Source organism: Ipomoea nil, unplaced genomic scaffold (genome assembly GCF_001879475.1).
Source record: "Ipomoea nil cultivar Tokyo-kokei standard unplaced genomic scaffold, Asagao_1.1 scaffold2791, whole genome shotgun sequence".
Classification (NCBI taxonomy): domain Eukaryota; kingdom Viridiplantae; phylum Streptophyta; class Magnoliopsida; order Solanales; family Convolvulaceae; genus Ipomoea; species Ipomoea nil.
Window position 1 is genome coordinate 1,511,352 of NW_017619219.1, and position 72,089 is coordinate 1,583,440.

Consider the following 72,089-nt stretch of genomic DNA (forward strand, 5'->3'; position numbering starts at 1 on the left):
CAACCATAAGCCCCCACCACCTCCATCAAACACGAACTCGGAAGTCGCCCGAAAGTTTCAAATCATCGACATCCCACGTTCTCAAGAGAAGAAGATCCCGTAATCCTCGAAGAATGGATCTGGACCTTGGACAAGATTCTAGGGTTGGTAGAATGCCCAGAGGAACGTCGTGTAGAGATAGCCTCATTCTATTTCGGACACGAGGCGGACCTTTGGTGGATCCACGAAGGGCCCACTTACAGACACGAACCAGGATTCGACTGGGAAAACCTCAAAACACGACTACGAGGACGATTCTATCCGACACACGTCAAGGCATCCATGCACGAAGAGTTCCTCCACTTGAAACAAGGAACGACTACCGTTATGGAATACCATAAACGGTTCCTCGAGCTAGCACGCTTCGCACCGGAACTAGTCCCCACGGAGGCAACCAAAATAGAAAGATTTGTAGCGGGTCTCAACTTCGAAGCCCGAAAAGCACTAATAGTAAGCAGACCCCGGACCTTCAACGAGGCTTACTCCAGTGCCGCAAATCTCTATCGGATCCAATTGCTGCAACGTGGGGTTCAGGAACAGGTTCGAAAAAGGAACACAGGAGGTGGAGCACCACCGATGAAAAGAACGAGGAAAGACGCCAACACAAGATCAAGCAATCCAGTCGGCCAGAGGCCACCCCTAGGAAACAACGAAACTAACACAAGGAGCTTCCCTTGCCCAAAATGCAACAGAAGCCATAGGGGCAGAGATTGCATGGGCAACCCCTGGCGATGCTTCAACTGCGGGGAAGAAGGGCACAAGGCCTTTCAATGCACTCAACCCCAGAAATCACGCCTCACCACCACGAGCCAACACGGGGGCACGAATCATCAAGGAAACTACGGTGCCCCCGGAAAGGTGTTCGTCATAAGCCGCACCTAGGCCGAACTCGAGAATGAAATCAACCACGAGGAAGGAAACGTGGCCCCAGGAGACGAGGGCCACGCAAACCCACCAGAAGAAAACGAAGAAGATGAATTCTGTTTAGGATGACTGGCAAATCTATTGTAACCACCCTCGTAGCAAATTACTTACTTAGATTAGCTACTTCGGAATTATTATAAATAAAGAGCTAAATCGAAATTAATTTTAGCGTAAGGTAAAAAGACTAGCTTATGCACATCAAACAACAAAAAGGGGACCAAACAAAAAAAAAAAAAAAAAAAAAAAAAAAAAAAAAAAAAAAGGGTGGTGGGGGGGGGGGGGGGGGGGCTTCTACCACTAGAGGACAGAAGAAGAAGAAGACAAGGATCACACAATGAAGAAGACTAGTGTTACCAATGGGAATTAAACCCTTGACCTTCCACTTATAAGACCAAGACCTTGACCACTAAGCTATGAGTGTTTCTTAAAACCTCAAGGGAACACTCCCTTTCTTAAACCCCTACAAATCCCTAAACCCCACAAAAAAATCCCCAAATCAAAAACCCTTCTTCTTCTTCCAGATTCTCTCACCCTCTCTCTCTCCCTTCCTCTCGCTCTCACCTCCCCGCCAACCCAACGCCACCCCAGAAACCACCACTGCCCGTCGCCGTCACCAGCCGAGTTGCCGCCGGCCACCCGGGCGACGCACCACCGCACGCCACCATCGCCACCCGGAAGCAACCCGCGACGCCACCACTGTCCGTCACCCACCCGGACATACCCCGCTGCCACACGCCTCACCACTGCCGGTTCCGCCCAAGGCCACCGCCACCACGCCGATCCATCGTCAGGACCAGGCCGCGCAGCCGCCCACTCGCCGTCGAGAAAGCCACGCCACCGGGAGCTCGCCGGAACCCTCGCCGGAAGTTCATCGGAAAACACTACCCACCCAAAAATGCCGAAAAAGCCCCTCGGAACCCGCACCCCGGAATGGAGCAGCGCCGACTACACCGTGATTGGAGGTAAAGCTCTCGAACCCGACCAATTCTCTTCGAAATTAGTCGACATGCTTAACTTCCAAGGGCTCTTGGATACGTATCTCACCATAAAAGGGGATACATACCCCGAATTGGTGAAAGAGTTCTATCGTCACTTGGTGGCCGTCAAGCGAGGTGATAAATTTGAAATCACCGCCAAGGTCCGAGGCAAGGAAATCATACTTTCCGAAGGCCGCTTGGCCAAGCTCTTAAGACTGACCACCACGGGTGTGTCAGACTACGACCGAAAAGGGTGGATCGGCACCCAAAACCTGGGGTACAAGGACTACCTCGGATACCTACTTGGAGAGGAAGAAGGTTTCACCTCGGCCATTCGGCCAAACAGGAAATGGCTAACCGCAGAGCAAAAGATACTAGTCATGATTGTAACTGATAGCCTGTTGCCCACAAATAACAAGAGCAAAGATGTGTGAAGTTTGGAGTGTACTTTTGCTTACCTTCTAAAACACAAAATCAAGTTCAACCTACCGGCCCTCATGTTAAAACACATGGAGTTTTGCAAGACTAGTAACCGGCTTAGTCTACCTTACGGAATGATCCTGAGTTGGATCATGGAGAAGAAGGGAGTGGACCTAAGCCACACGGAAGTCAAGCCCGCAAGCGGCATGGTTTTCAATGCCCAGAACCTCCGTCGCAATGATATCTACTACACCGAAGGAGGACAGTATATCACCCTCGAGGAGATTTGCCTTAAACCCGAGGAGAAGCGAAGAGAGTTGGTTGACCGATTGGACATCTCCAACAAAAAGCTTAAACGGGCAATGCAAGATTGTGGAGGACTAGAGGGAAACGAGGAACAAGAAGAGGATGACGAGCCTAATCCACTGGCACCCGCACGAACGGGAGGAAACACAAGGGGACAAAACGAAGATTCTGTCAACGAGCGCATCCTCGCACAGCTCACCCGGCAAAACCAAATCATGGACGAAGGGTTTTCGTCCCTAATCCACGCGACAAGCGCTTTAAATCAGAGGGTGGCAGCAATCGAGACCATCCTGGGCACACGCGGGGCATCCAGTTCGGGAGCAGGAAACCAAGGTAGACCCGAACTTCCCAATCACCACATCACTTGAAATCCAGTCTACCCCAACAAGGACAACACGTGGGGCCACGTTCCTAACCAGGAGGCCAAAATACGGAATATCCAGGGGCGAAAGAATGGGTTAACGCATCGGCTTCGGGGACGAAGCCTCTTGTAAGGGGGGGAGAGTGTAACACCCCGTGTTACGGCCCTTAAAACCAATATAATCATTTAATCATTTACCCAAAAGAAAGGACTAAATTCCAATAATTAATTAGGAAAAGGCCCACCATACCATGGGCCCTTCTCCCTAAACCCAATCCCCTAGTCCTAGAAGGAATAGAACTAACCCTAATTAGGGACTCTTAGGTATATAAATAGGGGGCATAGAAGGCACCTAGAACCCACACCACAATAATCTCTCACCACATAAGAAGTTCCAAGAATCCCCCTAGGAGAAACCAAGAAAGAAGGAATCTGAAAGAAAGACCCTTCATAGCCAAGGAAATTAATTAAGGCTAAGAGGTAACCCATGTCTCAACAAAACCTATTTTCCTTGCTATAATTATCTTCTTTGGCCTCCTCTCTATACTTGTGTCTTGATGAATCATTTATGATATTGATGATATGTTCTTGATGATTGTGAGATGATTTTATGTGTGATCTTGATGATCTTGATGATGATAAGAGGTTCTTGATGATTATGTGATGTTCTTGATGAATCTTGATGTTTTGATGATTAAAAGAAGAACTATGATTTTATTGATTTGAATATGATTAGAGCCCTAGGTTAAAATTGGGAATTTCGTATTGTGTTATTCTTGATATAATTGGGTGGGATTTCGCATGTTCGGGTGTTGATTATGTTTAGAAGTCATGATAGGATATGTGCTATATGATTCTTGCTTTTGATCCGTTAATTGTCTACGTGGTGTCATCAATTGCGTTTAAAAATGTCTAAGCATGGTTTCGGATTCCACAACGGATCCCGGGACGTTTATTTTTGATAAAGAGTCAGTGGGGGGTAGGGGGACCCGCCACCTACCTGCTGCCCGAGAAGGGCGTCGCTGGCAGCTGGCAGCGGGCAGCCGGCGGGTAGGCGACTGCCCGCCGAGCACCCGCTGCCCGGAGACTCGTCACCGGCGGGTAGCCGGTGGGTGGTCCGCCACCCACCTGCTACCCGCTGGAATGTGTCCTACTCGGGATTCCGGCTTCCCCGTTTGATGTTTCCCCGACCCTCGTGGTGTCCCAACGGACTCCGTTTATCGTGCCTAAGTCTAGTTTGATGTTTCGGGTACCGTTCGTATGATAAATGTGTCTTATATATATCGCATGCTAGTTGAATTGGTACCCCGTTGGCGTAGGTGAAAGATGTATGAACCCCTTAGGATTATTCCTAGTATGTGGATGACCACGCATAGGTTTCGTTATGCGTTTTCTCCCCTTTTTCCCAATGTGTTAATGTGGGTTGCATGTGCTTACTATGTGTTATGTGTGCATGATACCCCAATTTGGTTGCGATCAAATTGGTTATTCCTGAGCTGCGGTTCAGAAGCTGGCTGCGGTCAGGATTACACTCTCGGGCTGCGGTCCACCGTTTGGTTGCGATCAAACGTATTACATGAGCTGCGGTTCATATTCCTGGCTGCGGTCAGATGATCACTTTTGGGCTGCGGTCCACCGTTTGGTTGCGATCAAACGTTTTACACGAGCTGCGGTTCATATTCCTGGCTGCGGTCAGACGATTACTCTTGGGCTTCGGTCCACTGTTTGGTTGCGATCAAACATTATGATGAGCTGCGGTTCATCGGTCGGTTGCGATCGACCCCTTCGTATTGCGATATGAGGCAGGGTGCTGCGTGGCCGTGTCAGAGCTATATGCGCTGACCCTCATGTATGGGCATGCGATTGGTCCTGTGGCGCCACCAAAGTGTGCTTGTGTGTGATGAGATACGAATTGGGATGATGATATGAATGAGATGAAGTGAATCTGTGACCATAGGATATATGCTAGTATCTTTATGTGCTTGATTATAACTGTTGAATGTGCTTATCCCTATCTGTCGAGTCTATTCTTGGTTTTAAAACTAGTGTCTCTTAAGTATATATCTTCCTGCTTCAAAATGGTTTTTATATATCTATATATATATATATATCTATCTATAATGTATTTCAACGCATTGGAGTGGGTTACCAGCATCTCTCGCTGAACAGATATATTTGACTTTCAGGCACAGAGAAGTAGACACTGGAGCGCGCTAGAGGTTTGGAGCGTAGAGTAGATAGTTTCCCTTTCGGCCTGCGTGCCATGCTTATGTATTTATATTATCGAGGATATTAGTTGGTTAGCCTGTGCACCTGGGTTCTCTAGCCCAGGTGTGGCATAGAACCCCGTACTCTACTATATTATGTTTTGGGATTTAATGAGAATTTACCTTTATTATATAAGTTTCAAAAGTTTTAAAATTTCGGGGTGTTACAGAGGTGGTAGAGGGGGAGCTAACAGTAGTGACTCCCGTCCTCAGAACAAGCAAGCTCAAAGAAATAGACCAAGCAAGTCACAACAGAACTCCGGTCAGCCGCAGCCATGTTATAAATGTGGTTGCAAAGGACATTGGTCTATGACATGCAGGACTCCTAAGCATCTGGTTAGGACAAAGGAAGAAAGTTTATGGGCAATCATCTTTGCCTGAAGCAAATGCCTTCATCTTAGGGAATGATGACCTGCTAGGCGATGAACTAGCTGATTATGGAGATCAGGAGTGATACTCCTATTCTTTTCTCTCTTTCCCTTATGGACATCCTTTTTACTTCATGCATGCGTGCATGTTTATATTTGAACTCTTTTGTCCTATATGAATAATGGATCCTTTTTTTTTTTTTTGAACACTTTTGTTCTATTTGAATAAATTCAATGGATCCTTCTTACACATTATCTTGATACCCATTCTTCTCCTTTAGAGATATGGGAGACGAATCAACCCTGTGAATGGTTGATTGTGCGACTACGCACACTATTCTGAAAGACCGAAGATTTTTCCAAAAGTTCAAAGAACACAAAGGCAACCTTTCAACCATAGTGAATGATGACATTCCTATTGTAGGCTCCGGCAGAACATCACTTATTCTTCCTAACGGAACAAAGTCTATAATTGATTCAACCCTCCTATATCCTCAATCAAAAAGAACTTTGCTCAGCTTCAAGGATATTCAGTCCAACGGTTTCCACATAGAAACTAAAACTAAAAACAATACCGAATTCCTTGTTTTGACCAAAACGGTCAATAACCAGAAAAAGGAAATTGAAGAACTTCCTTCCTTTTCTTCAAGCCTGTATTATTCCTATATCAGGCCCCAGCACTCCTGCATTGCACTCGCAGTGAAATTTAAAGATACACATTCTTTCAGTCTATGGCATGACCACTTAGGTCACCTGGGCAAACTATGATAGGTTGGATTCTTTCAAATTCAACTGGACATAACCTTCTTAGGACAAACATTCTTTCTACAAAAGATTACACATGTGTTCCAGGTGCACAGGGAAAACTTGTTGTTCGTCCCTCGCGTCCTAAGATTGATTTTGAGTCACCTGTCTTCCTGCAGAGGCTACAAGGTGATATTTGTGGACCAATTTATCCTTCCTCCGGATCATTTAGGTATTTCATGGTCCTTATTGATGCTTCCACCCGATGGACACATGTGTGCCTATTGTCCACTCGATATATGACATTCGCAAAATTCATGAGCCAAATCATTAGGTTGAATGCCCAATTTCCCAATTATCCTATTAAGAACATAAGAATGGATAATTCTGGTGAATTCACTTTGTCAGCTTTTGACTATTATTGTATGGCCATGGAATTAAGGTGGAACATCCTGTACCATACGTCCACACCCAGAATGGTTTAGCTGAATCTCTTATCAAAAGAATTAAACTAATAGCTAGACCATTACTGCAACGGTCCAGTCAACTAGTAAATTGTTGGGGACATGCAGTGTTGCATGCTACAAATCTAATTCAACTCTGGCCAACTACATATCACGATTATTCCCCTCTACAACTTGTACGTGGTAATGAGCCAGACATTTCTCATTTGCGTGTCTTTGGCTGTGCGGTTTACGTACCTATACCACCTTCGCATCGTTCTTCTATGGGCCCGCAGCGTCGGTTAGGTATTTATGTTGGGTATGAATCCCCTTCTATCATTAAATACCTCGAGCCTATGACAGCAGATCAGTTTACTGCCCGGTTTGCTGACTGCGTTTTTTTTTAAGATCATTTCCCGGCATTAGGGGGAGAGAAAAACCCATCTTTGAAAAAATGCCACAAAATTTCATGGGATGAAAAAGATCTTCAGTATCTTGACCCACGTACTAATCAAACTGAACTTGAAATTCAGAAAATAATAAATTTGCAAAAACTAGCAAATAATCTGCCAGATGTGTTTACAGATTATAAAAGAGTAACTAGGTCCTATATTCCTGAAGAAAATGCTACATCAAGAATAATTGTCCCCAAAGGAACAAATACTAACACCGACACTACCCAACGCCAGAAGCGTGGAAGACCAGTTGGTGCAAAAGATTTAAATCCGCGGAAAACTAAAAACAGTAAACAACCACAGTTACTCCAAAATTGTCCTGAAGACGAAAAACCCAGTGTAAATGCACGTGCTACAAATAAATCTAACACTAAGAAAACGGAACAACTTCACCAAGATATAATAGCAAATGAGAAAGACTTGGTTGAAGTAAATATAGAATCTGCAATAAACTTTCTCGAAACAGGATAAAATTTTAGTAGAAATGAAACAGTCGTCGACGACCAATTCGCTTCTACAATTACTCTTCACATTTCTTTCAATAATCTGGATCCAGAACCAAAAACTATAATGGAGTGCCGGAAGCGCTCCGATTGGTTGAAATGGAAAGAAGCAATTGAGGCTGAGCTCAACTCGCTAAATAAAAGAAAGTTGTTTAGCCCTCCTGTACTTACCCCTAAAGGTGTGATCCCAATAGGATCCAAATGGGTATTTGTATGAAAGAGGAATGAACAAAATGAGGTGCTCAGATACAAAGCAAGACTGGTAGCTCAAGGGTTCTCACAGAGACCCGGAATAGATTTTGAACAAACTTACTCTCCTGTCTTAGATGGCATATCGTTCCGTTATCTAATATCGCTAGCAGTAAAAATGAATTTAGAAATGCAGTTAATGGATGTTGTGACCGCATATTTATATGGTTCACTAGACGCTGACATATATATGAAAGTACCTGAGGGCATCCAAAATCCTTTATGTAAAGGAAATACAAATAAAAATATGTACAGCGTAAAACTACAAAAGTCATTGTATGGCTTAAAACAATCAGGAAGAATGTGGTATTCTCGATTGAGTGAATTCCTCTTAAAACAATGATATGAAAATAAAGATATTAGTCCTTGCATCTTTTACAAAGAAATCAACTGATGGTTTCTGTATTATATCCATCTATGTAGATGATATAAACATCATAGGGATAAGCAAGGATGTCAAGAGGGCATGCTTGTGCTTAAAGGAGGAATTCGAAATGAAAAACTTAGGAAAAATCAAGTTCTGTCTTGGCCTGGAGATCGAGCACCTCCCTGAAGGGATATTCATACACCTATCCAAATACACAGACAAGTTATTGGAGAAATTCTACATGGATAAGTCACATCCACTTAGTACTCTAATGGTAGTCCGATCACTTGAAGTTGATAAGGACCCGTATAAACCTAAAGAAGATAATGAGGATATTCTGGGACCAGAAGTTCCTTACTTAAGTGCCATTGGAGCACTTCTGGAGCACTTCTATATCTTGCCAACTGCACTAGACCTGATATTGCATTTTCAATAAACATGCTAGCTCATTTAGTGCTGCTCCAACCAGAAGGCATTGGAATGGCATAAAACACATCCTCAGATATTTACAAGGTACAAAGGATCTTGGGCTTCTATTTAAAAGAAACCAAGACACCACATTAGTGGGATATGCGGATGCTGCTTTTATGTCTGATCCGCGTAATGCTAGATCTCAGACTGGATATGTGTTTCGTTCAGGAGGTACTGCTATCTCATGGAAATCAGTTAAACAAACATTAGTAGCTACCTCGTCAAAACACTCTGAGATTATTGCTTTATACGAGACCTTCAAAGAATGTGTATGGTTGAGGTCATTAATACACAATATTCTAGACTCGTGTGGAATAATGAATAATGGAAAGATCCCCACTGTCCTGTATGAGGACAATGCAACATGTGTTGCACAAATGAGTAATGGATATGTTAAAGGTAATCTCACCAAACATATTGCACCAAAATTCTTTTATCCACATGAACTCCAGAAGAGTGGTGAAATACGAGTCCAAAAGATCCAATCAAGTGAAAATCTGGCAGATTTATTCACTAAGTCCTTATCTACATCTACTTTTGAAAAGTATGTATATAAAATTGGTATGCAAAGATTAGGAAGGCTGTTGTCTTTAGGGGGGGCAACAACACATTAAATATAATGAAATTTTTAGTCCAGAAGATTAATTCATTCACTTTGATCCAGAAGATCAAGATATATTATTATGATTTACACCTAAACCCAGAAGGTTTACAGTTGTACTCTTTTTTCCTTACCGAGTTTTTTTCCCACAGGGTTTTCTCAGTGTAAGGTTTTTAATGAGGCAACCGAAGCAACATATGCAATACCTATATGTCGTGTACTCTTTTCTCACTTAAGTTTTTCCCATGAATATGGTTAAATAATGTCCAAGGGGGAGTGTTACAAAATATTAGAATAATGGACATTATTGCTCTTTAATACCATTGATTAGCCATTAGTGTATTGCTTTGTAACAACTATTCCCTTGTATTATATAAAGTTGATTCTCAATGATAAGATGGCTAATTCTTGGAGTCTTTATCTTCTCTCTACTTTTATATCTCTGCACTCTCTATTTTATATTATATTGTTCCTGCAAATCCACCGGCTAGGAGCTAACGGGCCAACGGGCATCAACATTTTAACAAGTTTTCCATAATTCATTGGCTCAATTTTGACCATTTAGAAGTCCATGACTAATATTGAGTTTATACTTTCCAAAAGGTTGAACTCCAACCCTAAGGGCTCCCCACACCCTGGTCTGACAGAGCATCTGGAAGGATGTAAATCATGGTAATTCAACTGAACATGAACCACAGAGACTAGACCTTTGTTTACTGCGCACAAGAAGCTCCCTCACTTTGAGAGTTTATTTTTTATGCAATTTATGTATGAGATATGTGAATATGTTGCATGAGTAAAATGAAACACTAATTAAATTTTAAAATCTTCCCTGAATTAAAATATTAAGTTGTAAACGGTTAGGTCTCAAGATCGAGTTGAGACTACCTAATCGTGGCTCTCCACCATCATAACAAATCTAGTATCTAGCATGGTGCCGCCTATGCCAAATAGAGCTAACGTGTCAGTCTAAAATATTTTGATTTTTTTTATTTTTATTTTGCACATGATATGGTAACACTTAAAAAGTTTACTTTTGAAGATATCTTTTATACGGTGTTTGGTTGGATGTAATTGAAATTCCTTTCCTACTTTATTCCATGGCAAAGCAAATTACAGTGTTTGGTTGGAGGGAATTGCAATTCCACGGAGTTGTAATTCCCTCCTTTTGCTGAATTGTAATTCATGGGCACCCACCCCCCCCCCCCCCCTATGAATTGCAATTCGGTGGTTGTGGGAAAAGGAAAAAGGGAGAAAATGACAAAAGCACCTTTGGTTATTATTACTATTATTATTACACAATGACATTTTAGTCTTTATATTACTCATTTTCTTCCCATTTCTTATAATTCTATTCATCCCTACCAAACAATGTAATTTGAATTCAAACTTTATTTCCACCTTATTCTTTTCCCACCGAATTACAATTCCTTTCCACCCTAATTCCTTCCTTCCAACCAAACGCCCTGTTAATGTCAGAAAAGTTAAAGTTCAACTATATGTGTTACTAGGATGATGAGTTTGACTTAACTAAGTCAAGTGGGCCAAGATGTTCCTTAAGGTAAGGTTCAATGAGCTAGTCATGGAGCCCAATTTTAAATAAAATCAAATCATACATGAGAATATGAGATGTATTGGCAAGCAATTTGTATCATGGACGACCAGGGTCCATATAGCATTATAGACTCTGAATTGAAATGACGAGGTACATAATTCATATTAGAAGGTACACTATTTCATAACATAAGACACAAAAAATCACAACACATTACACATGCACATGTTATTATATATTTACTTATTTTTCAAATCTGATTTAGGTACATAATTTGTGATCATATGTGCAGAATTTCACAACACAAAACACAGTTACTAATTTGTTTCAGGTACAGAATTTATATTCTTAAAGTACAAAATTTCATAACACGAAACACAAAATTAAAACGTACAACATATAACACATACACATGCACCAGGGTCCACATTGCACTGTGAACCATGGTCCATGGTATAAGGATTGGTATTTGCAAGAGTTGGCCACTTTTTCAAATTCAAAGATACCCCTTAGGGGGCTATTGGTTCACGGGATCTTAGATTACCCTAGGTAAGAGGATTACCTGTAGGAAGGTAATGTGGATATTGGGTACGTAAGATTAGCTTATGTGTTTAGTTTGGACTGTGGAATATAAATTGTCTTTTTTGGTTAAGGGTTATATTTTAAGTTATATGGATCAATTTACAATAATATCCTCAATATATATATATATATATATATATATATATATATATATATATATATATATATATATATTTATCAAATGCAAGAAGCTTAAGTTACTGAGAGAAAACCAAGTATCAGCGGGAACGCAAGCATACAGCATAGCGCAGCTCATAAGCTCTACTGACAATCCTTGCTCCATTGTAATTACTGCCATTATATTTCTGCACCAAAAACCGTGGTTAAATACAGCCCAAATCTACTTACAACAAAGTAAAGCAATAAAGTAGCATGAGTGCATTATTCTGTACAGTCCTCAATATACCCTTTCCTATCCTCGAATTAGTTTTCCCCTACAGAAAAAGATATTTTCACTCCTTACACTTGCCTATGAAGTTACTTTGTGCCATACACTGATATTCTGTCAAGATATTTCCAATAGCTTTGCAACAGTTGACCGAGGAAGATTATCAATCATCCTTATTTTGACATTTTGCTTTCATCAGTAATATGAAAGAAAAAAAACATAAATCTATCTTCATCTGATGGTTTATCTACACACAAGCTGCGAAAAGAAAACATAGTTTGATCCATTGAAGCAATAAATTATAAAGTCTAACATGTTGAACAAAAGAGATTGTAGTTGGACACGAGTTATCAACACCCAAAATACAAAAGGAATGAAAGCTAAGGTCCACTAAAAAAGCTTCACATATACTCCATGGGCACTCCTAAAACGATAATTTTCAAGTCTAAAGCATCTAGAAGATAGTTGGTCCACAGATAGAATGTGTAGACAAAAAATATTTTCAGAAATGACTAAAGCAAGAGATGATATATAAAATCTCCTAGTCAAAGTACTACAGATTACAATAAATCAAGAGAAAATAAGTTATTATGGTTATGAGATAAAGCAGAACAATGTTAAGTTAACAAAATTTCAGTCAACAAGGCATAACATATGCACACACCTAATTCACCCACCGCACAACACACCAATGCGCCAAAGGCCGACCATCGCCGGCGCCAGAGGCCGACAATTGCCGGACTCAATAAAGCACTGGTGAGTGCCGACAACTGCCGGCGCCACAACCCAAAAACGACTAACATACACACATCCCGTGCCGTCCAGAAACCAACCCTACCCGCCACCAAACCCACCGTTCGGCCATGGAGAAACCCCAAAGACGAACATCAATAAACCAAGAAAGTAAGAAGAAAAAACAAATGAGTAGGAAAATACCTTGAACAACACTGGTAGAAGTACTTATTCGACGCTTAGACCGCCTGATGGAGGAACCAGCCATGGAGATTCGAGTACTACGGCTACCGGCTGGAAGAATTTCACGATGCTGGGCGACGACTGTTATTCTGCGATTTCACCGAGAATAATGGCGTAGCTGCGACTTTTGAATCCAAAATAACACATAACGCATAATAAGGAAATAAAAATCCTAACTGATTTTGACACGAAAATTCAATAAATGCACCTATAAAATTACATCAATACCCCTTAGGTATATTCCATACGCCATTTACAAATAAAACAAACTATAAATCTAGATCGTTAAAATATAGAAATAGATGCTTAGGATCGAATCTCACGATCTCACTTAATTTGGGTGGTCTCACTAGATCCAAAATTCATATATATATATATATATATATATATATATATATATATATATATATATATATATGTGTGTGTGTGTGTGTGTGTGTGTGTGTGTGTGTGTGTGTGTGTGTGTGTGTGTGTGTGTGTGTGTGTGTGTGTGTGTGTGTGTGTGTGTGTGTGTTCAGGTTCAGGTGCATTTAAGTGTTTTCCGTGCGTTTGTGCGGGTGATTAATGTGCGCGATGATAGGGATATACGCCCGGGTCCCGAATGTCCCACGAGCGGGTAACCGCCCGACCCTCGCAGCAAGGCCGTATGGCCTGCCCCGACCGACCACGACCGGGAAGTTCGGGAGTGCTACGGGCGACGGCGTCCCTCCGGGACTCCGCCGGTAGGCGGTCGGACCCGCCGGAGGATGCCAGTCGGGGTCCAGTGAGTAAGACGCAGCCGAAGGGGAAAGAAGTCAGATCTTAGGCGCCGCGTGGCAGACGGCCACGCGACCCCGGACAACACCCGGTGCATGCTCGCCACGTGTCCGACATGCCGGAGGCCCGGCGCCACCCACTTTTATACCCTATAAATAGCGCATTAAATGCATTGTGAAAGGGACTTTTGGCACGAGACAAGATCAGAGCTTCCCGACCAGACACTGGGGACCCGGGCCTTGTCCACGCCTGTATAAATACACCATCCTGTATTATCGATATCATTTTGGCTCCGTCTGTGGGGATCGAACTGAAAGTCGCCCGGCAAAAGCGAAACCGATCCCTAAAAATGTTCCCTTTCATGGACTTCAACAACGACGCGGAAGCCGAAGAGAGCTCATCGGTTCTCCGCTCACAGATGAATCCACGAGTGGACCTCAATACACCGCCGGGAAGAGGGCTAACCCCAGACCCGGTTAATTTCATCTAACCCGGACTAGCATTCCCAGGCGTGCCGGGACAAATGCCATTCCAGTACCCGATATATCCTGCCGGAATGCTCTATCCCGCTTACCCGTATTGGCAGAGCCCACAGCGATTCTTCAGAACCCAGTATCAGTACCCCCCGGCCCCGGGCGTCTATCAGCCGTACATGCCGATGCCAGTACCAAACATGCCGAACGTGCCCGAACTGGGCCAATCAGTAGCGTCGGCACCGGCGGCGGCACCCGAGCTCCGACGAGCCCAATCCGAGTGACGACCCGCCCGATCAAGACTGGGACCGGGAGGAGCACAAGAGCGGGGGGCTGAAGAAGCCCCTGCGAGAACGAGTGCTTTCGTACGCCTCCAGGCGTTCTTGCATCAGCGGGTCGGAGCCCGACAAGAGGTGGAGGAATCCGTAAACGCCCCAATATCCGGCCATAAGGAGGCATCCGGAGAAGCCAGTAGTTGTCGGTCCAAGAGGCTGGCTCGACGAGCTGCCGACTGAGAGGACCCGCAAAACGAGGCCAAAGGACTGTTGCAACAAGTCCGAGAAGAGTTCAGCAAGTGGAAGCGAGAGCACGGCCACCTATCATCCGAACCTGAAGCGCCCCTATTGCGCAACCCGTTCACGGCTGATATCATGAGCATGCCGTACCCCCATGACTTGCGCATACCGGGAAATAAAGGTTAGGATGGGAAAACCGACCCTGAGGCCCACATCAACTCCTACTACGGAAACATGCTGATGATGGGAGTGACCGACGCTGTGATGTGTCGGGCCTTCTATTCCACCTTGTCAGGAAGGGCGGCCGATTGGTTCAAGACACTAGAACCCGGCTCAATCGCATGTTTCGCAGAGTTAGCGAAGAAATTTGTGCACAAGTTCGCCACATCCAAAGAAGTGCGAAAACACTTCACGTACCTTGAGAAAGCCAAGCAGCTGGAGGGCAAATCTCTGACCGACTTCCTGGTCAAATGGAAAGCCGTGATCGGCGAAGTCGAACCTCTTGACGATCGGACAGCGATCAACGTGCTTCACTCCAATTTGCGAGCAGGGGCCCTATATCAAGAGTTCATTCTGCATCCCCCGACCACCTATGATGAAGCAATCTGACGAATGACCGACTACACCAATGCGGGCGAAGCAAACTTCGCAAAGAGACAACAGGAAGCCGGGGGCAGCCGGAAACCACCGGGCTGGCAGGACGGTGGACGGTCGAACGATAGACCCGGTAGAAGCCGGGGAAGGCTGCCCGACTTCACACCCTTAAACAGGCCGGCAGTCGACGTCCTCCGCTTCGCACAATCTTGCAACATGATCCAGCTTCCGGAACCTCAGTGCGAGGGCCGCGACAAGACGAAGTACTGCGCATACCATCGCAGCAAAGGACACGAGATGGAGGATTGCACCACTCTGAGGCAGGTGATAGAAGAGCTGCTGTGATCGGGCAAGCTCACCGAGTTCACCACCAAAAAAAGAGGAGAAAAAGTCAACCTGGAAGAACCCATTCAAGAAGTCGAACAAGAACAAAAAGGATAAGGACCATGACCGGGATCCCGATTCTCAACAATCGACTGGAAAGCAAGTTATCCATGTCATATTCGGTGGTCCAGAGGAAAACCCTGGCCCCCAGGAAAGATTTCCGATCGGGCTGATAGGGTCAGAGCCTAGTGATAAAAGGCAAAAGTTGGAACCAATCACGTTTACCCCGAGCGACATGCCCGAGTGGGAGGACTGCAAAACGGAAGCGTTGGTCGTCACAATCGATATCATGGGGACTGACGTCCAACGCGTCATGGTGGATACGGGCAGCAGTGTGAACGTCTTGTACATAGACGTCTTCCAGAAATTAAAGCTAGATCCAAGCGAGCTAACTCCGATCGGGACCCCTTTATCCAGATTCACTGGTGATACCATCCATCCGGAGGGAAAGATAACGTTGCCGGTGGAAATTGGCAACCGACCCCGAACGGTCAAAACCTTGATGGAATTCATTGTCGTCAACCTTCGATGCGTCCACAACGCCATCTTGGGAAGACCGGCGATTGTGTCGATCGGAGGAATCATCTCCATGCCCCACTTGTGTATGAAATTTCCGACCCCCGATAGAGTCGGGGTCGTCCGAGGAGACATCTGATCAGCAAGGAAGTGCTATCAAAAGGCGGTAGACCGAAAAGAAGCCTGGAACTTTCAAGTAAACTCAATCTCCAAAAAGGCAGAGGCCGAAAGGAAAGAACAACCGAAACCGTCGGATGAGGTCGAAGAGATCCCCCTAGAGCCCGGCCGGCCAGACAGGACGATCCGGATTAGTCGAAAGCTCTCCCCAACGATCAAGGAAGCCATCTTGACGATACTACGGTAATTCTCAGATATCTTCGCGTGGGGACCGGAGGACATGCCAGGAATAGACCGAGTAGTGATATGTCACCGGCTGGCTGTCAGCCCGGCAGCACGACCGGTGAAACAGAAGACAAGACACCTTTCTAACGACCATCGGGAATTCGTCAGGAGCGAAGTCAAGACCCTTGCCGAGATCGGACATCTCCGACCGGTCGTCTACCCCGATTGGGTTGCTAACGTTGTCTTAGTGCCCAAACCACCGACGTGGCGAATGTGCATCGAATACACGGACCTGAACAAGGCTTGTCCACTGGACCGGTACCCTCTCCCGAGTATACACCAGATGGTCGATGACACGGCAGGCGCGAACTTCATGAGTTTCATGGACGCATTTAGAGGTTACCATCAAATCTTGATGGCCGAAGAAGACGAAGCTAAGACGTCCTTCGTAACTCCGGTCGGACTCTTCTGTTATCGAGTCATGCCATTCGGACTCCGAAATGCCGGGGCTACGTACCAGAGGATGATCAATGCCTTATTCGAAGGACAGCTCGGGCGAACGATGGAGGCGTATGTGGACGACATGCTCGTGAAAAGTAAAGACCGGACGGATCACGCCCAGGATCTCCGAGCGTGTTTCGAGGTGATGCGCACATACCGGCTGCGATTAAACCCAGCAAAATGCACGTTCGCAGTACAGACCGGGAAGTTCCTGGGATTCATGATGACAAAGAAGGGAATTGAGCCCAACTCAGCTAAAGTGAAGGCTATCTTGGATATGCAACCGCCCACCACCGTCCGAGAAGTTCAACAGCTAACCGGGAGACTGGCTGCCCTCAGCCGATTCTTGTCTAAGCTAGCGGAAAAGGCGTTGCCTTTCTTTAAGACGCTAAAAAAGATCAATGGGTTTACTTGGGACGAGGAATGCCAAGCGGCGTTCAAGGAGTTGAAGGAGTACCTGATGTCCCCGATCGTCCTCTCTAAGCCGGAGCCTGGCAAAGACCTGGACATCTATCTTGCTGCCTCCGACCGAGCCGTAAGTGCCACACTATGCCGCACAGATCCCGACGGCGTACAACGACCGGTCTATTATGTCAGCCACGCTCTCCAAGGCCCGGAACTCAGATACTCCCGTTTAGAAAAGATAGTCCTCGCCCTCTACGCAGCTGTGAAGAAACTCACCCCTTACTTCCAAGGGCGAGTCATCCGTGTGCTAACCGACCAACCAATTGGAGCCGTCCTCCGCACGGCTTCCTCCTCCGGACGCCTTTTCAAATGGGCGATGATGTTAACACAGTTCGTGATTGAATACAGGACCCGCCCGGCCATTAAAGGACAGGCATTGGCGGATTTTGTCGTAGAATGTACTGCTCGTGAGGCCCCGACCGCGGACCAGCCGGCCCAAAACGCCTCATGGTGGGAAGTCGCCACCGATGGATCAAGTGTCGGAAAGGCTCGGGTGGAGGAGTTGTCATCACAAGCCCCGAAGGATTTAAGGTGTATTACGCCCTGATCTACCAGTTTTCTCCCACGAACAACGAGGCGGAGTATGAAGCCTTCGTCGCAGGACTACAATCGCAAGGGATCTCGGAGCAGACTGCGTACGGGCCCAGACGAACTCGTCCCTGGTGGTAGGACAGGTCTTGGGAGACTTCGAAGTCAATGGTGAACGTCTAGGGCGCTACCGAGACTTGGCGATCGAATGACTGACCGCTTTCAGAGCATACGCAGTACAACATGTTCCCCGGCTGGACAACGGCCGACGCGGACATCCTCTCAAAATTGAGTGTAGAAGCACCAGAACACATCTCCCGAGTGGCTCGGGTCCTCGTCATACCATACCCCTCCATCGACCACCAACATGTTATGCCCATCCAACCGGCCGAGGAGAATTGGATAACCGACATAATGGGATACCTAGAGGACGGCCAGCTTCCGGTTGATGAAGCAAGAGCCCGAAAGGCAAAGCTCCGAGCACCGAGGTTCTAGATAAAAGAAGGCCGCCTGTACAGACAGTCATATGGGGGTCCCCTCATGAGATGCTTATCCGATTTTGAGGCAAAACTAGTCATGGACGAGCTACACTCGGGAATATGCTCGTCGCACCAGGGCGGGCGGTTGCTTGCTCGACGAATAATGCTGATTGGATATTACTGGCCATCGATACAGCTCAACTGTGAAAAACTCACCAAGGAATGCAAGACCTGCCAAATATTTGCAAGGATGCCCTGACGACCGGCCACCTTCTATCAACCGGTCAGCACAGCCATCCCCTTCGCACGGTGGGGAGTAGACATCATAGGACCGTTTCCCCCGCTGTCGGGCCGACGGAAGTTTATCATAATCACCATAGACTACTTCTCTAAATGGGTGGAAGCGGAGCCCCTCGCAACGATCACATCACAACAATGTGCCCGGTTCATCTGGCGGAACGTGGTATCGAGGTTCGGAGTACCAGTGCAGATCGTAACGGACAACGGGAGGCAGTTTGAAGGACAACACTTCCAAAACTTCTTGGCGACGATCGGAACCAAGTCTATCCGCTCATCGGTCCCTTACCCCTAAGGGAACGGCTAGGTCGAAAATGCCAACCGAACCATCTTGGAGGGCCTGAAGAAAAAGCTCCACTCAACTGGCCGGTCGTGGGCGGATGAGCTCCCGTTAATCTTGTGGACATACCGCACCACGCCCAGAGAAGCGACTGGCGAAACGCCCTTTGCTTTGGTTTATGGAGCCGAAGCCCACCTGCCGGTCGAAGCTTGGATAGCAACTCCGAGAGAGTGTGAGTATGAAGAAGAAGAAAATGATGCGGCCCGGACCTTAGATCTGGACTGTATTGAAGAAAGAAGGGAGTTGGCGGCCCGGAGAGTCGCCGACTACCAGAAAAGGATCAAAGCAACCCGCGACGTCCGAGTCCGGTCGCGTTACTTTCAAGTCGGCGACTATGTGCTAAGAAGACGCGAAGCTAGCCAACCTCAAGAAGGAGGAAAATTAGCGCAGAACTGGGAAGGCCCGTACGTGGTGTCAGCAGTGGTACGCCCGGGCACCTACAAGCTGGAAACGACCACTGGCCGCTCGATCGACCAGACCTGGAACTCGGAGAATTTAGTGATGTTTCGACAGTAGAATGTAGTAGACAATGTTGTAATTTCCCGTTTTTCTTTTCTCCCCGTCCGTCCCTGTTGTATTTTTATTTTATCTTCGAGACCATCTGAGCTGGCTCGAATGCTTGTAAGGTTGCTACCTGGATGCCCGCAATGAGAATTACTCTTTCGCTAAAGACAACACGTTGTGACCGGAACCGGCTTATGGCCTTCATTGCTCGAACGACCATAATGTCGCTTAAACTTATGGCCTTCGTTGCCCGAACGACCACAATGTCGCTTAAACTTATGGCCTTCGTTGCCCGAACGACCACAATGTCGCTTAAACTTATGGCCTTCGTTGCCCGAACGACCACAATGTCGCTTAAACTTATTGCCTTTTGTTGGCGAGTCCGACTGGCAATTGACCGACCGTCATAGCCGCTCGGACTCGGGGGGCTATACACGCGTTTTTTCGCATTTGCCTCCCTTCCTTTAGTAGTCCGATCGGCAATTGACCGACCGTCACAGCCGCTCGGACTCGGGGGGCTATACACACGTTTTTTCGCGTTTGCCTCCTTTCCTTAGTAGTCCGACCGGCAATCGACCAACCGTCATAGCCGCTCGGACTCGGGGGGCTATACACGCATTTTTCGCGTTTGTCTCCTTTCCTTAGTAGTCCAACCGGCAATTGACCGACCGTCATAGCCGCTCGGACTCGGGGGGCTATACACGCGCTTTTTTCGCATTTGTCTCCCTTCCTTAGTAGTCCGACCAGCAATTGACCGACCGTCATAGCCGCTCGGACTCGGGGGGCTATACACGCGTTTTTTCGCGTTTGCCTCCTTTCCTTAGTAGTCCGACCGGCAATCGACCGACCGTCATAGCCGCTCAGACTCGGGGGGCTATACACGTGTTTTTCGCGTTTACCTCCTTTCCTTAGTAGTCCGACCAGCAATTGACCGACCGTCATAGCCGCTCGGACTCGGGGAGCTATACACCCGTTTTTTCGCGTTTGCCTCCTTTCCTTAGTAGTCCGACCGGCAATTGACCGACCGTCGTGGCCGCTCGGACTCGGGGGGCTATACACGCGTTTTTTCGCGTCTGCCTCCTTTCCTTAGTAGTCCGACCGGCAATTGACCGACCGTCATAGCCGCTCGGACTCGGGGGGCTATACACGTGTTTTTCGCGTTTGCCTCCTTTCCTTGGTAGTCCGACCGGCAATTAACCGACCGTCATAGCCGCTCGGACTCGGGGGGCTACCATAAGGGATCGAAGCATGCAACGTAAAATCATAGGCTTGGAAAGCAAATGAAAATAAAAAACCCGAATGACAACACTTGAATTGAAATGGAGTTGTTAAAAATGGACAAATAAAACGCCCGGCACAACGGGGACTGGGCTCCCGAACAAAGTTTACAACCAAAACATCCCAAACGCCAACTAACGGCGGCCTAATTCGCGGGGTCTTTTCCGGCAGCAGCGGAGGGCTCGCCCGCATCCGTCTCGGTATAAGGCATCGGACCGGGATCAGCGACGCTTTCCGGCAGGTTGGCTAGGATCGTGTCGAGGTCGTCTGGTGAGCTGTCGTAGGCTCCCAAATTAAAACCTTACAAACATAGTGTAACACCCCCTGTTACGACCCCTAAAACCAATTAATCATTTAACCAATTATCCAAAGAAAGAATTAAATTACAATAATTAAATTGGAAAATGCCCACCATAGTCCGTGGGTCCTCTTCTCTAAACCCAACCCCTAGTCCTAAAAGGAATAGAGCTAGCAAGCCTATAGTAATTGGGCCCTAATTAGGACTCTTAGATATATAAATAGGGGACATAAGAGGCACCTAGAACCCCCACCACAATAATCTCTCACCACACAAGAAGTTCCAAGAATTCCCTTAGGAGAAATCAAGAAAGAAGAAAGCTTAAAGAAAGACCCTTCATAGCCAAGGAATTAATTAAGGCTAAGAGGTAACCCATGTCTCAACAAAACCTACTTTCATAGCTATAATTCCCCTCTTAGAATTTCCCCCATATTCTTGTGTGTTGATGATTCGTTATAATGATCTTGATAATTGGTGTTATGATGCCATGGGTGATCTTGATGATAAGAGGTTCTTGATGATTATATGGTGTTCTTGATGTTCTTGATGATTATATGGTGTTCTTAATGTTCTTGATGATTATATGATGTTCTTGATGTTTATATGATATTCCTACCGAATCTTGATATTAGAAGATGAATTGTGTTCTTGTTGATTTAAAAATAATTAGAACCCTAGGTTGTATCGTGGAATTCGTATGGTATTATTCTTGGTATATTGGGTGGGAATTCGTATGTTTGGGTGTTGATTATGTTTAGAAAAGCATGATAGGTTATGTGTCGTATGTTCTTGCTTTTTAATCCGTTAACTGTCTACGTGTTGTTGTCAATTGCGTTTGAAAGTGTCTAAGCATGGTCTCGGGTTCCACAATGGTTCCTGGGGCGTTTTTCTGTGATAAAAGAGTCAGTGGGGGGTAGGTGGGGGTAGGGGACCCGCCACCTACCCGCGGCCAATGTTGGTAACGCCGGCAGTGGGCAGCTGCCCGCCGGGCACCCGCTGCCCGAAAAGCTGCCGCCGGCGGGTGACCCCTCACCCACTGGCTACCCGCTGGATGTTACCCTACCTTGGGATTTTGGCTTCCCCGTTTGATGTTCCCCCGATTCTCGTGGTGTCCCAACGGACTCCGTCTATCGCGCCTGTGTCTAGTTTAATATTTCGGGTACCGTTCGTAGGTTGTATAAGTCTTATATATTGCATGCTAGTTGAATTGGTATCCCGTTGGCCTAGGTGTAAGAAGTATGAACCCCTTAGGATCACTCTTAGTATGTGGATGATCACGCATAGGTTTCGTTATACGATTTCTCCCCCCTCCCAATGTGCTAATGTGGGCTGCATGTGCTTGCTATGTGTTATGTGTGCATGATACCCCAATTCGGTTGCGATCGAATTGGTTACTCCTGAACTGCGGTTCAGAAGCTGGCTGCGGTCAGATTTACACTCTTGGGCTGCGGTCCACCGTTTGGTTGCGATCAAACGTTTCTACATGAGCTGCGGTTCATATTTCCTGGCTGCGGTTAGATGACATACTCTTGGGCTGCGATCCACTGTTTGGTTGCGATCAAACTATGATGAGCTGCGGTTCATCGGTCGGTTGCGATCGACCTCTCCGTGTTGCGATACGGGGCAGGGTGCTGCGGGGCCGTGTCAGAGCTATATGCGCTGACCTTCATGTATGGGCATGCGATTGGTCCTGTGGCGCCAACAAAGAGTGCTATGTGACGAGATATGGATGATTGGATTGTTATGAAAGCGTGACCATAGGATACATACTAGTAACTGTATATGCTTGATTATGACTATTGGCTGTGCCTATCTCTATCTGTCGTGTCTGTTCCCTACACCTGTGAATTGTGCATGCTTGGTTATGACTGTTGGTTGTGATTATCCTTATCTGTCGAGTCTATTCCCTGTTTTGAAAGCTAGAGTCTCTTAGGATATATCTTCATGCTTCGAAATGGTTTTCGTATATCTATGTATATATCTATATGTATTGTATTTCAACGCGTTGGAGTGGGTTACCAGCATCTCTCGCTGAACAGATATATTTGGCTTTCAGGCACAGAAGAGTAAACACTGGAGCGCGCTAGAATCGTGGAACGTAGAAGTAGACAGTCTTCCCTTTCGGCCTGCGTGCCATGCTTATGCTTTTACTTTGTTGAGGATATTAGTTAGTTAGCATGTGCACCTAAGTTCTCTAACTCAGGTGTGGCATAGCACCCTGTACTATTTATATTATGTTTTGGGATTTAATGAGAACTTACCTTTATCATATAAGTTTCAAAAGTTTAAAAATTTCGGGTGTTACAGTTGGTATCAGAGCCTAGGATAAGACTTTTAAGACTAAACTTTAAGACATTAGGCTTGAACTCTAGGTACTTAGGAAGCTTAGGACGCGCGGTGAGATTGTGAAACCTACACATAACCCTCCCCCACTTACTTAAAGAAACCACCCCCCCCCCCCTCCGCTTATCGCATCAAGGTAAAAATGCAAAATAACATCGACCTATGAACACCAGGATGACACCGAAAAGGAGACAAACAGGAACACCGAAACTCCCCACTCGGGAATTCTTGACTCAGAATCTACAACGCCTGGCCCAAATTGTTCAGGCACTGAGTACTGCCATTCCCCAACCTTTACCAACAAACGAGAACTTGGAAATCCACCACCAAGTCTCGGCGCATCAACCACCCACCTTCTCAGGGAACGAAGACCCCACGATCCTCGAGGAGTGGATCGGAACTTTTGACAAGATATTCAGGGCAACCGAATGCCCAGAAAACCACCAAGTCAGAATTGCCTCCTTCTACCTCAGACACGAGGCCGACACCTGGTGGGCTCACGAGAAACCCACATACGAACAAAGCCCCGAATTCAACTGGGAAACCCTAAAAACACGACTGCGAGAACAATTCTATCCCGACCATCTAAAAGCCACCATATACGAAGAGTTCCTCCACCTAAAACAAGGGGCAGCCCCGATCACGGAATACTACCAGCAATTCCGCAGACTGGCTCGCCTCACCCCCGAGCTAGTACCCACCGAGATGATCAAGGTCAAGAAGTTCATAACAGGCCTTGATCCCGAACACCAGAAAGCCCTGGCCACACAAGAACCAAGGACCCTCGGGGAAGCCTATGCCAAGGCATTCCAACTACAACAAGTAACAAACCAACCCCGGGAGACACACCTGGGGTACAAAAGGAAACCTGAGGGGAATCACACAAATCCCACCCGAGGGCCTAAAAACTCCAGGACCGTCTCACCCCCCAAGGTCACAACACCGACTACTCAAGGAAGAATCCTTACCCTAAGCAAAGCCAGGATCGGAGACAGCAACATAGTCTCCGGAACCTTCCCAGTACACGCCACCCCCACCACTATACTATTTGATTCAGGGGCTACCAACTCATTTATAGCAACTGAGTTCGCCACTCAACTCAGCCTTAGCGCCAGCACCAAGGTCCGACTCCAGGTCAAGGTGGCCTCTGGCGAAATCATAAAATGCGACCGCATGTACGAGAACGTAATGATCACCATCCAGGGAGTGGAATTTCCCAGCAACTTAATACAGTTCGGACTGGATGGGGTACAAGTGATCTTAGGCATGGACTGGCTAGGGAAATTCCAAGCACAAATCCTGTGCGGAGAACAAAAAGTGGTCCTGCGGGGACCGAACGGTAAAAGGGTGTCATACTGCGGGACCCGCCAGGATCCGGGGATCAAACTTGTGAACATGATGAAAATGAAGAAGTACCTAAACCAAGGAAGCGAGGACTTCCTATGCTCGGTCGAGAACCTCAACACCAAACCACCCGAACCACAAACCATTCCAGTGGTAAACGAATTCACCGACGTCTTTCCAGTCGAAATCCCCGGGGCACCCCCAGCCAGGGAAGTCGAGTTCACCATAGACCTCGTACCTGGCGCTGCCCCGATCTCTAAACCACCCTACAGGCTAGCACCAAAAGAAATGAAGGAACTGAAAACACAACTCCAGGAATTGCTAGATAAAGGTTACATCCGCCCCAGCACCTCCCCATGGGGAGCACCGGTACTATTCGTTAAAAAGAAATATGGGAGCATGCGTTTATGCATCGACTATAGGGAACTTAACCAAGTCACAATAAAGAACAGGTACCCCCTTCCCCGGATAGATGACTTGTTCGACCAACTTAAGGGGGCAGGGGTGTTCTCGAAAATTGACCTAAGATCCGGATATCACCAAATACATGTGGCCAAATCAGACATTCAGAAAACGGCCTTCCGGACACGTTACGGCCACTATGAATTTACAGTAATGCCCTTCGGACTCACCAATGCACCCGCCATATTAATGGACCGCATGAACCGGGTATTCCGACCCCACCTGGATGACTTCGTCATTGTATTCATTGACGACATCCTAGTCTACTCCCGAAACAAGGAAGAACACGAAAGGCACCTCCTCATAACCTTGCAAACTCTAAGAGAACACCAACTATACGCTAAGTTCTCCAAATGCGAATTCTGGAAAGACAGCGTGGCCTTCCTAGGCCACGTGATAACCAAAGAAGGAATTAAGGTAGACCCCGCCAAGGTCCATGCCGTTAAGGAATGGACCACACCAAGTTCGCTGTCAGAGGTCCGCAGCTTCCTAGGCTTGGCTGGTTACTACAGGAGGTTTGTACCCGACTTTACTAAGATAGCTCAACCTCTCATCAAACTCATGAAAAAGGAGACCCCCTTCCGATGGGAAGACAACTGCATCATGGCCTTTCAGGAATTGAAAGATAAACTAACCACGGCACCCGTACTAGTCATCCCCTCTAGGGTGGAAGGATTTGAGGTCTTCAGTGACGCATCCAAAAAGGGGTTGGGGTGCGTGCTAATGCAAAAAGGCAAAGTAATAGCATACGCATCCAGGCAACTCAAAACCCACAAAGAAAATTACCCCACCCATGACCTCGAGCTAGCCGCTATCGTATTCGCACTGAAAATTTGGAGGCACTACCTATACGGAGTGCAATGCAAGATCTACACAGACCATAAAAAGCCTAAAGTACATCTTCACCCAGAAAGACCTAAACATGAGACAACGAAGGTGGCTAGAACTCATAAAAGACTATGACCTAGACATTCATTACCACGAGGGAAAAGCTAACATTGTGGCAGACGCCTTAAGCAGGAAGGCTAACCACTCCCTCAACGCCACCTGGGTCTTACCCGACCAGCTGTACAAAGACTTCTAGAAGCTGAACTTGGAAATAATAGAGCAAAATTAAACCCACCCCGAGATCCACCTATTCAACACACAAATCATACCCACACTCTTCGGAGAAATCAAAATAGGACAGCAGCAGGATCCGGAACTAGGTAAAATACGCCTCGACCTAACCCAAGGGAAAGAAGGACCCTTCAAAATACACGAAGATGGCAGTCTCCGCTACCAACTTAAAACAACAAATCTTGGAGGAAGGACAAAACGCCCCATACTCGGTGCACCCCGGGGGTGACAAACTTTACCAAGAGGTGAAGAGGTCATTTTGGTGGCCCAACATGAAAAAGGAAGTCGCAGATTTCGTGGCCAAATGCCTGAACTGCCAAAGGGTGAAGGCCGAACGATGCAAACCCAAGGGACTCGTGCAACCCCTTGAGATACCACAAGGAATGTGGGATTCCATATCCATGGACTTCGTCGGAGGATTACCCCCAACAAAAACCGGCAAGGATAAAATTTGGGTCATAGTGGACCGACTAACCAAAACGGCGCGATTCATTGCCATGAAGGAGACATGGACGATGACACAACTAGCCGAAGCCTACCTAGCCCGAGTGGTGTAATACCACGGAATTCCCCGAAACATTGTGTCCGATAGAGACTCCAGGTTCCTCTCACAATTCTGGAAGTCACTGCAATCGGCCTTGGGGACACAACTAAAACTAAGTACGGCATTCCACCCCACCACTGACGGCCAAACCGAGAGAACCATTCAGACTCTCGAAGACATGCTGAGGGCCTGTGTGTTAGACTTCCAAGGGACATGGGAAGAACACCTAGACCTCATTGAATTCTCGTACAACAACAGCTACCACGCAAGCATCCGTATGGCACCCTACGAAGCCCTATACGGACAAAAATGTAGAACTCCCTAATGTTGGGAGGACATGGTCGACCCGGTGACACTAGGGCCCCAATACCTACAAGACACCATAACCAAGGTCAAACACATCCAAGAAAGGATGAAGGCTGCTCAGGACCACAAGAAATCGTACGCTGACCTAAAGAGAAAACAAGCCGAATTCAACCCCGGGGACAAGGTTTGGTTGAGAATCTCACCCACACGAGGGGTAATGAGATTCGGAAGAAAAGGAAAACTCAGCCCCCGATTTATCGGCCCTTATGAAATCATAGAAAGGGTCGGGAATCTAGCCTACCGCCCTCGCTCTACCCATCGAACTAGAAAGAGTACACAACGTATTCCACATATCCCAGCTAAAGAAATATGTGCATGACCCAAGCCACGTGCTACAACCCGAGGTCGTGGACCTCGACGAGTCTCTAGCATACGAAGAAAGACCCGTAAGAATCCTGGACACCAAGACAAGAACCACCCGTCGTCGGGCCATAGAAATGGTAAAAGTCCTCTGGACCAACCATGGGACCGAAGAAGCAACATGGGAACTCAGGGACACGATGAAGGAACGCTACCCCGAACTCTTCACACCAGGTAACCAAGAGGGAGTCGCCCGACAAGAACCAAGCTTCGGGGACGAAGCTTCCTGTTAAGGGGGGGAGAGTGTAACACCCCGTGTTACGACCCCTAAAACCAATTAATCATTTAACCAATTATCCAAAGAAAGAATTAAATTACAATAATTAAATTGGAAAAGGCCCACCATAGTCCGTGGGTCCTCTTCTCTAAACCCAACCCCTAGTCCTAAAAGGAATAGAGCTAGCAAGCCTATAGTAATTGGGCCCTAATTAGGACTCTTAGATATATAAATAGGGGACATAAGAGGCACCTAGAACCCCCACCACAATAATCTCTCACCACACAAGAAGTTCCAAGAATTCCCTTAGGAGAAATCAAGAAAGAAGAAAGCTTAAAGAAAGACCCTTCATAGCCAAGGAATTAATTAAGGCTAAGAGGTAACCCATGTCTTAACAAAACCTATTTTCATAGCTATGATTCCCCTCTTAGGATTTCCCCCATATTCTTGTGTGTTGATGATTTGTTATAATGATCTTGATAATTGGTGTTATGATGTCATGGGTGATCTTGATGATAAGAGGTTCTTGATGATTATATGGTGTTCTTGATGTTCTTGATGATTATATGGTGTTCTTGATGTTCTTGATGATTATATGGTGTTCTTGATGTTCTTGATTATTATATGATGTTCTTGATGTTTATATGATATTCCTACCGAATCTTGATATTAGAAGATGAATTGTGTTCTTGTTGATTTAAAAATAATTAGAACCCTAGGTTGTATCGTGGAATTCGTATGGTATTATTCTTGGTATATTGGGTGGGAATTCGTATGGTTGGGTGTTGATTATGTTTAGAAAAGCATGATAGGTTATGTGCCGTATGTTCTTGCTTTTGAATCCGTTAACTGTCTACGTGTTGTTGTCAATTGCGTTTGAAAGTGTCTAAGCATGGTCTCGGGTTCCACAATGGTTCCCGGGGCGTTTTTCTGTGATGAAAGAGTCAGTGGGGGTAGGTGTGGGTACGGGACCCGCCACCTACCAACGGCCAATGTTGGTAACGCCGGCAACGGGCAGCCGGCGGGCGGGCAGCTGCCCGCCGGGCACCCGCTGCCCGGAAAGCTACCGCCGGCGGGCAGCCGGCGGGTGACCCCTCACCCACCGGCTACCCGCTGGATGTTACCCTACCTTGGGATTTTGGCTTCCCCGTTTGATGTTCCCCCGATCCTCGTGGTGTCCCAACGGACTCCGTCTATCGTGCCTGTGTCTAGTTTGATATTTCGGGTACTGTTCGTAGGTTGTATAAGTCTTATATATTGCATGCTAGTTGAATTGGTATCCCGTTGGCCTAGGTGTAAGAAGTATGAACCCCTTAGGATCACTCTTAGTATGTGGATGATCACGCATAGGTTTCGTTATACGATTTCTCCCCCCTCCCAATTAGGGATGGCAATGGGTCGGGTGTGGGTCGGGGAGGGCTACATCCATCACCCGACCCACCTTATATTTTCTCCACCCACCCCCACCTCCAACCCGCATCGGGTGGACTTTTTCATAACCCACCCCACTCCCACCGGGTGCGGGTACCCACTACGGGTACCCACCACTTATCATCTTATTATGTTTTTCAAAAAATAATATTTAAATTATTTACACATAATAAAAAAATAAAATCCATTAGTGATACTAAAACATAAATAATGGAAATATTTAAATATAATAACTAAATTGTTAATTTTTAAAAATAAATTTAGTAGTTTTGATATAAAAAATAATAAAAAGATACACGAAGTTATATAAACTATTATAAATAACTACATATTAGTACTTATTTTACTATTATATATATATACACACACACATGGTGGGTCGGGTGGGGTTCTAGGCGGGTCTTGTACATAGAACCCGAATCCAACCCGACCCACCGCGGGTTTTCTTTTTTAAGACCCACCCCCGACCCACCACCCACCATCACACAAAAAAACCCGATCCATGCGGGTTGGATTCGAGTGGATATCCACGGGTCGGATTGAAATTGCCATCCCTACTCCCAATGTGCTAATGTGGGCTGCATGTGCTTGATATGTGTTATGTATGCATGATACCCCAATTCGGTTGCAATCGAATTGGTTACTCCTGAGCTGCGGTTCAGAAGCTGGCTGCGGTCAGATTTACACTCTTGGGCTGCGGTCCACCGTTTGGTTGCGATCAAACGTTTCTACATGAGCTGCAGTTCATATTTCCTGGCTGCGGTCAGATGACATACTCTTGGGCTGCGGTCCACTGTTTGGTTGCGATCAAACTATGATGAGCTGCGGTTCATCGGTCGGTTGCGATCCACCCCTCCGTGTTGCGATACGGGGCAGGGTGCTACGGGGCCGTGTCAGAGCTATATGCGCTGACCCTCATGTATGGGCATGCGATTGGTCATGTGGCGCCAACAAAGTGTTCTATGTGACGAGATATGGATGATTGGATTGTTATGAAAGTGTGACCATAGGATACATGCTAGTAACTGTATATGCTTGATTATGACTATTAGCTGTGCCTATCTCTATCTGTCGTGTCTGTTCCCTACACCTGTGAATTGTGCATGCTTGATTATGACTGTTGGTTGTGCTTATCCCTATCTGTCGAGTCTATTCCCTGTTTTGAAAGCTAGAGTCTCTTAGGATATATCTTCATGCTTCAAAATGGTTTTCGTATATCTATGTATATATCTATATGTATTGTATTTCAACGCGTTGAAGTGGGTTACCAGCATCTCTCGCTGAACAGATATATTTGGCTTTCAGACACAGAAGAGTAGACACTAGAGCGCGCTAGAATCGTGGAACGTAGAAGTAGACAGTCTTCCCTTTCGGCCTGCGTGCCATACTTATTCTTTTACTTTGTTGAGGATATTAGTTAGTTAGCCTGTGCACCTGAGTTCTCTAACTCAGGTGTGGCATAGCACCATGTACTATTTATATTATGTTTTGGGATTTAATGAGAACTTACCTTTATCATATAAGTTTCAAAAGTTTAAAAATTTCGGGGTGTTACACGTAGTAGCGGGAGTAAGGATCGATCCCACGAGGAGTAACTAGTTTAAAATATGTGCTCAAATTAAAGGAAGGGGGGGTTTGGTATGAAGGTGATAATCAAAGAAAATAAACGAATAAAGCAATGAAAACAATATATTGAAAACACTCAGAATAGAAAACCTTGGTTAGCAAAGATCCACCACCGGAATTTAACACTGATCATTGACTCAAAAAGGTAATTGATATGCAATTGAATATTTGTCGTGAAATTATTTCATTTCTGTTTTCCCTTAGTTGTAGGTAACTAAAGCAGACGCGGTTTAATTACCTCTAACTACTAAATAACCTAAGACAAGCGCTATAGATTTAATTTAATAGCAGCAATAGGAACTAGGAAAACCGACAAACTAAATAACACAAGCACAAGCGGTTGCATTTAATTTAGGAAAATATTCTACCCGAGTCCAATTATCACTAAGCCGTCAATAATTAACCCAGTTGCTACTGAATATTAGGATAATTTGTAGCACAACATTATCTAATATAGCAAATAATTATATCAAGTAAATAACTAGTAGGCCTCCCTAGCAATTAAATGATACAACTATTCAAATAACTTAGAAGAATATTTAATACCTAAATGCATAAAAATTATATAATAAAAATAAATAAATAATCTTACAGCATAATCAATTCCGGGGCTTCAATTCACTAAACCAAGCTAAAGAAATTAGCAATGAATGGACATTGATAACAGCTTTACAGAATAATCGAGAGGGGAAGAATGAACGTGAAAATGTGTGTCTTTACAAAGAACAATGCTAAGCTTATTTATACTCAAAATTGAGAGATTCATGCGGCATGTAGGAGGTGAATGTGTCTTCGTACACATGATGCGGCGACTTTGACAAATTCCTCTTCTCATGTTGCCCTCTTTTCACGTTGTTGTGCCTTAACAAACTAAAAAAACAATGTTAATTATTTGAATTAAGGGGTGGGCCAAACACAAGCATACTTAAGCATTAAAATTAAATTAAAGAGCTTACTAATATCACATTGGTTCAAAACATATTATTAACTAAATATTAATAGAAAATACTTATTTAACTAATTAATTATTAAACACTAAAATGAAATAATTATAAATAACTAATGCAAAATTATTATAAAGATGTACCTAAAATATGAGTGTAAAATATGCCTATCATCGTCCCCCTCGAACACCTCGGACAGAACAGACCTCACCTCCCGATGGGTGTCTCGCTGGCCGGACGCGTAAGCCCAGTTGCCGAAGACCCACATCATGTCCTCGGCCACCTTATGCTTGATAAACGCCTTAAAAAACTCCTCGGCAACCGCCGAGTCTTGACAGAGGGTGGCGACCAGGCCGACCGGATCCTGCAGTCGTGAGCGGAGGTCCTCGACTTCCTTCCGGACCTCAGCAGTCTCCCCGATTGTCTTCTTGGCGATGGCTTCGGTGATATCTTTGTCGTCTTCAGCCGCCTTCAGCTTCTTCCGCAGCTCCCTCACCTCCTTCTTGAGGGCGTCGCTCTCTGTCCCGTTCTTCGATCGGTTGTAGAGCGACGTGAGCACCCGGGTAAGCTGAAATTAAGTTTGTTAGCCGGAGGAGCGGTCGTAAAGAGAGCTAGATCCGGAAAATCATACCTGCACTAAGTTCTGAGCCCCGCGCTCGGAGACTTGTTCCGGGGTCCACCCGGCCATATCGTCCTCAGCCGGGAAGATGGCGCTCATCTTCGCCAACGGATTGCCCGGCAAATCCCCGCCCGTCAAGGAGTTCATAAGAGGGGTCAGCTCGGGGGGACTTTGCCGACGCGCCCGCTTGATAGCGCATTCGGATTCCCCCACCTTCTCCTTGCCACGCTTGCCCGTGGCCTTGATAATCTGCAAGTCCGACCTAGTGCTCAAAGTCGGACCCGTCTCCTCGACCCGAGTGGTCGTATCAAGAGGAAGGGCGGTCGGGACGGACGACACGGGAACCGCCGCCATAGGTGCGTCAGAGGTGGCCACCTTCTTCCCACCAAGGGCCGCCTTAGGCCGGCGGACCTTGACGCCCGAGGGAGCCGTTTGGAAGGTACGTCCGGGCTTCATACCTGCGAAGAAATAGCAACTGGTTAATTCCTATAAAAGAAAAGAAAAATGAGGAAGAAGTCCCGTCGCCCGGAGAGATACCACGCGAACAGACCTTCCCGATCGGGACCTGATGCTGCCGGCCGCACAGCCACGGTCACCTCGAGGCGTTGAGGAACGTACTTCTCCGGTAAGTCATATTAGGGCGGCTCAAGGTGGGCCTCCTCGTATTCGGCAGCCAATCGGAAAATCAAGAACTCGTAAAATTCGGAGGAGATCTTGGCCGCCGCAGTCTTCAGGGCCCGCGTAGGCTCGGGACGCTTGCATGCGGTAAAGTGGCGAGACCAGGACCTCTTAACCGGGAGTTTCCAGGGGTACTCGACGGAGATCAACTGATTTTTCCACCCCTGATTGTTCTCCGATAGGGCGAGAATGTTGCAATGATGACTCCGAGTTTGGGCGGCTAGAAATCCCCCCCCCCCCCCCCCCTCATACCGAGCTGCGAGCGGGTGGACCGTATACAAGAAGTTGAATAGATCTACGGTGCAGTCCAAATCGTGCCGGGCGCAAATCTGTGGGAAGCAAGCTATGATCCGGTGCGCGTTGGGCAGATTTGGCCCGGGAGAACGCCGTAATGCTTCATGAAGGCGAGAAGGAAAGGGCTGAATGGATAGGTCAAGGGGGTCTTGATGGAGTCCAAGTGCATCCCAAGCCAAAGCCCCTGCGTCCGTTCAACGATTGTCCCTTGGGACCTCCGAGTGTTGAACAGAACCCGCCCGGTCAAAAGGGTAGCCGCGTCCTCTGCCTCCTTCTTAGTCAGTCGACTCTGATGCTTCTCGCCGGAGCGGGCTCTCGACCCTTCGCTCCTTCTTGGTCAGTCGTCGGCTAAGCAGGCTGCCGACCTGGGGGACAGCGAAGGGTCGAGAGCCGCGGCCATTACGCCCGGTGGTAATCCTTGTCCCTTATTGCCGTACGTTGGGGGATCTCGACCGGAGGTACCGGGTGCTCCCGCAAGATCGTCGTGCTCCCCCGACCCGGAACATGCCTGATCTTCCTCGACTACGCGATCGAGCGTGAGGGCATCGCTCGGCACATCCCGACTGTCGTGCTGTCCAGCGGCCGGCACGTGACCGGCATCTGCCCGAGGGAGGTGAGCGCCGCCGCCGCTGGATGCGTCCGAGCGCTCAGACGAAGAGCCTTCGGGAGTTGTCCCCACCGATCCGTCATCACTACCGGTCGCGTAGTCCCGAGCCGATCGGTTTTGGCTGTCGGAGCTCGACATAGTTCGACCCCTAAAAGACCAAGGGGGAGAGGTAGTGTTCAAACATTGATGCCCCACTTAAAGGCGCCCAAGTCGCCGGCCGACTGTTTCCTAAGGGCCTAGGCAATCCTAAACAGCATTAACACTAAAAGGGGTGGGGAGAAAAGAAAGGGAGAAAGTCGAGGGTCACGTACCGGTTGAGAAGACTTAGAAGTAGCGTAAAGTGGAAAACGGATGGCCGCTCGGGAACGTCCGGTTGTTGATGAGAAATCATAAAAGCGTAGTGGGACCCCAGCCAAGCCGCTATTTATAGGGGTGAAGGTTGGCGAGAAAACGCTCAGCGCCTCGCTTTTCGGGCCCATATCTCGAGAGACCACTTGACTGACGCGTGCCTCTCCACACTCAGGGACGGTCCACGATGCGAGTGCAGGTGCCCCGCGATCCACGCGGGTTCGACCCCGAAAACACCCCCACGAGGCCTTGGCTCAAGCCCCTCCTCCAGCTAGAGCCGTCAAAACGGGCTTAGCCCGCCGGGCCGGCCCGCCCCGCCCCTACTTAGGTAGGGGGCGGGTTTTGAAAATAGAGGATCGTTTAGGAGCGGGCTTTTTTGGCCCGCCCCGCTTAGGCCCGCCAGGCCCGCCCCGACGGGCCCACGGGTTGCCCGCCATTATTATATTTTATTTTATATAAAATATTTTTATACAAAATATGCACTTTAAAATTATTGTTATGTGTAATATTTTTGGACTTTGTAGTTGTGACTAGTTTGATGTTTGATAAACTATGAACTTTGAACTTTATATAATATTTAATGTTTGATTATTATGTTTTATGTGAGTTATAACTTATGTATCAATTTATTTTAATTAGTTAGATGTTTGATAAACAATTTTTTTTTTTAAAGGGGTTTCGGCGGGGGCCCGCGGGCCACTGGCGGGGCGGTCTGGGCCTATCAAACCCAGGCCCGTTTAGGAGCGGGCTTTTTTAGCCCGCCCCGTTTAGGCCCGTGGCCCGCCGGGCTTTGGCCCGCCCCGCCCCGCCAGCCCGTATTGACAGCACTACCTCCAGCGAAGCGTCGTCCGACCCACGAGCCAGGGGGGCTATGTGATAGGTATATACGCCCGGGATCAGGGATATATGCCCGGCTCTCGAATGTCCCACGAGCGGGTAACCGCCCGACCCTCGCAGCAAGGCCGTATGGCCTGCCCCGACCGACCACGACCGGGAAGTTCGGGAGTGCTCCGGGCGACGGCGTCCCTCCGGGACTCCGCCGGTAGGTGGTCGGACCCGCCGGAGGACGCCATTCGGGGTCCAATGAGTGAGACGCAGCCGAAGGGGAAAGAAATCAGATCTTAGGCGCCGCGTGGCAGACGGTCACGCGACCCCGGACAACACCCGGTGCATGCTCGCCACGTGTCCGACATGTCGGAGGCCTAGCGCCACCCACTTTTAGACCCTATAAATAGCGCATTAAATGCATTGTGAAAGGGACTTTTGGCACGAGACAAGACCAGAGCTTCCCGACCAGACACTGGGGACCCGGGCCTTGTCCACGCTTGTATTACCGATATCACGCGAGTTTTGTAATTAATGTGCGTGAGTCTTGTGCTTAATGTGCGTGAGATTTGTGCTTAATGTACGTGAATGTGTAATGTTTAATGTGCGTGAATTTTGTACTTAATGTGCGTGAGTCTTGTGCGAAATGTGCGTGAGTTTTGTGCTTAATGTGCGTGAGTGTGTACTTAATGTGAGTTGTTGTTGAAACTTTAAAGTGCATGAGTTTTATGCTTAATGTGCGTGACTTTTGTTCTTAATGTGTGTGAGTCGTCTGCTTAAGGTGCGTGAGTTTTGTACTTAATGTGTGTGAGTGTACTTAATGTGAGTTGTTTTTAAAACTTAAGGTGCATGTGTTTTTGTGCTTAACATGCGTGACACTTGTACTTAACATATGTGAGGCTTGTGCTTAACATGCGTGAGGTTGTGTTCTGAAAGTGTTTTATTTGTGTGTTTAATGTGCGTATGTTGTGTACTTTAAGTGCATCAAATTAATGCTTAACGTGCGTCCACCCATACAACCGCACGGGAAGCCTCAAATGCACCTGATCCATTCCCTATATATATATATATATATATATATATATATATATATATATATATATATATATAATCATACTAAAAGTTTAATAGACAATCAATTACTATGCATCACATTAAATTTTTTTTTTTAACATACCTTGGTAAAAAAGTTTCTCTTTTAATTTATGCCTCTTTTATCAATGTCACTCCTAAATTATTAATGGTGTAAATGTTGCCCTCAATTTTTAAAACGGTACATATATTGTCCCTCCGTTGTTTAAATGGTATCCCTCCGTTCTGTTCGGGAGGAAAATTAAGGGGGATAGGTAATAATCTCAGAATGATTGAAGACTTTAAAAAATGCATGATGGAGTTTGAAATTATAAATCTTGGTCTTATGTCATATTTTCTTAGCATTAAAGTAATTCAAAGAGATGATGGGATTTTTATATGTCAAAAAAAGATATACCACTGAGTTTTTAAAAAAAATTGTATGCATGATAATCCTGCAAGAACTCCCATTGAGGTTGGAATAAAATTGTCCAATGAAGATGATGATCAACGTATTGAGTCTATTGACTCTACATATTTTAAGCAAATTGTGGGGAGTTTAAGATATCTTACTTGTACACAACCAGATATATGTTATTGTTGGCTTGATTAGCAGGTTTATAGAGTCTCCTCATTAATCACATTTGAAACCAGCAAAGAGAATCATGCAGTATTTAAAGGGTACAATTGATCATGGATTATTTTATTCATCTTTTAATGGGGCGTTTGGTTGGAGGAAGGGAATTACGTGGGAAAGGAATTGCAACTTCATGGGAGATGAATTATTGGGAATAAAGTGAGAATTTAAATTCCAGTGTTTGGTTTACATGAATAAAATTACTGGGAATTTCAATTCCAATGTTTGGTATACATGGGAATTGAAAGGGAATAAACAGTATAAAGACCAAAATACCCATTGTTGTTGTCAAGCATCAATTTAAGGTTAAAAATGGGAGGGGTAATTTTGTCTCATCATTATCTTTTTTCTTCCTAAAATCCATGGAATTAAAATCTCAAGGGGGTCATGGGATTTTAATTCCATGCAAATGAGGGAATTACAATTCCGTGGAATTGCAATTCCTTCCAACCAAACTAAGAAATTTAGTGGCTTTTGGAATTAGGTGGGAATTAAGTGAGAATGGAATTAAATTCCCTCCAACCAAACGTCCTGTAAAGATTGCGCTCTAATTGGATATTTTGACAATGATTGGGATGGGGATGTAGATGACCGGAAAAGCACTTCCGATTACTATTTTACCCTTGGTAGTGCAACATGTTCTTGGTCCTCAAAGAAACAATATGATCAATCTTTGCCCTTTCAACTTCTGAAGCAGAATATGTAGCAACGTCCTCAAGTGCATGCCAAGCAATATGGTTAAACAATGTGATGTAGCATATCTCTTTTTAGATTAAAAGGCCAGTAAAAATATATGTTGATAACATATATGCAATCAAACTATCCAAGAATTCAGTCACTCATGGAAGAAGCAAACACATTGATATATGCTACCATTTCCTAAGAGATCAAGTTAGCAAGAAGATAATTGAGTTGGCATATTGTAAGATTACAAACCAAGTAGTTGGCATATTTACTAAGCTGTTGAAGTATGAAGCATTTATCAAGCTGAAGTAGCTGGCATATTTACAAAGCTGTTGAAGTATGAAGTATTTATCAAGCTGAAGCAAAGACATGTTATAGCATGTTGGGAATGACGGCCCTTCAAAATTAGAATTAAGAGAGGATATTTGTTTTATTTAATATTGTAATTCTGATTTTTTTTTATTTTTAGACTAGTCAATACATATTGTTATTCTTCAGACATGTTAATTGGACCTTTGACCTTTGGTTAAGGATAGATGAGTCATTTTCACTCAACCACACCTCCCAAGTTATTGTGCACAATATATTAATTGTAAGTATATAATATGTTAATTGTATGTAAATGATCCGAATAAGGGTCTACACAGTGTATAGGATGGACCATGATCCAAAATATAATTTATAAAATTATATATAATCTAGTCAATTTAATGGATTTTAACATTTCAATATTCACAAAGATGTTATTATAACCTCTTTAGGACATAAGCTTAGTGACAACATAATTCATAATCGTGTATAAATGATGCAATGTCTAAAGTAAAATATTCAATTCATTAATTATATTGGGGAGGAATATATTCCACGAAGTTGATTGCTTGATTGTGATTTGCATTGGGAAGAGTAACAAGTTGGAATAAGAAGTACTGTTATTTAAGGTGAAGGAGGATAATGGCTTTTGTAAAGCGGAGAGCACCTTAGCTTCTACTTTATGCCTTGAGATAAAACACACCTTTTCCACGTACAGATTGGCCATAAATTGCACAACTTTTAGAATATAAGCATATAAATATTGTCCTGCCATCCTTGCGAGAAATTAGAAATTAACCCTTATAAAGAAAAGATCGAAAACAAATTAAAATAATGAAACATATATGGTTCCTTATTACCTTGCTCTTTGTCAACCTGCATCAAAAGAAAGGGGGGAAATTAAAATATCATAGTGGAAAATCGAATCCTCACCTTCAAACTTAAAAATTAAATGTGATCATTTGTAATAATTGAATGATTAAAAATAAAATTTAATGATTTTTTAGGGTACATAAACATTTAAACATAATAAATCGAGTTGCTTCCTATAAATCCAAGTGTGGCATGTTAAAAGGGGTGTTTGGTAAATAACTGTTAGTTGATTGTGTTAGTGTGTTTAACTAGTTGATAACATTAGCTTATTTGTAGAAAAATGTTTGGTAAATTGACTATTAACTGATAATTGATTACATGCAAAATGACTTTCTCAAAAAATTTATCAAAAAAATTATTTGAGCAACCTTTTGAATTTTAGTATTTTAGAACAACAAGTTGTTACAAAAACTAATTAATCAAACACTCATATTTATTGTTTAATCAAGTCAAACAGCTAATAGTGATCAAATAAGCCAAAATTGGTTGACATAATTGAGGCCTAGTATGCAACAAAAAATGATGAGATTATATTCCAAGAAAATTGTGTTTTTTTTTGCCTCTTTATTTTCACTGTTGTTGTGATTTATATTCATTGGGTACCATTAATTTGTTAACGCATATATTCGTTATCAAATGCTAAAAAATTTAATTAAACAAAGTACTATAATGTCTAAATGGGAGATTAGAATGAAAATTTAAGAATTATGGAGAAGTGAAGATAAATTACTAATTACCTACTAAAGCTTTTCGGCAAATCGATAGAAGAACAACGAAAATGGCAACACCGGCCAGTACTCCCACAACTATGGCCACTGTTTTCCCTACTTCATCATCATTAGTGGAATCTGTATATAATATACAAGTTAGAATTCAAATAGTAATGGCAAGATTTCAAATGTTGAAAGATGTACTTTTAAATATTATTCTTTTAAGCTACTTTTAAAAAAAAAAAAAAAACATGTTCAAATATTATGTACTTTTTTCTTTTATAATAAAAATTTTAATAATAATAATAATAATAATAATAATAATAATAATAATAATAATTATTATTATTATTATTATTATTATTATTATTATTATTATATTTTGACAGTGATTTGAAATCGTAAGAACATAGAGAAAATAATTATGAATTACAAATATGATGATATCACACTATGGTTGCCTTTTAAAAAGAGATAATATCATTTTTGGTCCTAGATTTATAGGTAATAATTTAATTTTAGTCTTTTTTTTATTAGAACATTCTTTTTTGGGTCCTAGTATTATTGTGGCATGATCATTTTTTGTCATTCACCAACAAAATCGTCGAAATGCCATTAAATATAAGGACATTAAATTCTTTTTAATACAAAGTGCGTTGACCTGTTATACTTTTATGTTTGTCTTTTAAAAAAAAAAATTATAATTAAGATCGAAACGTCCTTATATTCTATGGTATTTAAACTGTTTTGTTGATAGAGGACAAAAACTGGTCATGCCAGAATAATATTATGACCAAAGGATGATGTTTTGAAAAATAAAAAAGACTAAAAATAAATTGTCACCTATAAATTTAGGACCAAAAATAAAATTATCTCACTTTTGAAAGTTAGAGTAATTTGCAAGGATAAAACAGCCAAATAAAGATGCTGATATGTAACTTTTAAGACAATTTGTATGCCAAGTAATAGTATTTCCAGAATAAATAATATAACATTAAATATATCATTCTTTAAAGAGTTAATTTTTTTTTTTCACAAATAAGACTAAAAAGACCCTCATATATGGCTTTGGACAATTGAATTGTACATTTATGTTTAATTATATATGTTTGTGGCAATGGACAATCTAATTGTGTATCCCATCTTGCTAAGGGCTCTAATGTCAAATTGAAACATTTGCTCTATTTCAATTAAAACCATTCATTATTTCATGGACCATAAATAAAAAAGTTCATTTTTAATATACTAAAAGTTCATTATTTGTCTATGTAAAGTACATTATCTTGCATCCTATCAAATAATGTATATTCAGTACACAAATAATGTACTTTAAGTATATTAAAAATATATCTTGTATTCATAATTCACACAACCGTGCGGACCATGATCCATAAAAAAATTTGCCAATTAAAATACTAAGCTGATAGTTAAATGACACATTATTTGTTTTTATGACTATGGACAATTGAAGCATATATTTCATTCATCTTGCCAAGGGCTCTAATAGCAAATTAAAAATTTTCATTCAGTCTCAACTAAAAAGTTAAACTAATAGTTGGATTATTTGCATATTTATGATTATAGAGGCCTACCTGGAGCAGATTTGTAGTAGCTAGAAACCCAATATCGAGCATAACACTGAGCCAAGAACACATCGGCTGCGGCGGCGGAGCCGCACAAGCTTATCATCTTGGCAACCGCATCAGACAAGCAAGCCGAGCAATCGGAAGCGCTGAGATCCCCCAAGCACTGCGCCAGACCGTGGACCAACCCGGACGAACTGATCCGAAACCCCATGGCGGCGCCGGCTTGAATATCCGCAAGAACGTCGTCTCGGCGCTTAACGAAATCGGCGGCGTCGTTAACCCCGTCGTAGCCACACCGCTTGAACATAAGACTCGTGTCCAGTTTCCCAATGAAATCCGAGTGCTCATATCTGAGAAAACACCCGTCCAGTTGCATAGTGGCCCCAAGGGTGAAAGGGCAGACCAAAGTGACCTGTTCTATGGCCTTGGCGATGCATATTGAGCACTCTCTCGTCTTCAGATCGCCCCTACACTGGTATAACCCGAAAACAGACCCGTCTGGGTTGGCCGAGCTATAGTTTCCCAGAGCGAAACTGTTGTAAAGAGCCTGTGAGGATGAGCTAGCCATGGAGGATAGAAGAGAGTTGAGGGTGGCTTCGTAGGGCGTGTTTGGTTGGAACTTGTTGCCTTGAGAACACCCGGCATAGATGAACATGTTGGCTTTCACAAGGTTGGTGAGGACAAGGAAAGTGAATAAGCGGTACAAGGAAGGGGAAGGGGAAGGGGTTTGGGTGGAATAGTATTGGTGAAGAAGGGTTATGGTTATGGTCTTCATCGGCTAGCTATGACACTATGGTTGGTTTCATTCTTGGGAAAGCTGTGTTGGGTGTTCTCTTTTGTTTTATGTTTATCTCGATTGGTGGTATTGAGAATATTTTGGGTTAAAAGGGTAGTACGTATAGGTTGCTTTATTTCTTTCTATTGAAGGGGCAAATTGCACCAAGCTAAGATAGCTATAAAGTGGATTCCTTGTGCGTTAGAGAACTGCGGAGGAGATGGACATTGACCGCTTGTGACAAATTTTAAATGTGCAACTAGCTGAGCTGTACATGCGGGGTATAACTTAACTTAGATTTCTAATTATATTGCTTGAACATTTGATACTTTCTTCAAACAATTTACACTAAAATTGTTCTACTATGGACCAGGGTTCACCTTACATTGTGGATACTAGTTCAAATATTATATATCTACATTTAACATATTATGTATTTTCAGTTAATACATTATGTGCTTTTAAATAAATTGAAGGCATATAATTGGTCAATTACAGACACATAATATATTAACTGCGAATTATATGCTTACAACTAACCTATTGTGTGATTGTAGTTAACACATTATGTGACTTCAATTTATTTACAAACATATAATATGTTAACTGCATATACATAATTTGAATATCATTTTGGATCAAGATCCAAAATGCAATATAATGTAGACCTGGTCTATGGTACGTGACTTTACACTAAATTTCGTCACAAATTATATGTATGCTAATTAAGTACTAAAACCTTGGAAGGGTGTCCAAGATCATATTCCGCGCATTCATATTATATTCTAGGGAATCATATAGTAGACCATAATGGCATAATATGAAAGATATAAATCCGAGAGACAATTTTGTGAATTTTTTGAAGTGTGAACAAAAATATGAAAAATAACTGGGAGAAACAATGTGGCAGGCGCAGGCGGATGGAGGAGGTGTTGCGACCCACAAGATGGAAGACGTGGAGATCGTGTACGAAACACCAGCTAAGGCGATGATGGGGGTGACCGAGTGATCCACATCAGAGACCCAGCATGGGGATGAGGCAGTGCCACAAACGGTGGCTTCGGAGACGGTGGACTCGCAGGTGGCTCCACGGAGGACGTACGCAGAAAGTCTGGCCGGACGTAGTCTCGCTAGCAACGAACCACAACGCGATCACCCAGCCCCGAGTAGCGACGCCCCACACGAGGAAGCGGTGGAGGATGATGATCCTCTATGCCCCATGATCAGACTGACCAAGAGTGAGATCGAAGCGATCCGAGCCCCCTGGAGAAAGGCGCTCATCATCAAGGTGATGGGTCGCCGGGTGGGCTATGCGTACCTTCAACATCGTTTGACATCCATGTGGAAGCCAAAGGGTAGCATGGATCTGATTGCCATTGCCAACGAGTATTTCTTGGTGCGATTCGGATCAGTGGATGACTTGGAATTCTCCATGTACGAAGGGCCGTGGATGGTGTTAGACCATTATCTGATCATGAAACCGTGGGAACCAGACTTTGATCCGTACAATGACACCACTGAAAAGATACTTGTTTGGGTACGTGTCCCCGACTTACCTGCTGAATATTTTGATGCTATTTTTCTCAGGAAGCTAGGTAATCGAATCGGACGGATCGTGCAGGTGGATCAGGCCACAAGTTTGGTCTCGTGTGGCATGTTTGCTAGACTATGTGTCGAGCTCAATATGAGGAAACCATTGGTGTCAAAGTTTGCATATGAAGGGAAAATAAGGCATGTCGCATACGAGGGCATGCACCTGGTGTGTTTTGCATGTGGGCTCTACGGCCACACGAAGGAGGGCTGCCCGGCGTTGCAGAGGACAACAGCGGGGCATGAGGGTGATAAGACGGATGCAGGGGGGCTGAGAACGCAGATGAGCAGCTAATACAGGCGGGGCGCAACCCACATGTCACTTCAGAAATCTTGGATCCAAAGATCCCGTTTGGGACATGGATGCTGGCACCAACCCGGAAGAACAGGTTTACATCAAGGCAAACTGATCGCAATCGGCGGCACGCGACTGGTCACAGGGAGGTGAACAAGGGACGTGAAGGGGCAGTGGTCCAAGCGTCTAAGTTCACGCCTTTGATGGAGGACGAATTGGAAGCCGAAGCAGACCAGGAGAGGATGGTACAACCGGAGGCAGTGGGCGAGATGCATGCTGATGTGAACAGGCACCAGGACACAACACTGGCATCCGAGGGAGGTAGGGTACGCAGACCAAACGTCATAGCCAGAGAACAGCAAATCAACAACGAACCCAGGGTAGCACGGGGGCCAATTTCCAACGCACAGTCCGGCACGCCCAGAGTGAGGTCGCACATGAGTATACAGAGGCAGACTCTAGAGGGGGATACTGCCGGTGGGCCACGGAGAGAAAGAGGGGAGCCATCGAGGCGTGCAGCAAACGAGGACGAACATGTGGTTGTTAGAGGCAAGCAAGGAGGGCTGGTCATTAGTTCAACGAGGGTGATGTCTGTGAACGGGGCGGAGGAAATCCCTTCACCAGTTTGGCAGACCACCAAGGAACACCACAATGACCCTCCTCGTTGCTTCGATGCGGAGGGAGATATAGTCATGGAGCTAGGCGAGGCGCAGGAGGTTGATGCAGATGAGGCGGATCTATATGCCTCTTGAGTGTTTTTCTCTTTTGTCACTATGTCTGTTTTGGTTTTAACGTGGTGTCTTGTTTTTTTTTCCTTGTTTTGTTTTCCTTATGATTAGTATGATATGGAATTGCCAGGGCGCCGGAGGAAGGAGTTTTCACCGCGTCCTTAAAAATCTTATCCATACCTATAAGCCCAAGCTGCTAGGGCTAGTGGAACCGAAAATCTCAGGCACACAGGCCGACGCCATTTGCGCAAAGTTGGGATATTCAGACTGGGTCAGGGTCGAAGCCGTGGGATTTAGTGGAGGGATTTGGGTTTTATGGAATAAGCCGGTGGAGATTACAGTTGAATACACTCACCCGCAATTTATTTTAATGCAGGTCTACGAGAACGGAGAAGATCCGTGGGGTCTTGCAGTGGTGTATGGAAGCCCGACCCACCATCTTAGAAAAAGGCTCTAGAACGAGCTCCGAGCACAGAAACGAAGCATTCTACGAGAATGGGTAGCGGTGGGGGATTTCAATGTCGTCACTTCCAAGGAGGAGACCTCCAACTACACATCCATGCCCACCCAGCGGAACGAGGATTTCGTCAACTGGATACACGATGAAGGCCTGGTGGACTTGGGGTTTTCCGGGCCTCGGCTTACCTGGATGAGAGGTCTAGATGGGATAAATGAAAAAGGGGTGCGGTTGGACAGGGCCTTGTGTAGCGTGGAGTGGCGCCAACGTTTCAGCGAAGCCACGGTACGCCATCTACCGAGAGTGGGCTCGGACCATGCACCGCTTCTTCTCCAACCCTCCGCCTCGGGCGGGGGCCAGGTGACCTTCTGGCTTAAATTCCAAGCTGCGTGGCTTACTAATGAAAGTTTTAGTGCTGTAATCAGGCAAGCTTGGACGTCTGGCAATGGGCTTCAAGAAAACATCAAGAAAGTTGAGGATGACCTTACAGTGTGGAAGCGGGAGGTCTTTGGCAGCATCGAAGTGAGAAAGAAAATTCTTTTGGCACGCATTGGAGGGATTTAGAAACGGATGGCACAATCCTTTCATCGAGGTATTTGGAAGCTGGAAATTAAGCTACGAAAAGAACTAGAGGATGTGTTGTACCAGGAAGAATTAATGTGGCACCAACGTTCTGAAGAGGAGTGGATAGTGTCAGGGGACAGAAACACCAAGTATTACCACACGGCGGCCATGGTGAAGAAATCGTGTAGCAGAGTTTTGAGCCTGAAAGACGAATCAGAAACCTGGATAGAGGAGCCGGTGCAGTTGCAACAACATGTCCACGACTTTTATACGAGCCTGTTTAAGGCGGATGGATCCAACACAGCCACGGCAGGGACTCGAGGCATGTTCCCAAGTATCAGCCAAATAGACTGGCGTATCTTTAACAGGGCCGTGACAATTGATGAGGTTCGAGGTGCTTTGTTCGGCATGAGTCCCATGAAGGCGCCAGGCCCAAATGGTCTCCACGCGGCGTTCTATCAACATGAGTGGACGACTGTAGGAGAGAGCGTGTACAATTTGGTTAAAACGGCGTTTGAGACGGGCGCACTACCGGAAGGCATTAATGCCACACTGCTGGTCCTAATCCCGAAGACCGCTGTGCCCGAGACTATCAAGCAGTTTAGGCCCATAAGCCTGTGCAACATTCTTTATAAAGTGGTGACTAAGACAATAACGAACAGGCTCAAGTTTGTCCTCCCCAAACTCATTGGGCCCTTCTAGAGCTCCTTCGTCCCCGAGAGACAAATATCAGACAACGTCGTCGTCTATCAGGAAGTGATGCTCTCAATGCGGACGAAGAGAGGGAAAAAAGGAATCATGGCCATCAAAATTGATCTGGAAAAGGCGTATGACCGCCTCTCCTGGAACTTTATTAAAGATACTCTTTTTTATGTAGGTTTCAACGAGGCATGGGGGCGCATTATTATGGAGTGTGTCCGGACGACTGACATGCAAATTGTGTGGAATGCAGCGTGTTTGCCTCCATTCAAGCCGGGGAGAGGCATTCGCCAGGGAGATGCCATGTCTCCCGCGTTGTTCGTGCTCTGTATGGAGAGGCTCAGCCAAGCCATTGCTATGGAAGTAGCGAACGAGAATTGGAAGGGGGTCAGGCTGTCTGCTACAGGGCCTACGCTATCGCATCTCTGCTTTGCTAATGATATGGTACTCTTCTCTGAAGCTTCCTTGGAACAAGTGTCGGTTATGCGATGGTGCCTGGACCAATTCTGCACAGCATCGGGCCAGCGACTAAGCTTAGGAAAATCCCAAGTGTTCTTTTCTCGTAATACTAGCCCGGAGCTTGCAGAAGCAATTTCCAACAAGCTAGGCATTCCTCGAACGAATGACCTGGGAAAGTACCTAGGCGTTCAGTATTTGCATGGGAGGGTCACGCAGGCCACGTTCTCGGGGCTCATTGAGCGGTTGCAATCGAGGTTAGACGGGTGGCGTGGAAAAACTCTAAATTTTGCGGGAAGGGTCACATTAGTAAAAGTCCGTTTTGTGCGCTATCCCTACTTATACCATGCAAACGATGTTAATTACAAGAGGAGTATGTCAAAAGATAGAGGCACTGACGCGGCGGTTCATCTGGGAGGGGATAATGATTCGCGAAAGCCTAGTTTGGTCAATTGGGACACGGTCGTGAGGGGGAAACAGGCAGGTGGTCTGCGTTTTAGGCGATGTCAAGACGTGAACACGACTTTCATGGCGAAGTTGGGTTGGCGGATGAAGAAGGAACAAGATCATCTTTGGGTTTAAGTGATGCGTGGAAAATACTCAACGGAGCAGTCTAGGAGAGGTTCTTCGAATGCTTGGCGTGGAATTCAAGGGGCGACACCCGTTCTGGAAAAAGGATTAGTAAGGATGGTAAAGAATGGCCGAAGTACACAATTCTGGATGGATGCATGGGTGCAAGGCCAGAGGTTATATGACCATACGCGGAGACCTGTGAGCCTCCCGGAGCTGTACGCTCCCGTGGCCGACTATTGGGAGAGAGGGAGAGGGTGGAAATGGGAGCTGATTACAGGCGTGCTGGAGAATGAGTGGCTCGCGAAGATCCACGCCATCATCCTGATCGATAATGATGTTGTGCAAGACGATTGGGGTTGGGAGGGCGAGCCGAACGGGAAATTTTCCATACGCTCGGCGTATGACTCCATGCATACAGAAAACGATGCTTACAAGGATGGGGATTGGGACATCATCTGGAAGCTTAGGCTGCTAAATAAGATTAGCCACTTTTTGTGGCTGGTAAAACACGGACGGTTAATGTCCAATACGAAGCGCTTCAAACGTGGCTTTACAACTGATAAAATGTGTTCTCTATGTGCAGGGAAACCAGAAACGCTGGAGCACATTTTCAGATGGTGCAAGGAGGTCAAGGGCTTTTGGGAACGGATCATGCCAAGGCAGGCTGTCGCGGAGCTGCGAGCGAAGACCTGGGATGAATGGCTGGCAGCAAATTTGAGGGCCACCCATGGCTTACGCGAGGTGGAGGAATGGCCGGTGCTCTTTGGGATAAGCCTTTGGTGGTGTTGGCGATGGAGGAACGACCGGGTCTTCAACGACCGCAGTTCGACGAATGACCAAAAAGTGGCTTGGGTGATCACCCAAAGGAATGAGATTACGATGGCGTTCCAACGGAGATGGAGCCCGAAGAGCTCGCAGCGAAGAAACGTTGACGCCGCTATGCCATGGACGAAGCCGGAAGCTGGGTGGTTGAAGCTCAACATTGACGGTTGTTGCAAAGGTGCGGGAACAAGAGCGGGCTGTGGAGGCGTCTTTCGCGATCACCTCGGGGATTTGGTGCGGGGATTCACGTCCAACATCGGCTCTTGCTCAGTGGAATATGCCGAACGATGGGCCCTTCTGCTGGGATTGTGGATGGCAGCAGGATGGGGAGTCCGAAAGTTGATCATCGAGAGTGACTCTTTGAGTACAGTCCAACACTTTACTGGATTAGACAAAGGGATTGAGAGTGGGTGCAATATTCTGAGTTTATGTGCAGAGGAACGCCAGCAGTTCCAAGCTTTGGTTGTTAAGCATGTGCCTCATACCCAGAACCGAGCTGCCGACCGTTTGACCGCGATAGCTCTTTCGCATGACCTGAGGTCAAGGGAGCTGCAGGATGTGCCTAGATGTTTAGAAGACGTGATCTAGGAAGACAAAGTTGGAGCTAGAACGGGCTGTACTGCCCAATGCATTTGATCTCGCAGCGATCCCTGCTTCCAGTTTTCTTTCACGGGTTTACCACCCTCTTCTTTTGCAAAAAAAGAAAAAAAGAAAAATAACACTAAGAATATTGTTTCTGTTTTTTGGGTGAAAATGGTATTCACGGTTCATTCCCCAAAAAAAAAAAAAATCTCATATTTCATTTGCAATTGGAATCCAGAGGATGTGTGTTGATACCAGAGAATTCGTTGATGACTTTGCATGTTTTATTGTAGAGTTTAATTTGCACACTATGTAGGCAAATTTGCATGTTATATTAAAACAAATTTGATAAATACTGTATATACCAATCAAAAATGATAAGTTTACCTGAAAAACAAAACTTTTATTACATATCTAGATTTGATTAAAGAATGAAATAAAATATTATTTTTGTTAAAAATCAGAATATGACATGTTGATAAAAAGTAATGATGTCAACTCGTGTGTGTTAACATACATTTAAATGTGAGTCGTGATGGCCCAATCTACATTTTTAAAATAAAATGGCAACCCAACCCAACTCAATTTATTTTATTAAAATATTTAAATTAATATTATTTTTAGAAAATAAAATCTATAAATTATAATTGAGTTAATACCCAAAATGGTCCTCGGACTATTAGCTAATACTCAATTTTGTCCCAAAGTATTAAGCGTACTCAATTTTGTCCTCTTACTTTTTAAACTGTACCCAATGTGGTCTTCCGTTACAAATTGCTTCCAACCACCGTTAAAGGGAGGACAAAAACGTCATTTTTCTCCTAACCAAGCAATGACTACTTGCCGGCGCCACACTACTCTCTTCCTCCTCGCCACCGTCGTCGTCGTCGATTCCGCCGTGGACGCTGATTCCGGTGTTCTGCAAGAGCTGGAGGCAATGTGCACAATCCTAAGGTCTAGTGGCTACAATCTCTTCTGCAATGCCATCGCCACTTCTGACCTTCAAGTCCAACGACTCACCGCCAACGCCACCGTCGGCTTCAGTTCCTCCATAATAGTCACCGCCGGCGCCACTTTCACTCTCTTCTCCCCCAAAGAAAAATTTCTCTTCACCCTCGACATGGCCTCCGATGCCGCGGATTACGTCGCCGCTCTCCGTTACCACATCGTCCCCAGCCGCGTTCTCACCCTCTCCGACCTCAAAAACCTCTCCTCCCTGTTCCTCGGCACCCTCCTCCCTCAGTACAACATTTTGATCTACAAAACTGACAACGCCTCCGGCCTCCGTCACTGTCGACGGTGTTATGCTCTCGGATCCGGATCTTTATCTCGGGTCGAAGATCGCTGCTCACGACCTCGATGGAATTCTTTTGAGCGGTTATAGCTTGCCGTACGACGACTTCGACGGAGAGAATGGATCAGGGCTTATTTCATCACCGGATGAGGTTAACGCTCATCACATTTGCCTAAAATTCACGGTGCCAACACCAGCCTCGACGCCTGCGGTACGAACACCGGCCGCGACGCCTACTGTACCACCAGTGCCCCCGATTCCAAGGGCACCAGTACCGGCCGCGACGCCTAGAGTACCACCACTGCCGCCTACCGAAAAAAAGAGGAATGGTTCCAAGACGTTCAAAGTGTGGGAAGTCCCATCGCCAGGGAACTAGAAGCTTTCCCCGGAGAGACCTTAGGACTGTGCACATTGCCTCCAGCTCTTGTGGAACACCGGACAGCATCGTCCACGGCGGAATCGACGGCAGCGATGGTCGCGAGGAGGAAGATTAAATTGAGGAGGAAGAGAGTAGTGCAGCGCTGGCAAGTAGTCATTGCTTGGTTAGGATCAAAATGACTTTTTTGTCCCCACTTTAACGGTGGTTGGAAGGAATTTGTAACGGAAGACCACATTGGGTACAGTTTAAAAAGTAAGAGGACAAAATTGAGTACGCTTAATACTTTGGGACAAAATCAAGTATTAGCTAATAGCCCGAGGACCATTTTGGATATTAACTCATTATAATTTATACTTTTTGAGTTTTAATTATAACTATAATTTTTTTGTTGTATTACATATTTGTATAATTTTGTGAGGGAGAAAGTGAAAAAGTCATTTCGTTTAGTACGAGATCGTTTCACACTTCTCACCTGTCGAAGTTCTATTCAAAAACTTCGTTGGAGAACTTGCACATGCAGGTCAATACGCATGCGACAAGAAATTTCGCAGCTTAGGACAATTATGGGGCGTTTGGTTGGAGAGGGAGAATTAGGTGAGAAAGGAATTGCACATGCAGGTCAATACGTATGCGGTAATTAAATAAACACGAGACCACTTAAAGCAATTAAAAGTCTTTATTGATCACAGAGAAGACCCTAAATACAATCTAAGTGGTTGCTCTGAGTACCGACTAACTGCGGTCGGGATTCTCTAACAACAACCTATCGATCGTCCAAAAGTTCCTCACACTATGGCTACTGCGGATATTTATAGCCGCTGGGCAGGAGACACAAGTCCGGCCGTTCGGCATGTCGTCCACATAGCAATGACGTGTCTTCACCCCGTAAGCCCTGCCTGTCAACGCCTAACGCTGCCACGTGCTTCCTGGTGGCTCTCGCGCCAAAGGTCTCTCGCTCGGGTAACGAAGACCTCGGTCGGGTACTAACCCGGTCGGGCACGACCGGATTCTTCCAAGAAAGTCCGACCTGTAACCTGCATAAACAAGAATAAATGACAAGGCATGTCGGTCGGGGTATTCCCTACCAAGAGCCCCCCAGCCCGGGCCTTTTTGACCGTCCGGGAAAAAAAGGGGACGGATGAAGAACCCCAACCGTCCGCTGCCAAACCGGCCGGCCAGCTGTCATTCCCTTCATGCCACATGTCGCGTTCTGCCGCCCTCTGCAACCCCATCAATCACCTCGGAGTCTGGAGCGGTCGCGTCACGCGATTGGACCGTTTCCCGCCCAAATGCTTTCCTATAAATAGGCCTTTGGGGTCCTCATTTGAACCTTTCCCAATCTTCTTGAGTCGATCGGTATAGCCAGAGCATCCCGAGCGAGTACTCCAGCAAGCCAGTCGAGGAATCGAAGTCCAGCTTTTATTCGCCAAAGTATCCTCCCTCGGTAAGTTTCCTGCTCTTTTAACTTCTCAACTTTTGCTTATCCTTTCCTACTCAGCCACTTTTAGGTCTTACCCGACCACAACCGGGTCGTACCCGACCCTAATAACATCCCGACCACCCTCTAGGTAGTCATGTCGGATACAGATAGCCAGAACATCTCGATCGTGGACTACGACGACGCAGTCGAAGAGATCAGCGAGGAGGTGGACATCATGTCCTACTCTCCAGAGGTCGTCCAACGGCCACAGGAAGTCCCTGAGCAAAAGGCATCGAGCTCAGAAGGGTCGTCAAGCTCAAGTGAATCGGGCAGCTCGAGCAGCTGGAACCGAGAAACAACGACGAGCGGCCAAGGCTCCTTGATGGGTGGCGCTCGGGAAACGCCAACCCGGGTAATTGGGGATTACCCTGAGCCAGCAGCTCCGGTTAGCGATCGGGAGGTTACATCGGAGCCGGTCGAGGAAAACCCGGCCACGCCGCCTGCCCCCGCTAACGAGGAATTCGTATTCCTAAACCGGGAGAGCATCGAGCAGCAGTACAGCCTGCTGACAAAAGCGGAAGCTGCAAAGATCTCTGTTTTGCTCTCCGGTCGGGTCCGGTTCGATGTCAGTCGAGACTTGGGGAACATCATCGACAGGCATGAAGGTAAATGGATCGGGATCCATTACGATTCGCTCTTGGCCCCGATCCAGATACCCTTCTCCGGCCTTCTGACCGCCTTCCTGGGCTACTACCGAGTGGTCCCGGCCCAAATCTGCCCGAACGCGCATAGAATCTTGGTGTGCATCCCGCAGATATGCGCTCGGCATAAGGTAGCATGCACCATGGAGGTCTTCAACTTCATCTACCAGGTGAAGACCTTGCCGGCCAAATACAGGGGCGGATTCTTGATGATACAATCTCGGGCCGACATGTGATCGATTAAGAGCCTTCTTGGGAACAACAAGGGATGGAAGAACCGTCTCTTCTCGATTGAATACGACCCGTGGATCCTCCCGGTCGAGAGGACGTGGAGCAGCCATTATAGAAAGCAAGTGGTGCCAGTCGAGACCACAGCTCTCATAGATGCCGCCAAGAAGATTTCGAGCGAGGTTTACGAATACAAAATCTTCCGCTCGAAGGAAAGCTACGACAACGCCGTACTTCCCTCCCCGAGATATGACTTAACGGAAAAATACCTTCCTACCCCGGGCGTGACAGTGGCGATGGCGGCTGCACAGGCGGGAGCAGGGAACGAAGGTCTAACACTAACCGGTCGTCCCCGATCCTAACCCCCCCGAGCCCTTCGCAAATTTAACCTAACCGAATTATCTTTACTTGCAGATATGGCTGGTTTTGAAGAAGAAGAGGCACCCCGAGCCCCCAAACCTAAAATTGTGCTTGGGAAGAAGAAACTCAAAGGTAAGCCGGCCGGGGATAAACATATCCCGACCGCCAAGCTACTCGGCGCATCGACAACCGTTACCACCCTGGAGGGCTACGTGGTTGATGCATCCAAGGTCCTCACCGCCGGCAAAGGCAAAGGGAGAGCGCCTGAGAAAGGGGCCGAAGAGACCGGAGCGCTGAAGCGCCGGAGGGAACAGAGGAGCCCGAGCCCGCCGGCCGGGGCTGTCCAGAGCGACTCCTCCGCCCTTACACGGATTGGCAATGCTGCACCGATCAAAGAGGATTTGAGCAAACTCTCCCCGACCCAGGTGGCCGAACGCATTGGCCAAAACCTGGCCGAGGTAAATATTTTATCTCTTAAATTAATCGCAAGTTCCTCCACTCGGGCTAACCCCGAGCGTCTTCTTTATCTTGCAGATTTCCCGGGCGACCCAGCTTCTTCAACGGCGAGCGTTGCTGGCCAACGAGGCTGAGGCCTTGAAAAAAGTTGCCGAGCAGCGGCAAAAAGAGAACACTGAGCTCCGGGCCGAGCTGAAAAAGGCCAGGGAGGAGCGGGATACGGCCGAGAAAGCGGCCCGGGCTGCGAAGGGAGCCCAAGAGGTAGCCGAGAAGGCGGCCAAAGAGGCTCTCGGGGAGAGCAAGACTTTGAGGTCCCGACTGGCCAACCTTGGAGGTCTGGCAAAGTCCCTCTTCCAAGATGACGCCTCTGGGACCTGGTTCCTCCGGGAGGCCCGGAACACTACGGTCGGGGAGAAGCCTAAACATAACGAGGTGCTCGGAATTCCAAGTCCCCTCGATTACCCGACCGGTTGTTGTCTCCAGTCGGTATGTTCCCGGCCGCACCACAGCGCTGATGATGTACGGCCCTTCCCAATTCTGAGCTAGCTTCCCGCCTTCCAAAGGTTGACTGGCCTCCCGGCGACGTAGATCGTAATCTCCCACCTGAAAATACCGAGGGTTGACCCGAACATCCTTTGAACTCTTGACTCTCTTCTGATACTCGGCCATACACCGAGCGGCTAGCTCTCTTTTTAGCTCGACCCCATCGAGATCCACGACCATCGAGTGTTCATTCTCCTCTGCATTGTAGGTTCGTTCTCGGTCGGTCGGGATCCATGCCTCGATCAGGAGTCGGGCTTCTGCTCCGTAGACAAGGGCGAATGGAGTCTCCAAAGTAGTTTCTCTCGGGGTCGTCCGATAAGTCCACAAAACGTAGGGCAACTCATCGGCCCAACTACGACCAGCCGAGTGTAGCTTCTTCTTCAAACCCTCTAGAATTGTCCGATTGGCGATCTCCACTTGTCTATTTCCCTGCGGGTAAGCCACCGACGACCGGACGTGGGTCGTCCCGATCGTGGCCAAGAAATTCTGGAAATACTGGCTTACGAATTGGCGGCCGTTGTCGCTGATGAGATGCACGGGCACACCAAAGCGGGAAATCACATTGCGCCATAAAAACCGAGCACACTGTTGAGAGGTGATCGTGGCTAACGACGCGGTTTCAATCCACTTGGAGAAGTAATCAATGGCAATAATAACAAACTTTCTCCGACCGGAGAGTTGAGGGAATGGTCCCAAGATATCCACCCCCCACCTTGTGAAGGGAATTGCAGTCGTGACCGGTTGATAGAAGGTGGCCGGTCGTCCAGGCATCCGGGCAAACAATTGGCACGTCTCACATTCCTGAGCGACCTTCTCACAGTCCAGCTGGAGGGATGGCCAATAATACCCGATTAGCATGATTCGACGAGCTAAAGATCGGCCTCCTTGATGTGACAAACAGATGCCCGAGTGCAATTCCTTCATAACAAGATCAGCCTCAAATGCGGTCAAGCAACGCATAAGAGGGCCTCCATACGATCGCCTGTAGAGACGACCGTCCAAAACTTGGAACCTCGGGGCTCTAAGCTTGGCCTTCCGAGCACGCAGGGGGTCGTCTGGGAGTCGACCGTGCTCGAGGAATTCTTTCAGATCGGTGATCCAATTGTCTTCTGCCAGTTGAATAGGATTGACCGGTAATCGATGGATGTTGTGCCTCGGGATATGTTCCGGGGCGTCATGGGCCAATTTGGACAAGATGTCCGCATCGGCATTATCCAATCGGGGTATGTGCTGGATAGTATATCCCCGGAACTGGGCAAGCTTCTCCATGGCTAGGTCTCGGTATAGCTGTAGTCGTTCTCCATTCACTTCATAATCCCCGAGGACCTGCCCGACCACGAGCGCAGAATCCGTTTGAGCTCGAATGTATTCAGCCCCCAAGTCCCAAGCACACTGTAAGCCGTTAACAAAGGCTTCGTACTCGGCTTCATTGTTGGTCGGATGGAACTGATACATAAGGGCAAAGTAAACCTTAAATCCCTCCGGGCTCGTGACAACCACTCCTCATCCTGCCCCTTTCTTGCTGCTCGACCCATCAGTAGTCAACGACCACCACTCAGCCTCAGGATCCGCGACCTCGGGTATCCCGGTGGGTGCACTCGACCAAGAAATCTGCAAGGGCTTGACCTTTGATAGCTGGTCTTGGTCGGTATTCTATCGCGTACTGGGTCAGCATTAACGCCCACTTGACTAGGCGACCGGATGATGAAGCAGTTCGGAGGACTGGCCCGATCGGCTGATCGGTCAAAACGCGAATTGCTCGACCTTGGAAGTAGGGAGCCAATTTCTTCGCGGCGATGTACAAGGCATAGACGACCTTCTCTAGCCGGGATTACCGGAGCTCGGGACCATGTAGTGCGTGGCTTACATAGTACATCGGTCGCTGGACCCCTTCCAGATCAGTTCAGCACAATACTGCGCTTACTGCTCGATCGGATACGGCGAGGTACACGTCTAGCTCTTCCCCGAGCTCTGGCTTCGACAGCACGATTGGCGACATGAGATACTCTTTTAGCTCGTCGAAAGCCGCTCGGCACTCTTCGTCCCAGACGAACCCATTTACTTTACGCAATACCTTGAAGAAAGGTAAAGCGCGCTCGGCTAATTTGGAGAGGAACTGGCTGAGAGCTGCCAACCGACCGGTCAATTGCTGGACTTCCCGAACGGTAGAAGGTGGTTGCATGTCCAAAATTGCCTTGACCTTGGCCAGGTTGGGCTCGATTCCCCTCTTGGTCATCATGTAGCTAAGAAACTTCCCGGTCTGAAACGCAAATGTGCACTTGGTTGGGTTCAGCCTCAACTGGTACTTCCTCATGATTTGGAAGCACTCCCGGAGATCCCGAGTGTGGTCGGATCGGTCCCGACTCTTGACCAGCATATCGTCAATATACGCCTCCATCGTTCGGCCTAGCAGATCGGCGAAGAGCATATTGACCATCCTCTGATAGGTCGCTCCCGCGTTACGGAGGCCGAACGGCATCACTCGGTAGCAATACAGCCTGTCCGGGGTTACGAAGGCTGTTTTGCTCTCGTCTTCATGGTGCATCATTATTTGGTGATATCCTTTGAATGCATCCATGAAACTCATCAACTCGGCCCTGGCCGTCTCGTCGACCATCTGGTGGATACTCGGTAGCGGATACGGGTCGAGCGGACAGGCCTCATTGAGGTCGGTGAAGTCAATGCACATCCTCCACGCTAGGGGCTTAGGAACAAGAACAATGTTGGCCACCCACTCGGGATAAATCACCGGCCGAATGTGCTCGATCGCCGCCATTTTCTTGACCTCTTCTCTGACAAACTCGCGGCGATTGGATGAAAGGTGCCGGGTCTTTTGCACGACCGGCTTTGCTGCGGGATTGACTGCTAACTTGTGACAAATGACCGTTCGGTCGATCCCGGGCATATCTTCGGGCCCCCATGCAAAGATATCGGCAAACTCTCGGAGTATTGCCAAAATTTCCGCTCGGAGCTCGGGGGTGAGGGCCCGTCCAATCTTAATCTCCCTGTCCGGTCGGTCCTCGGACAGGGGAACTTCTTCAATTTCCTCGGAAGGCTCAGGTTGTTCCTTCCGGTCTTTGGATTCCTCCTTGGCGATCGTGTTCACCCGGGAAGACGGACCAGAGTCACATCTATTGACCGCTCGGGTGTAACACTTCCGGGCGGATTGGACTTCGCCACGGACCACACCGACCCCATTGGGGGTGGGGAATTTCATGCACAGATGAGGCATTGAAATTATCCCACCAATCTTCATGATCGCGGGTCGGCCCAAGATGAAGTTGTGGACGCAATGCAGATTGACCACAACAAACTCCAACTCCGTCTTGATCGACTTCGGGGAGGTGCCAATCTCAACTGGGAGCGTGATTTTCCCTTCGGGGTAGATAAGAGCCCTGGTAAATCCCGACAATGGTACACCAACCGGAGTCAGCTCTCTTTTGTCGAGTCCAAGCTTCTCAAACACGTCCAAATAAAGGACGTTGACACTGCTCCTAGTGTCTACCATAACCCTCTGGACATCCGTCCCTTTCACATCAATCGTGACCACGAGCGCCTCCATGCCGTGATCACCGCTGCTAGGTTGATCTTCGAGGGAGAAGGTTATGGGTTCCATTTTCTGCCTCTTCCCGGTGTTCCGGTCATCCACTATAGCGACCGGGCAGTTGTCCCTCAGTCGGGAAGCGTCATCCAATCCACCAAAGATCACGTGGATGGTCGGCTTTCCTGCCGGTCGGCTGCTAGATGGGGGGGTCAGGGTCCCGTCGGTCGTCTCGACGGTCATCTCTTCGATCATCTCTTCGGTCCTGACCCGACCGATCGGAGCGTCCATTACGATCAGAATGATCGGAACGATGATGAGAGCGCCGGTGATCTCTCCGATCGGTATTCTTCTTTGTTTCTTCTCTCTTCCCCACACACTTGTCCAACTTCCCAAGATTGAGCAGATCTTCTAACAATTGGCGCAAGTGGGTGCACTCCTCAGTATCATGCCCGGCACATCGATGGTAAGCACAATGCTTACTCTTATCCGAGCCGTCTTGATCGGGATGGGGGAGTTTGATGAGATTGCAGGACTGGGCGTACCGCATGGCCTCCGCCGCGGATCGATTCAGGGCCGTAAACTCACCAGGCCTGGTGCGGGATCAGGGATGGTCATCACCCGATCGATGTTCCGCCCAGCCGGCCGGTTTACGGGACGAGGACCCGACCTCCTGCGAGCGTTTCATGGCGTTCGCCTCGCCGGCGTTGGCATAATCTGTGACCCTTCGAAGGGCCTCTTCATACGTGGCCGGGGGGTGGAGGATGAAATCCTGATAGAGGTACCCCGCCCGGAGAGAAATGTGGAGCATGTGGGTGGCGGTGGCGTCGTCCATTGGCTCGACTTCCCCGACCGCAGCCTTCCACTTGACAAGGAAGTCGGTCAAGCTCTCCCCTTCGAGTTGCTTGGCCTTCTCCAAGTACATATAGGGCTTTCTCACCACCTTGGAGGTGATGAACTTCCTCACGAACTTGATCGCTAGGGCGTTAAAATCAGCAATTGAGCCCGGCTGCAAAGTTCGGAACCATTCCGCCGCCCGACCGGTGAGCGTGGAATAAAAAGCCCTGCACATTACAGCGTCGCCCTTCATCATCATGTTGCCGTAAAAGTCATTGACGTGGACCTCAGGGTCCGTACGGCCATCATAACTCTTCTCCCCGGAAACCTTCAAGTCGAGCGGATATGGCTGAGCCATTACCTCCGTTGTAAAGGGTGTCCTTAGTAAGGACGACTGGTCGATCGGGAGTGTCACGGGGTGCTTGTTCCGGAAGCGAGTGAACTCCGCCTGGAGGTTATAGAGCAATCCTCGGGTCTTATTGAGCTCGGCCGTCTGGGCGGCTCGGGCTGACTCCCGAGCGTGTCGTCGACGGTGTGATATTGACCCGCTATGCCCGGATGAAGCCTCCTAGCTTGCTTCTTGCATCTGTACATCTCCTGGTTGCCGGCTCGGGTCTTGGGGTCCCAAGCGTTGTCGCAGCGCCGGTCGGAGACGATCAAAAGCCGCTGCCCGGTTGATCTCCTCGGGGTCCTCCGCTTGGGCCAGAACCTCCGGTTGTGCTTCTGGGGCCGGCCGTGGTACCTCCATCGCATCAGCACCCCCCAACCCCAACCGCGAACGAGCCGAGCGTCGAACCCAGGAAGTGGGCTGATGCTGCGGCTCGACCTGGGCGGTTGGGTATACTGGAGGGGCGGCGGCTGGAGCCGTGTATGCAGGCGTGTATGGGGGATAACCGACTGGTGGTGTATAATACATCGGCTGGGCGGGCCAATACCCGTACGGAGGAGGCGGGACCGGGTAAGGGTATTGCCCGGGGTACTGGAGCGGCTGCTGATATTGATGACCGGGTGTTGGGTATCCTGGTTGAATGTAGTTCACCGGCTGTTGAGGGGCCGCGTATGTAGTAGACGGATGCGGTGGTGAAAGGTTCAGATTGAGGTCCATAGTCTGACCTTGCTGCTGGCTCGGCTGGTGATCGGATAAACTGGCCGCATCCGCTTGATCATCACCGGATAGATTGTACGCCCACGGGTACATGATTGATAAGAAGGACGGGTGCTCGTCAAGACGTTAGCTTTCGTGGACGGGTCCCCACGGACGGCGCCAAAATGATAGTACTAATTGCCATGTAATGCGGTAATTAAATAAACACGAGACCACTTAAAGCAATTAAAAGTCTTTATTGATCACAGCGAAGGCCCTAAGTACAATCTAAGTGGTTGCTCTGAGTACCGACTGACTGCGGTCGGGATTCTCTAACAACAACCTATCGATCGTCCAAAAGTCCCTCACACTATGGCTACTGCCGATATTTATAACCGCTGGGCAGGAGACACAAGTCCGGCCGTTCGGCATGTCGTCCACGTAGCAATGACGTGTCTTCACCCCGTAAGCCCTGCCTGTCAACGCCTAACGCTGCCACGTGCTTCCTGGTGGCTCTCGCGCCAAAGGGCTCTCGCTCGGGTAACGAAGACCTCGGTCGGGTACTAACCCGGTCGGGCACGACCGGATTCTTCCAAGAAAGTCCGACCTGTAACCTGGATAAACAAGAATAAATGACAAGGCATGTCGGTCGGGGTATTCCCTACCAATATATATATATATATATATATATATATATATATATATATATATATATATATATATATATATATATATATATATATATATATATATATATATAACATATTTTGTATTATAATTTTGATATTTAATTACAATATAATGTCTCTTCAAAATAATTTTACAAGATAATAATGTAAAAAGAAGACAATGGACAATGTAGTGAATATAATAAATTACTTTGTAATAAATTTGAAGGTAAGAAATCTTTGAATTATAGAAAATAAAGATAATATAAATAATGAAATTATATCTCATTTTAAATTTTTTATAATGAATAATTTTTTTTTTAAATAAACGCATTATAGACATCTAATTCTAATAAATTAAATACATATGTATTATTTTTTTGTTGTAGCTACTAATTTTTTTAATTTAATAAGAGTAATAAAGTGGCGTACATACTTTTCATCCACAATAATGAAATCATTAATATTTTTAATTTCTATTTGTTATTGAGACAAATTGTTTTGAGAGTTTGTCAATGACAATTGCTACAATTGTTGTCAATAGAGGATGATAATAATTAAATAATTCAAAATATATGATTACAATAGATATTGTAATGATATAGTCAAAATTAACTTACAAATTTCTTTATATTTTTCATTCATGCATTGATAAAACTATAATGTGTAAACTTGTTCAATTGGAGCTAGTGGATGTTAATATTGTCAATTATTTGGAAAATGGTTCTACCATTTTAAGGTCCAAGTGTAATAATATTTATGATCAACAACTTTATAGTTAGATTGTGCAGGTCTGACAATGATGTAAGAACAATTTTGTCGGATAAAAATTAATAATATAATATTTGTAAAATAATGTACAATTGTACAATTATAAAAATATATACAAAAAAATTAATACCATAATGACCTAAATAATTCAAATAATGCAAAAGCATAATTGAAATATTAAATTTTGTTCTAAATAATCAAAAGAAGATTAATTAAATGAAAAAAAAAAAAAACTTAACCTAAAACTTTTTTTAATGCAAGAAAACCAAATGATTTTTAAAATTCCTGATTTATATCTTTGATGTTCAACATTGAATGCTATGTATTTAGTCGGGCTAATTATTTGAAAATATGTTAAATTTTATATTATATTTTTAAACATATTTTAACATATTCATAGTATATGTTTAACAATTATGCCAACTTTAATTGGACCTAAGATCTTTCTTATAAGAATTAATGAGTAAGCTAAGAATAATAAATATTTAACGAAATATTCCGTTACTAAAGTTTATACTAACAGAATTTAAAGCTATTTAAGGAAGAAAATAATATAATATAAGGTAAATAAAGAAAATCATTAAAAATACTAAAATTAAAATAATATGAACCATTTATTTTAAGAAACAATTACAACCAACATTTTTTTGTTCCAATTAAGGGCCTAACATTATTGACTCTTATTAGATTTTATTAGATTGTAGATGTAGATGGTAGATAATGAAGTTAATAATAAGAATATTATTATTATTATTATGAATGTCCTTTTAGGTCTTTTTACATGTTAACCGCTAATCTAAACAGGTAATTTTACTAAACATCTTTTTACAAACTGCTGATATAATCCGCTGGTCAAATCCGCTAACACAATCCGCTATCTGTGAACCGCTAATATGATCCGCTAACGCTGGCAATTTATATCCTACACCACGGTGCGCGTTGCACTATGCGCCCAGATGCAAAACGACGTTGTTTTAATTATTATTTTTTTTTTTTGAAATTTCCCGCCCCAGTGAATGGCAGTAGTTTTTTCTTTAAAAAAAAACCCGCTGTTCAAGAATGTACATAATGTTATACTAGAATACACATAATGTTATACATGAATGTACATAATTATATAACACAATATACATACTCTTTTTAAAAGATAATACGGATAATCTAACATAATACATAATAAACATAAACTTTTAACATAATTCACATCAACTCTTAACATAATACACACAAATTTTCTGATTCGGATGTACATAATTGTATAAAAAATACACATAACTGTATGAACCAATACACATAACGTTGTGAACAAATACACATAACGTTGTGAACAAATACACATAATCTCAGCAACTTCCTACTGCGCCTCCCAACACTATCCCAAAACGACGTCGTTTTGGGAGGCGCGCAGCGCACAGTGCTATGTGCGCCGTGGTGTAGGATATAACGATTGGTTAACGCTAATTTGCCAAACAAGGTCATAGTATAATTTGCCAAACCGATCCATATGGGCTATAAGCCCGTGCCAACCCATAGATGGACATAGCCCACTGATATAGGGTATAAAATAAAATAAAATAAATAAAAAGCAATCGTGGAATCACTGTGACACACAAATATGAAAGTCTACCACTCTACCACATACATAAAATGCAAAATTTCGTTCAATCACAACCACCCTTTCACAAATGATGCAATTTCTACAAGGAAACTTATGTATTGTGATTGGTGATTGACAGTTAAATGACACCACTGACAGACCCTTAATTGGGCAGCTACTGCTAGTCAATCACAGTGCCTTAATTCTTCATTCAACTCTAACATTGAAGGGGACATCAAGGTGCCAACGCCTATAATAATAATGTGTAACCACCATAAACCCTTTAATAAAAACTCAGCTGACTAAGTTAAGTGCCGACTCGGCTAAGTCAGGCGCCTAATCAGCTGACCAACTAAAAGGTGCCTAGGGGCGCCTAGCGCCTAGTCAGCACTTAGACAGCCGCCGCCTAGGCCAATTTTTACAACCCGGGCAAAAAGATTGAAACAATTAAACCACCCAAATTGCACTGCTCCTGTCAAACTTATCTTATCCCTCCATTTAAAAGGAACGATGAGCTGCTCTAATTGTTCCAACCACAGTTCATTCAAATGGCCACCCGGAATCCAAAAGGGTAGCTCAAGTGGCAAATGAGCTGGGGGAGAATTCCAGGATAATGTGGGTTCGATCCCACAAGTGACGATTCCCCTTGGGCCAGCTCCCAAAGCCTCTCGGAGCGAACGGGGATTAGTAGAGGGACCGTTAAACGGACAGAAAAAGACCTGGACCACCCCGTGGTTCACACCAAAAAAAGAAAAAAATGGTCACCCGGAGAACGGTGGGAGGTTAACTGCTCTAACCGCTCTCACAAACGCAAACCCATTCTAAATATGGCAAGAAATTGAAGAATTCTCAGAAAAATCAACTACCACAAACCAAATGAATGTTCCTCCTCATTATATAATAGCATGAATTGCCTAAAAGAAATAACATCAAGAAGTAATATCACATCGTTGAACAAGTTAAACCTAGTGGTCTCATATTCAGATTGACAATTACAAGAAGTTTGATCCTGTAGTTTTACTGTAATCCAAAACAACAAAGGAAAAAAGATAATGGAAAAGGAGAAAGTGAAGCACTTTCCCCCTATAACATCATATTCCTTTATATACATCTCTTTTGAGACTCATAAGAAATATTAGCCACTGGAATTCCTATGCAAACACAGATATACAAACTCGACTCAAATATAATAACTACATAAATGCAAGTCGGGTAAAGAGCATCCGCATACCTATCGCGCACTTGAGCCTGTCCCACCCGTGTCGAGGGCAACACACACTTGTATATTGAGTTCTTGTTGCTTTGGTAACATGGACTCGATCTACAAATTTGGGCTCTTTGATACGCTAAGCCAATTCAACTGACCAATATATCGAACATAATACTCGACCATCAGTCACTACATAATGCAAATTTCAGATTTTCATCAAATCCCGCTGGGAGCCATGCTGCTCCGGATGCTTAAAGCTGGTTAGATATACTTGAGACTGAATGATCGTCTGGCCAATTTTAAACCCCGGAACAATTGTGAAACCGACCTTGGGCCTAGTTTTACCCAAAAAGAAGGTGCTTTTCCTTGTAATGTCTTCCATGTACACCATCGAGAAATCAACCCCTCCCTCCACTTGGAAGATCTTTACCACGGGATTAAACGAAAACGCTAGCTTGTGAAGCAGCCATATCGAACTCGCCATCCTAACAAACAACTCATAGAATACGCTCAACGATCTCCAAGAATCCAATACGACTTCCTTCTGATCCATGTTGCTAAAGATGGATGATTCCATCGTGGGATGGATCAGTTGCTCATACTTCTTCTCGCAAAACTTTGAAAAACCAGAATTTGGATTCTTTTGCAAGACATCCATTGGATTACATGAGACATGCTCGATTAATTGTCTCAGATAACCATTTTCACCACCACAAACCAAGCCATTACCATTGCAAACATTGTTGTCATCAAGTATACCGAAATCATCCTTATCGAAACCTCGGAATATCTCCAAACAAACATAAGACAGAAATGTGTATTTCTCATGCCCATTTTCCGCATAATTAACACCAGGATAAACTGAACTTGCAGCCTGCCCTAGATCCCACCCAGCTTTTTTCATCAATTCCAGTAATAACTTGCTAAAACAATGCACAGACTTTAATGAATCCCGCAACATTAACTCAAAAACACGAATTGTTAACAACACATCTATGCTATTACTCAAATTTTCTGTTCTAACCCCTAACTTTCTGGATAAACTGGTATTAGTGTCATGAATTTTATCTAACTTCTTCCTTAAAATCAAAACTTCATCGTCCTTAGACTCAATATCAGACTGTAATTGATTTACCATGGTCTCCAAAGCCCTGAGCTTGCTCTGATTCTCTTGCACCTGAAACTCCAAAACCGACCCAACCGGAAAATATTCAAGATTACAGCTAGGGTGCTTCTTGAAACTCCTATACAAATTCCTGATTTCAGTCAATTTCTGAAGAATCGACACCAGAGCTTTGTCAGCTGATTCAATGGCCTTCTCATCGAAAGGCACGTGGGCCATTTGGAGCTGGAGATACGAGGCTTCAAACGATGAAACGTTGGCGAAGAGCGAAGAAACGAGGGCATTGGTGAACTGGGCTTTCGCCGTAGGGTCCGGAGACGGCGGGTACTTGCAGGAATCGGGCTTGATAACCACCACTTTCTGATCCGTAATGAACTCCTCGGCGGAATCGAGGAGGGTGTAGACGTCGGCGTCGGCGGCGGCGGAAGTTTCCTCGTCGGCGAAGAGCTCGAACGTCTTGGCCTTGAAGGCGTGGGCGAATTTCTGGAACATCTCGGAGATTTGCGGAGGCTTTGCTGCTCCTTCCACCACCTCTGGCATCTCTCTCAGCTCCTATATATATACATATATATAAATTTCACGGCTAGAGAGAGAAAGGAGGGATCAGACGAAGCAAATGCCTAGCTTTTGCTTGTGATCGGAGAAAGGTAGAACTTAATTGGACCGAGAAGTGTGAAATTGTCTGGGAGAGAGAGAGAGAGGTGTGGGGAGTGGGAGCAGAGCGGTGGTTTGGGATGACTTAGAAGGAAGGTATGTGTGTGACAGTGTGAAACAGAGGGAGTCTTTTCCCTTTTCACTGAACGAAAATTATACTCTTTTTTTTTTTTTTTTTTTTTTTTTTGGAGAAATAAAGCAGATACATTAACTTAAATCTGACTACAGCACATTACAAAGAAAGTGAGGAGGGTTAGAAAACCACTCCGAACAACCAGACATAGAAAGGGACTGCTTAGCAATAGTGTGAGCTGTTCGATTCGCTGATCGTTTGGTAAAAGATAAACACACATGAGTAAAACAACTCAAAAGGTTTTTGATGTCACAAATAAGTAGTTGAAAGGAAGACTCTCCAATAGAGTGTTTGCAGCTTTGAACCACCTTTAGGGAATCTGTCTCAACCTGCACCTTGTTCAGATTTAAAGCTTTAATCCAGCTTAATGCCTCTCGTATCGCAGCAGCTTCCGCTTCTCTTGGTGTGTAGACACCACTTCTTTGGATACCTCTTGCCGCTACAAAGTTTCAATCCTCATCCCGGACGACGCAGCCGACACCCATCTTTGAGTTTGCCATGTCAATAGTTGCATCAACGTTTAACTTGAGAAAGCCTTGTTGAGGTTTGCTCCATTTGCCCTCCTCTTGGTCGCGACTCGTCGTAGACCCCGGTGGGTTATCTCTCGCCATCTTCCAATCATCTAAGAAAGTTCTAGCCTTGTTGAGTGTGGCAATGGCAGGTAGAATGTTCTTGTTGTTCCAGATTTTATCGTTTCGTTGCCTCCAAATTTCCCAGCAAATAGTGATAAAGAGGCCAAGATGAGTAAGGCTAAGATGAGGCATATTGATAGTGAACCAGTGCGTGAATGAACAGGTTGAAGAGGTAATGAAATTAAAGTCTACTGCCCTCCAGAGTTCCTTGGAGATCTTGCAATCCACGAACAGATGCCAGCTGGTTTCAAACTCTCCATTACACATGGGGCAAATATCTTCACAGTTTATTCTTCTTCTTCGTAGCATCTCTCATGTTGGAAGGCATTCATAACAAAGCTGCCATAAAAAAACTTTGATTTTTGGAGGGAGGTTAAGTTTCCAGATTGTTGTCCAAGTCTTCTTTTCTTCATGATTTAAAACCCCATTGAGAACCTTATAACAACTCTTCACCGAGAAAACTCCATCATCCTCAGGAGCCCAAATTACTTTGTCCTGGGACTCATGATTTGGCAAAGGAATCCTCAATATCAAATCAGCATCTCTATCATTGAAAATCGTTTTGATGATTTCCTCGTCCCAGCAATTCGCATTCAGATTTTTTAGGGAATCCACAGTTGCATTTTCCATTAAAGGATAAGGGAAGGAAGACACTCTTGGATTAGTCTTATCGGGTAACCACTTGTCCTTCCAAATATGAATAGAATCTCCCTTCCCCACTCTCCATCTGCTATGTTTCCTGATGATATCATGGGTCTCCCTAATGCTACTCCAAATAAAAGAAGGGTTAGAGCCTCTGCTTGCCTCCAGAAAAGATGAACAAGGGTAGTATCTAGCCTTGTAAACACGAGCAGCCAAAGAGTTTGGATGGTTGATAAGTCTCCAAGATTGCTTAGTGAGCATTGCCAAGTTAAAATTCCTTAGATTGCGAAAGCCTAATCCACCCCAATCTTTGGGAGTACATAATTTATCCCAGGATTTCCAACGAATACCATTGTTACTCCCACTGTGATTACCTCTCCACCAGTAAGTATTCATGATAATTTCAATCTTCTTGATAGTTTCTTTGGGAAGAAGAAATACACTCGTTGCATAAGAGGGAATTGCTTGGATGATACTCTTTAGAAGAACCTCTCTCCCAGCCTTAGAAAGTAATCTTTGATTCCAGCCTCTGATCCTCCCAATAATTTTATCCTTGATGAATCCCAAGATTTGCCTCTTGTTTCTTCCCACAACCATTGGTAAGCCCAAGTAATTTCCATTATCACCAACCATACTAACACCTAAAACAACACTTACTCTTTCCCTCATATCCTCTCCAACATTACCACTGAAACAAATAGAAGATTTGTTGAAATTGATAATATGTCCAGAGGCAGTAGCATATTGATTAAGGAGAGTTCTCAGGTTGACAGAATCAGTGAGATTGGCTTTAAAGAATATATAGCTGTCATCTGCAAATAGTAAGTGGGATATGGAAGGGGCTGATCTAGCCACAGAGATTCCATGAATCATGCCTTTTTTCTCAAACTCTCTTAACATAGCACTAAAACCTTCCGCAACAAAGAGGAATAAGTAAGGTGATATAGGATCGCCTTGACGGAGACCTCTTTTGGGAATGATGGGACCAATCTCCTCTCCCTCATTGAGCACAAAATATCCCGAAACCAAGCTTAATCATAACAGCTCGAAGCAAAAGCCACTCAACTCTGTCGTAAGCCTTGCTCATGTCAAGCTTAAGGGCCGCAAAACCAACCTTTTCTTGGTTTTTACGCTTCAAGAAGTGCTGCATCTCATAAGCCACCATAATGTTATCCGTGATAAGCCTTCCCGGAACAAAAGCACTCTGATTCTCAGATATTAGACAGTTCATGATGGGCTTTAATCTATTGGCTATGGCTTTAGTAAGGATCTTGTAGGCCACGTTGCAAAGTGCAATGGGTCTAAGATCAGCCATAGATTCAGGGATGGATTTCTTGGGAATTAAAACAATGTGAGTCTGATTTAAGTTCTTAGGGAGATGGCCAATGTTGAGAAATTCATTACACATAGAAACAATGCAACTTCCAACAATATCCCAGTAAGTATGAAAAAATCCAGGGTTCAAGCCATCAATACCTGGACTCTTATCCGGGTGCATTCCAAACGCCGCTGCTCTAACTTCCTCATTTGTAAACTTTCGCATGAGGGCTTCGTTCTCAGCTCTAGATACAATCGGATTAAGACACTGTAGGACAGAGCTTTGGTCACCTGCAGAGCTGTCAAAAAGATTAGTGAAATAGCTCTTGATAAGCTTATTCATCTCCTTTCCTTGCATAACCCAATCCCCATCAGAGTTCCGAAGTTTGGCGATGGTATTATTCCTGCGCCTTTGAGTGACCATATTGTGAAAGTATTTAGAATTTACATCTCCTCCTCTATACCAAAATAATTTTGCCCTTTGTCTCCAAAAGCAGTTTTGTTGCTCGAGTAATTGGAGAAAATCCTTTTGAGCAGCAGAGAAGTCAGATAGTCCACGAGCATCCACTTTAAACCTTAGCATTTCCATACATTTCCTAGCCAGATCAATATGTTGATTAAAATTCCCATAACCATTCTTCCCCCATTTCCAGATTGCGACACTGCATGACTCAAGTCTGGAAGAAAGATTATAACCTTCAGTACTCCTCCAACTCTGATTTACGATGGTTCTGCATTCCTCGTCTTTGACCCAATAATTTTCAAAACGGAACCTTCTCCTTCTCATTATCCGCACAGTCGGAATTGGCCATAAAGCAAGGGGTCGATGATCACTCAATGGAGCTTCAAAAGACACAGCCTTTGCATCACCAAAGATATCCAACCAGGCATTGTTAACAAGTATGTGATCCAGCTTCTCTCTAACCCAGTTAGGGCTGCCTCTACCTTTCTCCCAAGTGTACTGGTACCCCTGGAAGTCTAAATTTCTGAGGCCGCTATACTCCACTACATCATTAAAACCGCGAATACGCCACTGGGGTTGGGGATTAGGACCAATTTTCTCATTCTGGTTGAGAATATCGTTGAAGTCGCCTGCAAGCACCCAAGGTAGATTATTGACATTGGACAATCGCTTAAGCAAATCCCAAGAGAATCGCCTTCTGTTACTCTCTGGACACCCATAGAATCCGGTGTAGCGCCACACTTTAGAGGAATTATCTAAGATGACCGTAGAGTCAATGAAGTTTGCTGAGAAATTTGTGATTGAGACATCCACAGACTTCTTCCAGAATAATCCTAATCCTCCGCTTAACCCATTGCTTTCCACCACAAAAACATAATCAAAGCCCAATTTTAATTTAATTCCTTCCATTCTTTGAACACCTAATTTCGTTTCCATAAGAAATAAAATAAAAGGCTTTTTTAATTGGACTAAGTCCAATAGAACTTGAACTGTCTCTGAGTTGCCAAGCCCGCGACAGTTCCAAGATATAAGACACATTATGATAGGCGGGCCTGCGAAGCAGGTCCCGCCTCCAACAAGTTTTTTGAGACATCCACAACCATATTGTCCTGAACCAACTCAATAGCATCAGACTCCCCCGGCCCATCAATCTCCTTCCTTTTCCTTGGTTGTTCATGGGTTGAGGGATATGGGCTTGTCAATATGGGCTCTTCGTGTCCAATATTTGTAGTATGTCGCAAAATGGCCCAGATAGATTGAGGGTCAACATTCAATTGGAAAGGATGTTCAGAGTCTTGACCTGTGGATAAAGCCTCGACCTGCTGCGTTAAATGTGCACTGTGGTTATTGTCGTTATACTCTGAATCACCATTAATGCCTTCCTCAGACGACATTTGAAATGTTTCCTTGTTTGATGATAAACTTTGCTTCTGACCATCTGCAGCATTACCCATAGCACTGCCACCTTCCTTATCAGTGCACTTACGAGGGCGCTCCAGAACGACCCATTGTTGTGCAATCGGCGGGGGCTGCCTCCTACCGGTAGCTCTCATTTCCGGTCCAAATAATCTCTCTGGCGGTGGTGATTCAATAAGTTTCCGACAGTGTTTATCAGCGTGGCCTATAATGCCACACAGGAAGCAAAATGAGGGTAGTCTCTCATATTTGAAATCTACCCACGTAGCTTCACTCTTGGGGGGTTTTACCTTCATTCTTTTTCTCAAAGGGCGGGTAATATCAATCCCAATCCGTATGCGTATGAATGCTCTCTAAGTTCCATCTATCTGACCCATGTCTGTCTTCCTAGGAGAGAGAGAGAGAGAGAGAGAGAGAGAGAGGTCGGTGTGGGGAGTGGGAGGAGAGCGGTGGTTTGGGATGACTTAGAAGGAAGGTATGTGTGTGACAGTGTGAAACAGAGGGAGTCTTTTCCCTTTTCACTGAACGAAAATTATACTCTCTTCATCCTATTTTGTTTGTCAAGAGTTCTAATGTACTTTTCAAATATTACTTTCTGATGTGACGGATTTGATAAGCTATTTTTTTTTATGTGAATCTTAATACATGTGTTTACATCAAAATTTTATATGTGAAAATAAAAGTTAGAGTATAAAATAAAAGTATACATAATATTTTTCTATGTTTAATTCAATTTTTTGTAATATTAAGTATAATATTAGTATATGAAATTTATATATTTAAGAACTACATTAAAAATATTATTAAACACACAAAATTAAATTTAAAAACAATTAAAAACAACTAAAGAAAATAATTTTTTGGGGCACTAGTGATGGAAAACAGAAACGGCATTAGGCTTCTTGAAGTAAAGTTTGCTTGCCCCCAGAAGGGCAAATTATGCTATGGAATCGTGTCCACTTTGCAAGTAGACATGGTTCCACGGCATAACAATTGCCCCAGAAGAGGATGGTTTGGGAGTTCGTTGCTTGACTTCGATTCAGCTTGGTTACTCCGCGAAGATTTGTTTCAATTTCAAACAAGGAGGTTCCTTATGGAGTGTGTTCATGCGGGCTCGCTATACCGAGCGTTTGTCCAGAGCTTCTGGCTCTCTAACTTGGCGGCGTATGCAAGTGGTGGCAGATTTTGTAGAGGAAAACACAACTCAAGTAGTTGGAGATCTTGTTTGGATGCCTTCCTCTTCTGGTAATTTCTCTTTCTCCTCGGCTTATGACTGCTTTCGACCAAGTGCGAGATTAACGTTATCGTCATATTGTATCCGGGGTGGGGGGATACCTTCTAAGGTATCTGTCTTCATGTGGAAACTTTTGAGGAGGCTTCTCCCTTTCCCAGATGTGATAGAGCGTTTTGAGGAGGCTTCTCCCTTCGTCGCCGTCATGCTTCAAATTTGTTATTCCCTCCGTCCCAAATTAGTTGTCTCATTTGCTTTTTGCACGCTTTTTAAGGAATTAAAGTAAATGCTATGTATTTTCCAATTATGCCCTTCACATTTTCACTTTTGGAAATAAAAGCAATAAAGAAAGCAAAAGACATAAGGGTACTTTGGAAAAAGTAGAATGATGGTGATGTTCAATTTTAGAAAAAGGACAACATTTTGGGACAAACTAAAAAGGAAAGTAAGACATGTAAAATGGGACAGAGGGCTACTTTCCACAGGTCTGGTCGCCTGTTTTTTTGAACCTCCGCGTAGGACGGTTATTTGGGTTAAAGGGCTTGCGCCACCTACAGGGCGTTTGAAGCTTAATACTATGTTATGC

The 72,089-nt window shown here is 45.4% G+C and overlaps 5 protein-coding genes across 7 annotated transcripts; 2 read left to right on the forward strand and 3 right to left on the reverse strand.

Annotated features, from left to right (window-relative positions):
• Positions 1 to 14,973: 14,973 nt before the first annotated feature.
• Positions 14,974 to 15,348, forward strand: LOC109157613. The gene has a single exon (XM_019305464.1). It carries the CDS (start codon positions 14,974 to 14,976, stop codon positions 15,346 to 15,348), a length of 375 nt encoding a protein of 124 aa, XP_019161009.1.
• Positions 15,349 to 38,695: 23,347 nt separating this feature from the next.
• Positions 38,696 to 42,155, reverse strand: LOC109157575 (cysteine-rich repeat secretory protein 15). Of its 3 annotated transcripts, none has more exons than XM_019305425.1 (4): positions 41,269 to 42,155; positions 39,704 to 39,814; positions 38,954 to 38,969; positions 38,696 to 38,861 (listed from the first exon to the last, which is right to left on the reverse strand). In XM_019305425.1, the coding sequence occupies exons 1-3, from the start codon at positions 42,035 to 42,037 to the stop codon at positions 38,965 to 38,967; spliced, it is 885 nt and encodes a 294-aa protein (XP_019160970.1). In that variant the 5' UTR covers positions 42,038 to 42,155; the 3' UTR covers positions 38,696 to 38,861; positions 38,954 to 38,964. The 3 variants fall into 3 exon arrangements, with proteins under 3 accessions (XP_019160970.1, XP_019160971.1, XP_019160969.1); XM_019305426.1 differs by having other exon boundaries at positions 38,696 to 38,869; XM_019305424.1 differs by having other exon boundaries at positions 38,696 to 38,969; positions 41,269 to 42,154.
• Positions 42,156 to 42,938: 783 nt separating this feature from the next.
• On the forward strand, positions 42,939 to 43,922 carry LOC109157614. The gene is made up of 2 exons (XM_019305465.1): positions 42,939 to 43,034; positions 43,119 to 43,922. The coding sequence occupies exons 1-2, from the start codon at positions 42,939 to 42,941 to the stop codon at positions 43,920 to 43,922; spliced, it is 900 nt and encodes a 299-aa protein (XP_019161010.1).
• A 20,175-nt stretch (positions 43,923 to 64,097) lies between these two features.
• LOC109157616 lies at positions 64,098 to 65,555 on the reverse strand. Its single transcript, XM_019305466.1, has one exon. It carries the CDS (start codon positions 65,553 to 65,555, stop codon positions 64,098 to 64,100), a length of 1,458 nt encoding a protein of 485 aa, XP_019161011.1.
• A 696-nt stretch (positions 65,556 to 66,251) lies between these two features.
• On the reverse strand, positions 66,252 to 66,701 carry LOC109157617. Its single transcript, XM_019305467.1, has one exon. It carries the CDS (start codon positions 66,699 to 66,701, stop codon positions 66,252 to 66,254), a length of 450 nt encoding a protein of 149 aa, XP_019161012.1.
• Positions 66,702 to 72,089: the final 5,388 nt, after the last annotated feature.

Excerpts from the sequence above, each read along its gene's own strand:
- LOC109157613 (XM_019305464.1), top strand. The coding sequence starts at position 14,974 with ATGCTGATGATGGGAGTGACCGACGCTGTGATGTGTCGGGCCTTCTAT.
- LOC109157616 (XM_019305466.1), bottom strand. The coding sequence starts at position 65,555 with ATGCCAGAGGTGGTGGAAGGAGCAGCAAAGCCTCCGCAAATCTCCGAG.
- LOC109157575 (XM_019305425.1), bottom strand. The coding sequence starts at position 42,037 with ATGAAGACCATAACCATAACCCTTCTTCACCAATACTATTCCACCCAA. Across the intron at positions 39,815-41,268 it reads CTACTACAAATCTGCTCCAG|ATTCCACTAATGATGATGAA; the intron begins GTAGGCCTCTAT and ends TATTATATACAG.
- LOC109157617 (XM_019305467.1), bottom strand. The coding sequence starts at position 66,701 with ATGTGTAATGGAGAGTTTGAAACCAGCTGGCATCTGTTCGTGGATTGC.
- LOC109157614 (XM_019305465.1), top strand. The coding sequence starts at position 42,939 with ATGTGGCAGGCGCAGGCGGATGGAGGAGGTGTTGCGACCCACAAGATG. Across the intron at positions 43,035-43,118 it reads CAGCTAAGGCGATGATGGGG|GTGGCTCCACGGAGGACGTA; the intron begins GTGACCGAGTGA and ends GTGGACTCGCAG.